Source organism: Dioscorea cayenensis, chromosome 13, assembly GCF_009730915.1.
Source record: "Dioscorea cayenensis subsp. rotundata cultivar TDr96_F1 chromosome 13, TDr96_F1_v2_PseudoChromosome.rev07_lg8_w22 25.fasta, whole genome shotgun sequence".
In the NCBI taxonomy this organism is placed as follows: domain Eukaryota; kingdom Viridiplantae; phylum Streptophyta; class Magnoliopsida; order Dioscoreales; family Dioscoreaceae; genus Dioscorea; species Dioscorea cayenensis.
In genome coordinates, this window is record NC_052483.1 from 677,069 (window position 1) to 748,408 (window position 71,340).

Consider the following 71,340-nt stretch of genomic DNA (forward strand, 5'->3'; position numbering starts at 1 on the left):
GGCGAACTGAAATCGCATGCTAGCTCTAGTGACAGCATCCTCATCAAGCTGAACAAATCTGGTGGTAGATTCTTTTAGTTTGTTTAGGATATTGATGGTATGAAGAGGGGAGTTATCTGAGATGTGTGTGTTGGAGGATGAAGCAACCTAAGCCTAGGACTTCCTAGGTGGTTGAGGAATTGGGGGATTTGTGTGCCGTTCCCCACTTGTTATGGCAAGGGGGAAGAGATGAAGAGAATGATCCAAAGGAACACTCAAGGGAGAGCTCTTAGAGGAATGACCTTGCATGGATTTCTGAAGTAGTTTCATATTCAAATCTTTATATGGGTTTCTGAACAATGTCAAGTGATGCAAACTATCTAGAAAGATGCATGTCCACATAAAATTAATTTGTTCAAGAGGCTAGTTTAGGGTAATCGAAGTCTTACTCTGAAAAACCTAGTTAAGAGAAGGTACAATAACCATCTGACCCTAACATGTGTGCTTTGCCACTTAGCGATCAAAGCACCATATAACTTAATGCTACAATGTCTCTTTGCTAGATAGATTTGGAATTACTTTGGTTAATTATTTGGATTAGTTCGTCTCCCATGGTCACTGGGAGACTTGTGGATTTTCTGAAAGTTTTCTCTCACTTCCTCCTTTAGGGACAGAGGATCTCCTGGTACTTGCTATTACTTAGAATATCTAGCTTGAACGAAATGCCCTTATTTATAATATTAAGAAACTTTAACTTAATTTGATTATTTTGAAAATTGATTATATGCTCCTCTTTATCATTGACTGCAACTCCAAAGACCAAAAGGACATAATTGAAGAATAATATCGCTACAGTTAGACATAGTTTAGAGTTCCTAGGCCTGGTGTAGAGGTAAGAAGTGGCAGTCATGAAGTGACCACCAACACAAGCACTGAATACTTGAAGATCTACCAATCCTGGGGGACCATCTCTATTCCCCCATGGAGCTAGTGTTGTTTTTTGTTCTATCCTTGCTATATTTCCACTGCTTATGGAATCTATTTTTAATATACTCCCCCTCTGTCACTTCTTTGATGTATTCTTCAAACTTGTTGTAAGTTGTAACTTTATTAATGAATGTAATTTATCCATTTTTTATAAAAAAAAACATATAGAAAATTTTTAAGAGAAGAGAAGAATAGAAGGTGAACAGTTAGAAGTTGGAGAAGAAACGAAAAAGAATTCTTTATTCTATAATTTGTATCCAAAATTTTCAGTTTAAAAAAAAATTATAGTAGTCTTGTTTTTAGAATTGTTTGATTTTCTCACAAAGTATCTCTAGATTTTTTCTATAAATTTTTCATCGAAAACTAATCTAAAATTTTCTAGAATATTGAGACTTTTTCTTTTCTCCATCTATCTTTTTACAAGTGCATTTATTTTTAACAAGAGCCTTTTTTATTTGATAAATGTCGAAAAAAAGTAATTAAATTTTGATAAGATCTTCTCATTGAGTAATCAGGATTGATTATCATTGAACAATACTTTTAAAGGAATTGTTAGTCCAAAATACTAAATAACAAGATTTTATTTTTGGAAAAACTACTATCAATAAACAAATATCCATGACATAAAATAAAAATTACATCAATCTATTGAGATATCATATGGCACAAGTGTGTGTTAGGCCTTGTTTAGTTGCAAAATAAAAAAATATGGCATAATTTTATTATGTAAGAAGTGCAACTGATTATTACAGAAACTATGACATTTTATTCTTACAGAATGGTTAACAAAATAAAAAATTATTACATAAATTATTAAACTGGCCGGCGAAGGCCGATTGAATTTCCGGTGGACTGGTTGCCGGAAGCCGGCTGGCCATAGGTGGATTGCCGGCATGTCGCCGAAGGCCGGCTGGATGGTGGTCGGACCACCACGCACTTTATAATGAGAAAATATTCCACTCTAACTGAAATATTTTCTTATATATAACACCTATATTATGACATAATTTTATAGTCTAAATTAAGTGCTCAAACAACCCGTATGGCATAATTCTCATAAAATATTAAACTATGGCATATTATACGGATTATATCATAATTTTGGGCTACCTAGAATTTTTTTTTTTTAATTTTCATATGGCTGGCCCTTCGAATCTAGTCCATTTAATATCCACTTCTGTAACTCAAGGAAATGTATTACAGTTACCTTCGTTGACTATCAAATTTGGTTTGTTCAAGGAAGACCCTTGTTTTTCTTTTTTCTTTGAAAAGGTGGATAAACTATTTCAATTAAAAAAACAAGCAAGAACACAACAACCCTCCACAAGCACGTGTGGAGAAGACAAAACAAAACAGCCGACCACTACGTGTGGTACAACATCCAAAAACCCCGCAAACAACAACACAAGAAAAAACAACCAATGAGGAAGAACGGGCTTCCTTGAATCCCACCAAGGAAAGCAAACTCTAGCCCATGAACTGGTCTTGCGCCTCCTCGGCCCTCGTATCACTATTAATCTCCTCCGAATGCTGTCCAAAGAACTCCATACTGCGTCTAATGGTAGAGATGGAATCATCAAACTTCACTCTAAAACCTTCTACAGCCGCTGAAAACCAAGATAGTATCATAAGATCGATTTTCAAGATAATAGCAAGAGCATGCAAAAAACTATCATTAAAGATGAGATTATTTCGAGCAAGACAAATATGCCAAACAAGAGCTTTCACAATCAAAGTCCCCATTTCCCTAATCCCCAGCCGTCGGCCTTAGCAGAGAACTCCACTCTCCCCAAATGTGACAAAGACTGGAGGACTTCAGGTAACTGAAATAATCTAACAAAGTACTTCCTGACAATGAAGAAAAAGATGATCGACAGATTTAATCCCAGAATAACACATCACACAAGTAGCTGTCGGAAGCCTATATATCTTCACTTCTCAAGATTTTCTAGGGAAAGGATCTTATTCTTCCACGCCAGCCAATTGAAGATATTAACTTTTCATGGGTAATTGCTTCACCAGAACCACCTAGAAATCGGACAATGCATGCCCTTGTCATTTAAAAAATTATAAAAAGACTTCACCGTAAACTACCTATTTATCGTGAAAGTCCACCTCATCTTGTCCCTGACAACCTCCAAACTATGTGAAAACCCGATCACAAAAATGAAAAGTGTCTGTATTTTCAATGAAAAGAACTTCATCTAACATAAATGCCAATTCCCTCACTTTGCCATTCTGAAGCTGATTCTCTCTGAACACATCCGGCCACAGAAATATAGGGGCCCTTCCATTGAGTCATCCTTCTTTCTAGAAGAGTGTATCAGTCCCCTGTTTTTCTAGCATAACAATATGAGGACATCCATAGATACTGATTTTCTAGCCTGTGTTTATAAGAATTACAAAAATGGAAAGGAAAAAAAACCTAAGAACAATCACACAACAATTTCTTGCACACTCATCTTCTAACTCAATGCGCACTAGTTGAAAGTTCTAAATCATCTCTTGTGATACAGGGTGGCACCCAACTATTTTAGTTATTTCTTCTCATTAAGTATTATACTTCTTCATCTATTGGGATTTACTAGTTCTAATTCTGATTTATGACCATCCAAAAACAAAGTTAAAATCCCATGCAAAGATCTTAATAGAGGATGTTGAGAAATCACCGAGATAGAACCAAAATATGAGTTCTTTTAATATCATATGAAGAAATAGACAAATATTATTGTTACCTAAATCAATATTGTCGTTACTAACTAATCCCCATTCAATGAATTCATTGCAAATAAACAATCATAAGGGACACAATATATAACTTTGACTCTAATCAAAGTTGGATTCATTTCGTAAATGAGTCAATTTTGGGTAAATTCCAACAAGGTGGATGTGAAAGTGCCTCTTTGAATGCCATGAATGGGAAGCATGAAATTGGAATAACTACTCACTCGAAGAAATCAAGCGATCAATTTTGAAAATTAATAAAGGTGCATATCACGTTATTTTACACAAGTATGTTTTGAACAGATCAATATTTGCTCAAATGAGATGTGATCATCAAATTAAGGATGCTTATTATACACATCGAATTTGGCTAATTTTGAAGAAGGTAGTCCATTAATAACATGTTAGGAAGAAGATAGTCAAACCCTGTCAACTAGTTTGGTTTTCTCATCATTTTTATTTATTTTTATTTTTATTTTTATTTTTATTTTTTGAACTTGTTGTATAACAAATCAGTCCTACAGCAATAAACTCCTAAATCCTTGATTAATTTATGTTGGTTTCAACCCCATTTATGGGCTGAAAAATAAGTTGGGCTTTAGCACAATAGTTAAAAAAAAACACTATGTCAATTGATGGAAAGGGCAAAGGTAAGGTTGTGTTTTCAAATGAGAAGGTCATGTTTGTAAAACTCTCATTCATTGAGAGAGAGAGGATGAGACAATAGAGTGTGAAGCTATGAGAGAGTAACAAGAAACCAAGAAGAAGAGGAAGGAAAAAGGGATTAGCAAGGCTTGGCAAGAAGATCGGATCGTAAACGGTGCCGAATTTCGCCCACACTTTAGTTAGAGCACCCTTGCTAGTAAGCCACCTAATCCATCGGGTTTGATTTCATTTAAACCCCTCTTGAAGTCATAGTTGTCCATCATTAATGATGACGATGAATGTATGTCTCTCTTTTAAATACTCATGTCATTGTGTTGTATACCTCTAGTTAGCTAAAGAGAAATCATTGTAAACCCCATTAATTGACATAGTGAAAACATTTTAAGTGGCTCTAAGGAGTTCCGTGGTTTCCGTCGATTTGAAAGGTTTTCATGCGAAATTCAGTGTTTTGTATGATTGTATGCATATTTGTCATCTTTAGAAGACGTTACTTCATTCTTGACCACAAAGAGGGGTTGTTTTTGTATTTGTAGGAGTTGTGTTGTTATTAAGAGGTCATACCCCCGCACAAGAGGTTGCAAATGTTATAACCAACATGATACTGTAGTTATAACAATGTTTATTACTATAGCACTTTCACCTTCCTTTCTTCTTCGGTTGAGCATCTCATTAGTTTCAAAATTCCTCCGGTGACCGATTCTGGCAAATCAAAGCCCGAAACCTCTTCTCCCTTACTCATGAGTACCATAAGAGCTTTGATCCGAATTTTTATCCCGTATTTTGTTTGTATTTATTTGTATTTAATTATTTGTAAACCTAGATCTAACGCTTAGAGTATGCTTGATTTGTGGGTGATTATGGACTTAAAGTGAAGCCATTGATATTATGATTCACTAAACATTCTCCCTGGCTTCGCATCGGAATTTTTAAAATTTTGTGAGGAGTTTTAAGGCAATGTTATATATAAAATAATATAATTAAACAACTCCTACCATATAAACTATTTTATACATTTAATTTCAAAGGTCTTATAAATATTTATTGTATAACTAATTATGTGTAATTAATATTTATTAATTATTAATATTATAAGTAATATAAATAAAAATTTAAATGTTATAAAAAAAATTAAAATTGTTCTTTGAAACGCTCTAGGAGTAAATTATACATCTTTTTTAATAATATGTATAGATGTATAGATTATTGTTAAAGATTGTAAAAAAAAATTCCATATTTAATGTTGTAAATTTGAGAAGAAATCCTCCGTCTCAAATTACAAATAATACTGCCAAACTAATAAAAATTGTACAAACAGATCATACCTTCATCTCTTGATGGAAGTTTGTTAAATAAGCGTCCTGCGTCAGTGGATTCGGTGAACCGAATCGGCCACTAAGTTTAGTTTATTGCGAATGCATTCGTTAGAACTTAGGAACACGTGCGACTTGAATTTGGCGAGCTAATAGCCCAATAAAATAGACAAAAGCTCCAGATGGCCCACATGAACGAGAGACCAAACCGGAAGAAGAGATCCATCAGACTGAGTGGCCCACTCCTTATTAGCCCATTGGGCCGGATCCCAAACACACGAGGGAGACACAGAGAGAGACTCTGTGAGGAACGGAGACTCGCCCCGACTACTCCAATCGGCCGTCGCCGCCCACCTTTCGCTCCAGATCTTCTTTCTTGTGGGCGCCAAAGAGGCGAAAGAAAAAAAATTAAGTAGGGATTTTGATTTCTCCAGTAGAAACAGTAAATCTCTTTTCCTTTCCTTTTTCCTTGTTTTTTTCTTGTTAAACCTAGGGTTTCCGAGTCTCGATGTGCTTCGTGAGGCGTTCTTAGTCCCAGTCGGTTGGAATTCATCGAATCTTGTAAGTGTTGACGTTGTCTCGATTGTCTTGGTTCTTTTTATCTCTTAAACCCCGTCCCGCATTTGTAATTAGGTCGCTGAGGGCTCCCTCAAGCCAATGTTGTAGTATATTTATATCAGGTTTGAAGCGATAGTTTTCATGAAGCTCAGAGACCCCAAACCTTGCCTGGGGCTTGGATCTCTTTTTTATTATTTTGTATTTATTTCTCCGTTCCGAGAGAAGAGAGATACACTGGGCTTTCCCTTATGGTGTGTTTGGATGCATGCAATCATTACCCTGGGAAAGGGAATCATTGATTACATATTCCCTTCCTTTTGTTTTGATGTTATTTTATGCAGGCAATCATTGAGGGTTGGTGGAATTCATTACCTCCACCAAAGGAATAAATCATTCCCCCCACATTGGGGGGAATACCCATTACCAATAGTTAAATTTACATCTTTGCCCAAATTAGCTTAATTAACTTAATTAATTAAGTGAATAAATTAATTAATTGTATTAACTTAATTAATAAAATAATTAATTAACTTAATTAATTAAGTTAATAAAATAATTGATTAACTTAATTAATAAAATAATTAATTAACTTAATTAATAAAATAATTAAGTTAATAAAATAATTAATTGTGTTAACTTAACTAATTAAATAATTAATTAACTTAACTAATTTAGTTAATAAAATAATTGATTAACTTAATTAATAAAATAATTAATTAACTTAATTAATTCAGTTAATAAAATAATTGATTAAATTATTTAATAAAATAATTAATTAATGTAGTTAACTTAATTAATTCAGTTAATAAAATAATTGATTAACTTAATTAATAAGATAATTAATTATTTTAATTAATTTAATTAATTAACTCAATTAAGTTAATAAAATAATTAATTGTGTTAATTTAATTAATTTAATAAATTAATTGATTATCTTAATTAATTAAATTAATAAAATAATTATTCGTATTAATAAAATAATTAATTTAATTAATTAATTCTTAATTATCAATAAACATATATATATAATTGTTTTTTAAGAAGGATATAAAGGTAATTGTCTCACATATTCTCCACTTACTTTTTATATTCCCAATGCATAACCCTCATTAACCAAACACAGTTTTCATTCATATCCCCTTCCCATTACCCCCATTCTCATTCCTCTCTTCATTCCTACCTCCATTCCTATCTCCATTTCTATTCCGTCATCCAAACACACCCTTATTTCTTTTCTTGTTGGGGTACCTTGGGTTCCTCTTCACTCCTTGCAACGGCTGCGTCATGGGCTTCTTCTTCACTGTGGGCCCATATCAAGCTATTGACAATCGTTCCAACCCATAGACTTGGCCCACATGCTAAGTCTCATCCCGTGTTCAAAGCTTACTAACCTGTCGAGTCGACAACACCAACCTTAGCGAACTTTAGGTTAGGTTCCCAATTTCCTCAAGTACGAAGCTTACCGACTAAGTTGTCTCTCTTTTTTTTTTTTAATCTCACTACGTGGTATGCTATTCTGTTGGAAGTTGGATCTTGTGAACGGTTCGTCCGAGTTAACTTAAGACCAATATATGATCGCTCGCCTTCTCCTGCTTAGCATTTTGGGCGACATAACCCTAGTTCAATGTCGTGGATGAGTTTGTCACAATAATTCATTCTTACATCATGCGGAACCCGATTTGTGTTCATCTTTATTTTTACATGTTTTGAAGATCCTTTGTTACCATTGGAGTAACCAATGTGATGCCTGAGCAGCATGTGTGTGTATATATATATAGTCCTACTGTGTTAACATGGGAAATTCCTAGTTATTCATGTTGCTTGCCTCACTCATTGCCCCACAGTCTATATAAATTCCTTTGTTTTAGGTTTGCTAAAGGCTCAAACAAGCATACTATGAAGTTTGATCCCTCGTGCTATGCTTCTGAGGCCACTTTCTTGCTGAAAGCACATTTACAAGTAATTTTGAGGTCACTTATCAGTTAAACACATGGAATATGGTTCAAGTGACCTGCTTAACATTTGTAACTTTTAATATCTTGAATTTTGCCTCTTGTGAACCAAGATTATTTCAACTGTTTTAGAGAAAATCAGAGCATGCCTTACAGTTTCAATACACCCTTCACGAACCAACAATTGTATTGCATTGCTTCTGTTACCTTTCTATGGTTGCCAAGTGAACTTAATTTTTACAGAATAGTACCCTTAGATCATCTAGTTCACTGTTCTAACTGATTAATGTTTCTCGCTTGTTTTAATGGCTTACTATAACAAACCAATCTCTGGTGAGTGGAGGCTAAATAACATGAGTTGACTCCTCTTAAGTTTCTGTTATTATGCTTTTAGCATGTACTTCCATGTGGGTGGTTTAGCATTTTTTTTTTTTATTGAAAATGCTCAAAATGTTTGAGCAATGATTGAACAATGGTTGAAACATCCACAATTTATTTGCAAAAGAAAGTCCGACAATCGTGCAAGGTTCACACTTTACAGAGAATTAGGCTCTATCAAGCAAGATTTTTTTGATGTTTTTATTGCATCTATTGGATTCACTGCATCTATCCTTGTTTTTCCGATTGTTTGGAAATTATGTTTACAATGTTGGGGAAGAAAAAAAGTGAAAAAAAGTAGGATACCTACTGACTCTGCTCTTGCATAGATTTGTTCTTCACTATGGCAGAGGATAATGACACCAAACCACTTAGTAGTGAAACACCACCAACATCCAAGCGCAGGAGGAAGAAGTCATTAGTGTGGGAACATTTTACTATTGAAGCTATGCCTGGTGGATGCACACGGGCTTGCTGTAAACTCTGTAAGCAAACCTTTGCATATAGTAGTGGTTCAAAGATAGCTGGTACTAGCCACCTCAAGCGACACATTGCATTGGGCTCTTGTCCCAAAATCAAAAACCAAGAAAAGAAACTTGCACTCACCAGTGCACAAACTGATGGAAATATCACAGAACCACCGCAGAAAAGGCGCTATAGAGGTGCTGGTTGGGACAATGCACTTTTTGATCAAGAAACTAGCTGTTTGAATCTTGCGAAGATGATCATTTTGCATGAATATCCAATCCATATAGTTAAGCACCCTGGTTTCATTGCTTTTGCTCAAAGCCTCCAGCCTCGCTTCAAGATGGCGAGTGTTGATGATATTGAAGGGGAGATCATATCTGTTTATCTTAAAGAAAAACAAAATCTCTTGCAAGTCTTAGGGATAATGCCAAGAAAGATCAGCCTCACCATAAGTTTATGTACCGCCAGTCTGTTAGACAAAAGAAGGAGATAATACTATGTATGTTTCACATGATTGTTCTGAATTCAAGTAGTGGATAATAGAGCAAAGTAACTGAAGCTATTCTCGTATTAAGCTTACTTGAAACATTGACTAGAAGACTGAATTTAAAGACAACAAAGTAATGTGCTTCACCAGCAAGGTAGCACACAAAAGGTACATAAGGACAAAAGGTGAAGAACAGAAACCTTAATTAAAAACAGCTAACATCCAATCACATTGCAGCTTCTCCATCCAATCAGCCGCTGGTCTATACCAAGAAGATCAGAGTAGCAGACTCTTCAATGAATAGTCAACATCCTAGTTCAGAGCAACATTCTCAACACACTCCCTTGCTCAGAACTCTTTGACACCCAGCTTTTCACGGAAGAATTCAAACTTGTGCTTTGGCAGAGCCTTTGTAAAAACATCAGCAACTTGTTCGTTTGTTCCACACTGCATTATGATAATTTGATCATCCTTTATGAGTTCTTGTGTGAAATGATAACGGGTGTCGATATACTTTGTTCTCCCATGCATGACTGGGTTTTTAGCTATCTGTATTGTTGCCTTGTTGTCACAGAAGATATCAGTTGGACAATTCTGTTTCACATCTAAGTCTTCCATGAGACGACGCAACCAAACTGCTTCACAGGATGCTGAGGTAATTGAAATGTATTCTGCCTCGGTGCTTGACAACGCAGTGATAGGTTGTTTCTTTGAGCACCAAGCCACAGCATCGGATCCCAGTGAGAAAATCCACCCTGTGGTACTTTTTCGATCATTTTGACATCCTCCCCAGTCGCTATCTGAATAGCCCATCAACTTGAATTCTTCATTCTTCATGTACTAAATGCCATAACTGACTGTCCCACTCACATATCTCAAAATTATTTTAACTGCTCCTAAATGGTGCATGCTTGGAGCTTGCATAAACTGGGACACAACTAATACAGCATACATCAAGTCCGATCGTGTATGAGTGAGGTAGAGCAATCCTCCAACAATCTTTCTATATTTTGAAGGTTTAGCTTTACCTGAACTATCCTGCAAGTGGAGCCGTTCATTGGAGTTCATTGGTGTACTAACTGGTTTGCAGTGCTACATTCCAGTTTTGCTGAGAAGGTCTTCAGCATATTTGCGTTGTGATACAAATACAGACCCATTCAGCTGCTTCACTTCCAAGCCAAGGAAGTATCTCATGGGACCCAAGTCCGTCATCTCAAAAGTCTTTAACATTGTATCTTTGAACTCTCTTAACATCTCTTCTGAAGACCCCATATAAATTATGTCATCTACGTACAAGCACAGAAGTAGAGTGTCTTCATCTCCTTGACACTTTTGGTAGACAGTGGGCTCGTTAGCACTGCGCACAAATCCCATTTGTATAAAATGGTCATCAACACGGCTGTACCAAGCTCTGAGGGCTTGGCGAAGTCCATACAGGGCCTTGCGGAGCTTGTATACCTGATCTTCCTTTCCCTTGATAATAAAACCTTCTGGCTGCATTACGAAGACCTCTTCATGTAATTCGCCATTTAGGAATATGGTCTTGACGTCGAGCTGATAAATACACCATTTCCTTTGTGCTCCAATGGCTAGGAAAAGACGAACAGTCTCCAATCGGGCTACCGGCGCAAATACTTCTTCAAAGTATATTCCCTCTCGCTGCACATATCCTTTGGCGACAACTCGCGCTTTCTTCTTCAGCAATGTTCCGTCTGGATTGAACTTGGACTTAAAGATCCATTTCAACTCCCAAGTTTTGTTCTTGTGGATTGCTGTCATCTCCTCTTTCATAGCAGCAACCCAATCTTCATTCTTCACCGCTTCTTCAAATGTTGTTGGGTCCGCAGCTGTCAAGGCAAAAGAACATGCATTGTAAATATCAGTCAGGTCTCGATAACTGGCCGGAGCTTCCTCGCCTTCAAGTGTGGTGTTTGAGATTTGAGAAATTCCTCTGGAATGTGCATGTGCTGTTTCTGACCATTGATTAGATGAGATCAATGGTGGAGATCCATCTGTTTGACCTCCAGCGAACATTCTCTCCACGTCATCACATGACACAGAAGTTGGTGCAGACTTGTCATTAGTTCTCATCCAATCCCAGTGCTTGTCTCCATAAAAACAAACATTTCTGCTGATGTGGACCTGCTTCGTGTAGGGCTCTATCAGCTTATAGGCTTTTGATCTTTCGCAGTACCCAATGAAAACACAGGGTTGCGATTTTGCATCAAACTTCATTCACTGTGAATCAACCAATCGATATGCCAAACACCCGAAGATTCTTAGGTGATCAACATGTGGTTTTGACCCAGTCAACGCCTCATATGGTGTCAACGACTCCAATGCTTTTGTTGGTGAACGATTGAGTATATACACAGCGGTGGCAATAGCATCTCCCCAGCATTCTGACGGCATCATCATCCCTTTCGAGAGGTCCGGCTATTTTCAATAATCGTTCCTGCTTTTTTTCCGCTTTCAGTAACGCTATTTTGTCGTGGTGTTCGCGAGCCGCCACCGATGATAAATCCTCAAGCCTCGCGGAACTCCTTGAACTCCCGAGATGTAAACTCACCCCGCGATCGGTGTGCGAGAGATTTTAGCGACAAAGACAACTACTTTTCTAGCTTTAGTTTGAATATTTTAAACTGATGCAATGCTTCAGACTTTCTTTGCAAAAAAAAATACCCAGCTATACCTGGTACAATCATCGGTTAGGAGGAAAAAATACCGATTACCAACAAGTGATGGAGTTTGTATTGGCCCCATAAGATCTCCATGTACAAGCTCCAATGGGACAGTGGCACGCCTTGCCTGTCCCTATGGAAACACCATTCGTGCTTGCTTTCCCATCGAGCAAGCTTCACAGGGGCTTGATTTTGTTATAGGAGGCAAACCTTGCACCAAATGATGTTCAAAGAGATTCTTCAAACTCTTCTCGTTGAGATGGCCGTATCTCTTGTGCCAAAGATCAGTTATCCCCATGTCTCCTTTCACAACGTTTGCAGTTCCTACATCATTAGCATCAAGCGGGAATAATCTATGAGAAGTTATACAGATGCATGCAATCTTATTCTTGGTTGCTGAATTCCGGATGGTGCACTTTCCACCAGAGAACTCCAGATCATGTCCAGATGCCATTAGATGTCCCACGCTTAGCAGGTTGTGCGTCAAGTTAGGGACAAACTGAACATCATTCAAGATGGTGGTTTTGCCATAACTAGAGCAAAGTGTAACCTTGCCAACTCCTTTAACTTGAAGAACTTTTCCATCTCCAAGTCTAATGGACTAGTTTGGTGTAGATTCAATGCATTGGAATAGCTTCTCCTCTCCTGACATATGATTCGAGCATCCGCTGTCAATCAACCAAGTTCCACCACCTTCGTTTGTTGAAGAGTTCTCATTGCACGCCATGAATACGACTCCTTCTTCTTCTTTTTCTTTTCCTTTCGCCTCCTCTGTTACATTTGCTTCCTTGTTTTTGTACCAACATTGTGCTTTAACATGTCCATATTTCTTGCATATAAAACACTGGACACCTTTGTTTTGTTTGTTGGCATCCATCGAGTGATTTGCTTCAAAGCTTCTTCCGCGTCCTCGTCCGCGACCTCTAAAGAAACTGCATCCACGTCCTCTGCCTCCGCGATGACTGTGTTCTCCAAAAGGAGAGCTCCCCGCGACGTAGAGCTTTTGTCTTCTCGTGTTCACCATTAATGTTGAGTATGGACTCATGGCTCTTCAAGGATACAATCGAAATGATCAATGGTAAGTGTGGCGAGATTTTTTGCTTCTATTATCGAGTGTACCACCTGTGAGAATCTCGGAGACAAGCTTCTTAGAATCTTCGTCACCACTGCCTTCTGTGGGAGCTCCTCTCCCATCATCCGGATCCGATATACCACATCTAGGATCCTGGTACCAAAGTCATGAACATTCTCACCCGACTTCAATTTTACTCCGTCGAACTCCCAGTGAAGAGAGTGCACCTTGACAGTGTTGGTGTCTGAATCTCCTTGGAACTCCGTCTTGATAATGTCCCAAGCCTCCTTGGATGTCTTGGCCTCAGAGATCCTTATGAGAACTCTTGGATCAAGGGCCTGCTGAATGAGGAAGAGAGCTTTTGCATCCTTCTTTACACTCTCATTAATTCGAGTTCCATCTCCCTCCTCGCTGAAGCCTTTTTCAACGAGGTTCCACAAGTCCTTTGATCGAAACATCGTCTTCATCATCAAGCTACATAGGTTATAGTTTTCTCCAGCAAAGAATGGTACATTCGCCTCTCTAGCAGATGAAGAGGAACCAGCCATGTCCAGTTCTCTGATACCACTGTTAGACAAAAGAAGGAGATAATACTATGTATATTTCACAGGATTGTTCTGAATTCAGGTAGTGGATAATAGAGCAAAGTAACTAAAGCTATTCTCGCATTAAGCTTACTTGAAATGTTGACTAGAAGACTGAATTTAAAGACAACAAAGTAATGTGCTTCACCAGCAAGGTAGCACACAAAAGGTACATAAGGACAAAAGGTGAAGAACAGAAACCTTAATTAAAAACGGCTAACATCCAATCACATTACAGCTTCTCCATCCAATCAGCCGCTGGTCTATACCAAGAAGATCAGAGTAGCAGACTCTTCAATGAATAGTCAACATCCTAGTTCAGAGCAACATTCTCAACACAGTCAAACCCTCGGGTATGTATGCTTAACTGGACAATTCATTGACAATGACTGGAGATTGCACCGGAGAATACTCAACTTTATTATGGTATATATCTTCTCCCTGCTGGGAATTAAGCAACAATCTCAATAGATTGTAAATAAATAAACAATCCCCAAGCTTGCTAGATGAAGGAGAGCAACCTAACAAGACCAAAATTACAATCACACAAGACACCAAATTTTACGTGGAAAACCCTTAAATCAAGGGTGAAAAACCACGGGTCAATCTTGACTAATCCAAGCTCCACTATGACCAAATTTAGGGTACAAGAGAGTCTCAAGAATGATCATAAATCAGAAAAAAAATACAACTTGACCAAAACAATAGCTAAAACAAGCTATATTGGAAACAAAAGCAATATTTTGTAGCTTCTGTTCTGACCCTCATATCTTGAACTAGGAAAAGCCAAATCACAAACTGTCTAGTGGAAATCAAGCTCTGCAAGTCCCGAACGTGCCCACCAAGTTTTAGCTCAATCGGACATCGTTTGACCCTCCAAACACCAGCTTGAATTTGATGCCCCTGTCAAATTCGAACCCTACGAAAATCTGCCGTTTTTATCTTTACGGCTGTTATTTCCCCAGATTTTTCACTCTCTTAACCCTAATATGATGGAAAACACTTAATAAAGTGAACCCTAATGGGCTTGTACCATTTGGGCTTTTCTCCACATAGGACGGGAGCCCAATACCCAACATATCTCCCCCTCACGACTATGTGGAGGTGACCGCCATCCAGGCGATCATACAACAAACCTCAAACTTCCCTCTTGGCAAAGTCTTTTTCAACATGTCGAGCACCATTGTCATCCCAGATGAACTTTAGCCAACTCCAACAATTTCGCGATCCAATGCATCTCGTATCCAATGATACCCTCACATCAATGTGTTTTGAGCGGAATGAAAGGTTTGATTCTTGGCAAGATAAACCGCGACTCGTGACTATCACAATATAAGATGTACCTCTCTTGTGTATAGCCAAGCTCAAGCAAGAACTTTTTAAGCCAAAGAAATTCCTTGCAGGCTTCTGTGATGGCAATGAACTCTGCCTCAGTTGTGGATAATGCAACACACTTTTGCAATCTAGACTGCCAAGCCACAACTCCCCCGCAAACTTGATCAAATACCCAAGTGGACTTTCTAGAATCAACGTCTCGACCATATCGAATCTGTAGTAACCGAGCAAGCACAAGCTTCTCACCACCAAAACAAAGATTTAAGTCTGAAGTTCTCTTAAGATACCTCATAATCCATTTCACTGCATTCCAATGCTCTCTACCTGGATTTGAGAGAAATCTGCTAACATTGCTAACAGTATAAGCAATGTCAGGTCTAGTACACACCATGGCATACATTAAACTCCAACAGCAGATGCATAAGGAACACTTTCCATGTCAACCTTCTCGGTCTCAATTGAAGGACTCTGACTAACACTCAGTTTGAAATGTGCAACTAGAGGAGTGCTTACAGACTTAGACATTCCCATGTTGAACCTCTCCAGCACCTTCTCAATATATTTCTTTTGAGACATCCAAAGCTTCTTCTCTTTTCTATCACGCACAATACTAATACCCAATATCTGCTTTGCTAATCCCAAATCTTTCATAGCAAATGAGTTGTCGAGTTGCTTCTTTTAACTCGTCAATTTTTAGAAAAATCTTTCCCAACAATAAGTATGTCATCAACATACAATAGCAAGATAATAAAATCACCATCAAACGAACTTGCTTTACAAAAGACACAATGATCGAAGTAGTCTTTTTATAGCCTTGCTCAATCATAACCGATTCAAACTTCTTATACTATTGTCGTGGAGCTTGTTTCAAGCCATACAAACTTTTTTTCAACAGACACACATGATTTTCTTTGCCTTGCACCCTGAAACCCTCAGGTTGTTCCATATAAATTTTCTCCTCCAAATTACCATGGAGAAATGCAGTTTTGACATCCATTTGCTCAACTTCCAAATCTAGAGTTGCAGCTAAACCCAACACAGTTCTAATAGATGTCATTTTCACAACAGGTGAGAAAATCTCATCAAAGTCGATCCCCTTTCTTTGACTAAAACCTTTCACCACCAATCTAGCTTTATATCTAGGAGATGCTAAATTTCCTTCATATTTCACCCTGTAAATCCATCTATTCTTTAAGGCCCTTTTGCCTTTACGCAACTTGACTATATCAAATGTATGATTGTCATCTAAGGATTTCATTTCATCTTCCATTACATGAATCAATTTCTATCACTTTCTATGGCCTCTTTTGTAATTCTCTGGTTCTCCCCATGATCAAGGTCACATACTCATCGGATGGATATCACGGTGGACACATGTCTCTCTCTCATTAGACCTTCTAAGTGGAACTTGAGGTGGATCTTCGAGGTTCATCTTCATGTTGCTTTCGAGTTGTATCTGCACATCCATTCTTGGAACATCTAATTCATCTCCAAGCTGCTGATCATCATTATGAACATCAATATCAACTGTCTCTAGATTTGGTGTAACATGAGCGGCTCTGCATTAATTAACTCATAAGTCTTCAAGGGATCTTTACGCCCCACCTTATCAATGTCATCAAGCATTTGGTTTTCCATGAATACCACATCACGGCTTCTAACCAGCTTCTTCTTCACTGGATCATACAATCTATACCCAAACTCATCATTATGACCATAGCCCACGAAGATACACTGTCTAGTCTTCTCATCAAGCTTAGACCTCTCATTTTTGGAATATGAAAAATGTTTTTGCAGACCAAAAAGCTCTTAAGTGGTCATAGGAAACATCCTTTTCCAAAACCATACTTTATCTGGCACATCACCTTTCAAGGCCACAACAGGACTAAGATTGATCACATATCGTCTGCGCACACAATGCCTCACCCCAAAACATTTGAGGTAACTTTGCTTTCGAAAGCATGCATCTAACTCTTTCCATCAATGTTACTTCATTCTCTGCCTCGGACCATTAGTGAGGAGTTTTTGGGAGGTGTCTTCTCGTGGGTCTCGATTCCGTGTTGTCTACGATATGCATCAAAAGATCCACTAATACTCACCACTCGTTATCACTCCCGATACATTTGAGCTTCTTACCGGATCTGTCTTTCAACCAAGGCATGGTATTCCTACGAATTTTTCAATCACCTGATCTTTGGTCTTCAAAGCATAGACCCAAAGTTTCCTGGAATGATCATCAATGAATGTTAGAAAATATAAGGCGCCACCATAAGATTTTACCTTTATAGGTCCACAAACATCTGAATGTACTAACTCAAGCAACTCGACTTCCTTGAAGAGGATGCTTCTTAAAAGGTTACCATGCTTTGTTTTTCCCGCCATACGGTGAGAACATCTCTCTAACTCTCGCATTCTTCAATCACGGAAGCACATTCTTTTTAGCCAAGCTAGACAGTCCTTTTTCACTAATATGACCAAGTCTTTTGTGCCACAAGTAAGATGCCTCCATATCTACTGCATTCACATCATCACTAGGAACAACACCTTTCAACCAATACAACTTAGAATCTTTATTTCCACGGGCTACAACCATGTTTCCTTTGGTAAATTTTCATTTTCCACCACCAAAGCGAGTTGTCATATCCAGTCATCATCAAGTCTGCTAGCCCGAAAATAAAATTCAAGCAAACATCAGGAGCATACCTTACATCTTTTAGAAGTAGCTTCATACCCATGGTAGTTTGTAGACACACATCTCCAATACCAGCCACCTTTGCAATGCCATTGTTACCCATCTTCAATGAGCCAAAATCTCCAGATTTGAAAGATGTGAAGAATTCCTTCCTTGGCGTCACATGCAAAGTAGCACCACTATCCACAACCCAGCTTAACTCATCGGATACAATGTTGATTATATCGGTCTCGATGAGTAAAGACCAAATCATCGAAGTAGCGATGAGATCTGAGAATCACCATCTTGATCCTTCTTCTCACGCTTGCCCTTTCCCTTGTTTTCTCGCTTCCATTTGAAACAATTCCTTTTTATGTGCCCCCATTTTGTGACAATAATGGCATTCAACATCCTTGTGTCCGGACTTGGACTTGCTATCGCTTTTTATCTCTACCTTTTCGATTTCTATGAAGATTTCTCCCCGATCTTCATGAGCGAGAACCTCCGTTGAGAAGAAGAACATTGAACCTTCTTTTCTCATCTCCTCATTAAGAGTACTACTCTTACCTGACTTTAGAGACACCACACCACCGGAGCGAAATTTATTATTGAGACCCGAAATGTCTCCCATGTCTCGGTAGTGTGTTCAACGACGAAAGTCCAAGAATTTCATCCTCAAATTTAATACTCATCCCCGACAAACCCGATCGAAAGCCCCTAAAAACATTCAAGTGATCCGATATGGAAGTTCCCTCTTTATATCTCAAATTCATCATGGAATTCAACAAAATCTGACTTGTTGTTTCCCGACTTTGAAGCATACAAAGACTCAATCTTCTCCCACAATTTTTGGCTTGGATCTCATTAGCAATATGATTGTAAAACATTATCATCAACATATTGCCGAATAAACCCATCAAACTTGTTGATCCGCAAATGCCCATTCTTCATCGATTTTTGAATCTGGCTTCTTTCAGACAAACACACGTAAGTGCATATTTTTGACAAAACAACAAATTTTTTTCATTTTTCCCTTTCCAAAGATGATAATTGCTTCCATTCAAAACTAATCATCCCCATCTTTGTATTTGCCTCCATCTTTCAAGCAAGAAAACCACTATGATCACAAAGATTGAGAACCTAGCTCTGATACCACTCTGATGGGAATTAAGCAACAATCTCAATAGATTGTAAACAAATAAACAATCCCGACATTTGCTGAGATGAATGAGGCAACCTAACAAGACCAAAATTGCAATCACACAAAAACACCAAATTTTTACGTGAAAACCCCTTAAATCAAGGGTGAAAAAAACCACGGGTCGATCTTGACCAATCCAAGCTCCACTATGATCAAATTCAAGGTACAAGAGAGTCTCAAGAATGAGCATAAATCAGAAAAAAAAAATACAACTTTACCAAAATAATAGCTAAGACAAGCTATATTGGAAACAAAAGCAATATTCTGTAGCTTCTGTTCTGACCCTCATATCTTGAGCTAGGAGAAACCAAGAGCCACCAAGTATCTACCAAGCTTAAACTTTCTTGAATTATCCACAATCAAATATTTGGAGTCTAATCATCAAAATTGCTTAAATCTTCCTAAACACTATAGTATGATCCTTTACATCTTTTTGCTTGTAGCATTACATCAATGGAGCTTAATTCACCTTCCAAGTACATAATGATTCTCTAAATTGACCATTAATTCACTAAAATCAATACAAATGAACACACGAAGATGTCAAATATATCATTCAGAGCCTCTTCTTAGTTTCAAGAAAACCAAAGAAAAGTATCGAATTACAAGAATTTTGCTCCTCAAAAAAAATTTCAATCATTATCTTGCCACTCAAAGTACCAAATACTACCCAACAAAACAAGCAAAGGGCAGGAACATGCACACATTAACCTCTGGGAAATTTTTTTTTTATAGCAATATTTAACTTGTCAAACATCATAATTCCTCTTCAAATAAATTTAGACTCACCAACCTACAATGTGATCAAGTTCCATAATATTCTTAGCCTATCTCAAATTATAGCATCAACATGAAATTCACCAAATTTTTGTACATTTAAACTTCAGCCTGCTTTTACCAAATCATGAATATCATCCAACACATACATCCAATTATAGAGAAATTTTATAGACATGTGGCTAAGATCACAACAAATGTTCTTTGTATTCTGTACTTTGGCCAATTCAACCTCGAAAATCATAAAAATACAATTCTTTTATCATGTCTTGCACAATAACAACATCCAAGAAGGGTCTACTTAAGCGAACATATTTCATCGGTTGTAAATCCAATAACTTCAAAAATTTACAGGTGATTAGCTATGGAAAAGTGATAAAATTTTCTAGTTGTAACCTTCTCCAAATTCTATTTCTAAGTCTTTGAATTTAGGGCATAATTTCAGGAAACTCAAATCAAAATCTTGAAAGTCACAATTCTTATGCTTCAATATACAACCATACAAGAGCTTAACTCTAATCATTTTTTTTTCTAATCATACTAAAAATTTGAAATCCTTTTATTCTCTTCAGACCAAATGGCCAAGTCAAATAAAATAAAACACAATACAATCCTACAAGATCCGATCACAAATTTCAACAAAAGTAAGAGTTTTTCATCAATTCAAAATATCAAAATCAAACACTCAAATCCTTACATGCAACTTCCGACAACGAAATGAAAAGAGAAAAATGATTATCGAACACACTAATATTATCAAAATTTTACTAAAGCTCTGATACCACTAAATTTGTCACGCCCCGAACCCAGTTTTATGGAATCGGGACGCTGACAAACGGCCGTACACCTACAAGGCCGAAACCAAGTAGGCATACAAGGCCTCAAATCCTAATCCAAAACAGAACAATGAATCAAACTCAGTGGATTGTAATAAAAATATAAACTTATTCAAATAAAACCTAGGCCCACAACAATCGGGACTTATTACAAGCTAAATAAAACGGCGATGGCCCAACGATCCTTGCTAAGCTATCTGCCACTGACCTCTACTCCTGATCTGAAAAAAAATATCAACAAAATTTATGAGCTTGACAGCCCAGTAAGCACCCACTAAAAATATAGGGATCAATTATACAAAATCATAATTTATCAAAATGAGAAAATCGGAAACCAGAATTATTTCAAGCAAACAAAGATATCAAAACTGAGCATATAGGTCCCCCAAACAACTATTGCCAAAACAAAATCACAAAATTCATATATTTACCCTCGGTGACCCGAGACAAAATTTATCAAAAACCATATTTTTTTACCCTCGATGACACGAGCCAAAAATTATCAAAGGTCGATATTCTTCACCGACGGCAAAGCGATGGGAAAGTATAGTTTCTATAACAAAATACATGTCGATCACGTGCCAGTTGTTTAACCCTCCCAATGATGAGGGTTATTGCATAGTTAATTGGGGACTAGTTTCTATGTCAAAATACGGCATATTCACAAAACGATGAACTAACAAAAATTCAAAATAAGCAAAGTACAAGAATTTTACAGAATAACATGATCCCAATTTTTGTCATATCAAAAATACACCAGTTAATGGAATACAAACATGAACAGTATAATAAATAAATAATTCAAAAATATATATGTCAAAAATAATCAGTAATTTTTCTTTTAAAAAAATTCCAAAAGTTCACAAAACTTGAATTTTCAAGTATATACATATAATAGGGTTTATATGTGAGATACTTACCTGATTAACGCCCAAAAATACTCTCAAACCTTACACCTTTGGCATGTCCTATATTTGGGAAGAGATCCTATTAGCTTTAAATAGCAAAATCGAGGCTAACAAACAATAGCATATTAAAAAGATTTTCAAAAGGGTACAAATGCAAAAATTTCAAACTATTATTCTACACCCCCAAATATTGATTATTGTGAGGGTACAATAGCAATTACCCACTCTAAGAGTCAAATCAATAATTCCAACATGATCAATGAGTACTAAAACCCTCAAAACTTCACTCACACTTTTCCAAATCATAAATTTAAAAATTATGGGAATAATAGACACCTAACACTATAACATAGCCGAAATTCACATAATTTAGAGTACTACTCAATTTATAACATTCAATTGAATCTCTAACTATTTCTGCAAAATTATAATTCAGACATATACTATTAAAATATGCATATCTCTTAACCTACAACTCCAAACTTAATGAAATTTTACTGACAATCAGACAACTCAAAAATTAACGACTTTCTTATTTTTCACCTTATCTAATTCAATATCTATTATCATCAAAATTGGCCATGATTCTTCAAGTTCTGTACAGAAATATCATCCGAGACAATTATACTAAAAATGCTATATCTCACAGACTACAGATGCAATAAATCTGAAATTTTGCAGGTATTTAGGTAACATCAAAATATACAACTTTCATATTTTACTCTCCTCCAAATTCTTCATCTAAGATCTCTAAAATTGGAGAGGGATTTCTGCTATTGTCAAAAACGAAAATCTGAAACCTCTCAAATTAAATCAACTAACAATTCCTTTCTCATGGCGAAAGATTATACCTCAATCAACTATACTTCACATTACATCAAATATATCATGCAAAATCTCATCCTTGAGATGTGATTAAATCTATACAAGCATCACGGTCAAAGATCCTAAGAATATGCTTAGGTGCATACATCAAAAGAGAAACAAAACTCCTTCAAATTACAAATTGGGAACAAACCCTAGAAACTCAAGGGCTAAATCTAAGGATTAAAGGTGAATCACAAATAAGAACAAATTTTAGGGTTTCAGAAAGAAAGAAATCTAGAGCCAACCGACATCAATAATAATCATTAATTATGCAACAAGCTCAAAGATCCTACCTTGAAAGAAGCAAAACAACTCTCAATAAGAAGATCCACTCGTCCTTGCCGCCGGCACCACCATGAAGTAAAGGAAAAGAGGGCTAGGGTTTTTTTTTTTTATAAGAGGTCATGGCGGTGGAGCTGCAATCATATCGTGATATTTGGTAACCGTAAGGATAAGAACAAGGGTTTTAAAATCTTATAAATCAATGGCTCTGATTGAAAAAGCTTGCATTGACGGCTAGGATCTAATTTAAGGGGTGGGGCTCACAATTCCAATGTCCATGGTCGGTCCAGGTTGCTCCATATTTGGTGCAGGGACAGGAAACAAGGTTCTCGATGAGTATAGGAGTTCATTGCGTCCTCAAATTGTGGAGGCACTTTTTCCGTGCAAAAGGATTGGCTTCAATTTTTCCTCGCCATGACCGAGTCACCATCTACGACCAGTAGTTAAGATGGAACACTAGCCTGTTGTGGATCATTCATTTACTTTCTTTTTTTATTTAAACTGTATCCCAAGTCCAATTCCATCCAAGTGCATTTTCTATATTATGTGGTGATCTTTGTGTTGTGCCTGTATATGTCCGAGTGATGTCTTTCTGCTCGAGGGTACATAGGTTTTTAGTTTCCGACAATTACGCTCTTTCGCAAGGGCCTTTCATTTGGAAATTTTTATCCGTCATTGTTCTATGATGGCCCCAGGACTCTTTTCTCGAGGAAAGTAACTTTTTAACTTCAGATTCTCATAAATTAAGTGATTGATTGGTGGCGTTGTGCCAGTGTGTGATGACAACTAGGGGTGTAAATGATACACCTCTACTCGCAAGCTACTCGGGCTCGACTCGGTGAAAACTCGAACTCGACTCGGTCATGGTCGAGCCGAGCTCGAGTTCGAGTAGCTCGAGTAGTCGAGCGAGCCGAGTTCGAGTAGTTAGATACTTGGCTCGAGTGCTCGCGAGCCTAATCGAGTAGTGACTATATATATATATATATATAATATTTATTATATAATTACCATTATATCTTTTTAAAGTTAAAATATTAATATTTTTTAACAAAACAAAATTTTCTCTCATTCTCACGAATGAGAAAGAGAATTGAGCCCGTAACTCAGCCGCCCCATCATCCCCATCCTAGCCTAATTCATCCCATCCTTCAACCCTAAACGCCGTCAGCCCGTCACCGGCGGTGAGGTGCCAAACCAAGTAGTGAGCTTGCAAATTCCCGAAACGCCATTACTGCTTCCTCTTTCTCGCTCTTCGTCTCCATTTTCGCATCTCCGATAAAAATTTGAAATCCTTGATCTCCATCAATGCCATCTCTGGTGATCCTCTTCAGACTCGTGTCTCGGGCGGATGCTTCATCGATCTCATCGGCATTCGCGGAGAGGAAGTCCCAGCTCGAGATCGCCAAGAGGCAAGCCGTGGTTTATTCTCTCTACGCCCCTAAAATCAAGAGCGTCATGGAGATTGAGAACCTCTGATGGATTCGGGTGAGAAAAGTCGGAGTTTTTATTGTTTGTTACTTGAATTGTCAACTGATGAAAGCTTTTGATGAGGTGCCATGTTGAGAAAGATCATCTTCTTATTGTGATTGTAGTTTTGTGTTGTGTGTATCCATTTGGAGAAACTGAAAAGTAAATTTGGATTGTGAATTGTGGCTATCTTGATGAAATTTTATTCTATGTGTGAAACCTTGGTGGAACAAACATTGCAATGTCACACCGGGCGAGGAATCGAGCATTTTTCATATCATATTCAACGATACGTCGATGTCTACACCGATGAAGCTGGGCAACTTCTTGCTGTACCCACCGAGGCATGGCTTCATGTGCCTTTTGATATTAAAAATCATGCCACATCATGTGAAGGTATAATTATTTTTCCCTCACTCATAACTTGCTCATTTGATAGTACTGACCCATGCACTCCAACTCATGACTCATGAGCAAATTTCAAGCTCGATTCTCTATCATGATTTATAATTCAAATTTTCAGTTCTTATTTTTTGTTTTTAATCTTATAATGCAGGTTCCTTCAAGTCTTCTTAAAACACGAGAACATAGCCAAGCACTACTCGTCAAGTATCGTCTGCGTTGAGTAATTCAGGTTAGCTTGGCTCATTGCTTTTCCTTGACTTCACGACGAATTTACAAATGGAAAACAAACTGCTTTTGTCTTGAGAGTGCTCCGCTTGCTGACATATTTTTCCATCTGCCAGTGAGCTTTTGCCTTCAAACATTTAGCATTGAAAATTCTATATTAGTCTCGTAAAACCGGGCGGTGGAATTAGTTGAATATTACGTCGTTTTTCACATAGATAATTTTGTTGAGAAGCCAGCCACATCATCTGTTTCAACAAACAAATAATATCCTTTGCCTTCTCTTTCCTCCCCTTGTTTTTGTTTTATTTTTTTTATTTTTTATATTTGGGTGTTAATTTTATGTTTGTGTATATCCCTGACTTCTCTTAAATAGTGGGTGTTTATAGCTAACCGTTTATTGATAATCATTTGTTGCATTCATTTCATTTAATTTTATATAATTTAGAGTTGCTTAGATTGAATTTTTTATAAAATTATATTGACATTTTAAAGAATATGATTGAACTTGATTTATCTGATTATTGGCTTCTGGGTAGAACAATGTGAAAAAGGTGGGCTTATTAACCAATCTTTAATAATTGAGACTAATTGTTTAATTATTACTATTATTTTAAATTTGAAAATTAGGTCTCTATTGAACTATTTTTATTTTAGTCACCAGGACTTAATTTATTCAGTTTTCAGTTTTAATATTATTTAGTTTGTTCAGATTTTAAAAATTAAAGCTAAAATATCTTTATTTTATATATTTTATTTATTTATTTATTTTTGACAAAGTGAATAAATCATCCACACATTTCAAAAATACTCCCCCCTTTTGATATATATGGGTATGGAAAATGGTGTCACTGTCACTCTTGTATTAAGGTGATGGTATGTTTTTCTATCACCTCTTTCTTATTAGAGTATATTTTAAAGAAAAGAAAAACAGTCATAGTGTATGAGACGGTATGTTTGTTGAAGGAACATATAACTAGACAAGATTCATTTCAACCTATGGTTAATTATTATTGTATTTACTCGAATATTTCACTTTCAAAGAATAGCAACATGACTCGATCATTAAAATTTGTCTTCTCATGTGATAACTTATTGGTATTTGGTACACAAAGGAACAAGATTGGAGACTGGCAATACTTCATTGTGTGTATTAAAATAATTAAAATAATTGTTAAAATAATTGTTATGTTATATATATTAATAATTTGTTAAAATAATTAATATATATATTAATAACTTATCAGTGTCTTACCGTATTAGAATAGAAATTTATTAAAATAATTATTATGTTATATATATATTAATAATTTGTTGATTATTATTTTTATTTATTGATTTATTTTGCATTTATTTGTTTTATGTCATCCTGATCATGATTTATTTATTTATTTTGCATTTATTTGATTCAACCATTTGCTTGTTTTTTAAATAAAGGTAGTGGCTACAAATTAACAAGGTATTTTTGGTTTTATGTCATCACTAGTTCATTGTTTATTTTGCATTTATTTGATTCAAACCATTTGCTTGTTTTTTAAAAAAATTTAAAGTAGTGCTTTCATCCTTTGTGGTAGTGCTTTCATGTGCACAAACAAGTGGAGATTTGCAAAAAGGTGTTGAGCTTGCCTAATACAATAGGAGATTTGCACAAAAAGGTCGTACATCTTAACCATGCTATTATTTGGTTGTTTATTGTGATAGGCAATATGTCATCAAAAAGGTTGATTTATTTTAGTAGTACATGTCTAATACAAAAAGGTTGATTTATTTATTTATTTGGTTGTTTATTGTGATAGGCAATATGTCATCAAGCACACCAAATTTCTCATCTACACCATTTCATCCCGGAACGAATTCATCAACTAGTCGGGCCGTGTTGGAAGGTGATTTTTCAATGAGCAAAAGTTTTGATGGTGATGATGGGAATGCAAATAAAAGTAATGATCCAATTGAAAAGAGTTATGATATTGTTGACCTTGGTGAGGGGGAAGAAGAGGAAGGTAATGAGAAAAAAAGGGCCAAGACTTCAAGTGTATGGTTGGAATTTAAAGAAATTGATCTTCCTGATGGTTCTAAAAAAGGAGAATGTATTCATTGCAAGAGGAAGTTGGCTATAAATGCTAGCAAGAGTACAACTCAATTTAAAAGGCACTTGTCAACTTGCATGAAGAGAAAAATTTATCAAAATCAACAACAAAAAATTTCTTTCCAACCTATACAAGGAGGTAATGGGGATGTTGAAATGCAACCGGCTCTCACAAATGGCAAGTTTGACATGGCAAAAATGAGAGAAGCAACTGCACATTGGATATTGATGCATGAGCATCCTTTTTCAGTAATGGAAAAGGAAGGTTTTAATATGATGCAAAGATGTGGAATGCCTGAATGGGAAAAAGTGTCGCGGGTTACTATCAAGAAAGATTGTATGCAAGTTTATGAAGCCGAAAAAAATTGAAAACATTGCTCAAGAATATTAGCAAGATAAGCTTGACAACGGATTTATGGAAGTCTAGCAATCAAAAGATCAAGTATATGGTCTTAACAGCTCATTTTATTGATCATAATTGGAGATTGCAAAAGCGTGTTATCAATTTTGTTCTCCTTCCACCTCCTCGCCGTGGTGTTGAGATTGCTGATGGCATCTTTAAGTGTTTGAAGGAGTGGGAAATTGAGAACAAGGTTTTTACTATCTCTGTTGATAATGCTTCAAGCAATGATGTGGCAATCAGGATTCTTAAAGACACATTTTCAAGAACTAAAAGGTTGCTTTGTGGAGGAAAGTTATTTCATGTTCGTTGTTGTGCACACATTCTTAATCTCATGGTGCAAGATGGTATTTCTGAAATTGAAGAAATAATTGAAGATATTCATGAAAGTGTGAAGTTTATTAATCAAAGTGAAGCAAGATTGAAGTCATTTTCTGATATTGTGCAACAACTACAATTGCCGGAGCGAAAACTTATTCTTGATTGCAAGACATGTTGGAATTCAACATTTGAAATGCTATCAGTTGCAATGAAATTTAAAGATGTTTTTCCAATGTTCAAAGATCGGGAAATCCTTTATCATTGTTGCCCATGCCTCGAAGATTGGGAAAAGGTGGAGAAAATATGTGAAATTTTAGAAGTGTTCAATGCCATCACAAATATTATTTCCGGTAGTGATTATCCAACTTCTAATTTGTTTCTCAATGAAGTCTATCGGGTGAAAATGTTGTTAGACAAAAGGGCGAATGATGAAAATGACTTTATTCGAGCAATGATTGGCAAAATGAAGGCTAAATTTGATAAATATTGGGGGGAATGCAATTTGCTCATGTCCGTGGCCGCCGTCTTGGATCCAAGATGCAAAATGAGGGTTGTTGATTTCACTTTTGCAAGGATGTATTCCGATAGAGAAGCAAGAGAAAATATTGCTAAAGTTCGAGAAGCTCTACATGAGATTTATGAAGAATATGTTCGTGAATGTCAACATGGCAATGAGCATAGTGGTGAAACTCCAATGCATAATAATGATGATGTTGGTACTAGTGGCAAAGGCTCGTCAGGTTGGTCCGAATTTTCAAGTTATGTGAAATCTATTGAAAAAGCCTCTCCACAACAGTCAGATTTGGATGCATACTTAGCTGAAGGTTGTTTCATTTTTGAAGGAAATCCTGATCAATTTAATGCCTTAGAATGGTGGAAGGGAAGTACTTTAAAATATCCCATCTTATCTAGAATGGCTCGTGACATACTTGCTATTCCTATTACTACAGTGGCTTCAGAGGCTACTTTCAGTGCAGGTGGTAGAGTGATTGATACTTATCGTTCTTCATTGGCTCCAGAGACAGTGCAATCATTGCTTTGTGGAGGAGATTGGTGTCGAAATCTTCATGGAGTGAAGAAGAAAAACAAAGTGAGTTTATAATTGTTCTTGCTTTAATATAATTTTTTATTTTTCATGGTTTTTCTTGTTTTAATGTAATTTTTGACTATTCTTTGTTCACTTTGTATATATTAGAAGGAGAAGAAACCAATTGAGATTTCACTTGACATACCTTGAAGCTCAAGTTTAAAATGGTATGAAGAATTATGTTTGCATGTAAGTAACATTTAAGTTTATTCATCCTTACTATCAATGATTAAAATGATTTGTTTTCTAATTTCTCATTTGTAATTTTGTATAGGTTTGATGGAAACATTGGGCCAAACCCTTACTTTCAAGAACATATATTTTTGAGATAATGGATGTTGATGGTGGATTGATTGTTTTCTTATTATCTATGAACTTATTTGTTTGTTGTCAATGAATTGTATTAGCACTTGTTTATTTTCTATTTGTTTTACTTGGACTTATTAACTATGGACTTACTTGTTTTATAATTATGGACTTATTTGGACTATTTGAAATGTTTTTTGTTTAAGTATGAGTTCTATTTGTTTTTTTTTTCACAATATTTTGGAATGTTGTTGTTTTAGTTGATGTTGCATTTCATCAAATATGAATGTATTTGTTTGTCTTTGAAAAATTATAGAATGTTATTATTCTAGTTCTTGTATTTGGTTAAGTTTGAATTGTGTTTGTTGCCTTTAAAATTTTTTGAATGTAGTCATTTTAGAATGGATGAAAAAAATTGATTTTTTTTTTTATGAAAATCAATGGAAAAAATTTTCGAGCTCGAGCTCGAGCATAATTGTTTATGATCATTTTCAACATTTCCGAGCTTAATCGATCGAGCTCGAGTAGCTCGAATAGTGTATCGAGCCGAGCTCGAGCTTGGTTATGTATACTCGGTCGAGTTCGAGCCGAGTATCGAGTATCGAATTTTCAGTCGAGCTCGAGCTAGAGCTCGCTATTACTCGGCTTGAACTCGATCGATTACACCCCTAATGACAACTAGATGCAATGCAGCTTGCTAATGGTCTCTCTTGTTGAGGCTTCAAATGAAGTCATGATTTGGTTGATTTTGGTCTGAAGCTTTCTTTTGCACCGATCATTGATGGATAGCATAAATCTGCGCTTTTCCTTGTCTATTTGTAATTTTTCCTATGAGCTCATCTTGTTGCATATTTGCGTTTTAATTTAAATAAAAAGTAGGGAAGTGTCATGAGCCATGGCGCTGCTCGAAACACTATTTAGATGACCGCGAGGTCATACTAACGACCAGCTCTATTGCCAATTATTTACTATCTTCGAGTCGGGGACGTAGGCGATGGGACGGATGGGCACCCTTCTTTGGGTGTATGTTATTTCATGTATTCCTTATTACTTGGGGGTCTCTTTCCAAGTTCCAACCATGAACCATCACTAATTCACTGGTGGGCCCGGGTGGTCATGCCGAACACAACAAAAGGCGACGAGGCGGGAGGTGTTCCTCGAGGCTCATAACCCGAGGCCCGTCACGGAGTCCACCCCTCACCACAGATGCAAAACACTCGGCAAGAACGCATAGCTTTTTGCGAGTCGGTGCCGCTTGAGGAGGGTGTGAGCATCCGAGCGACGTGTTGGGGATGATGGGGGCCCATAACCAGGTATGGGCTAGCGACCCCATTACCACGTCCCAAGTCGTGGCGTTGTGGGTGAATGCAAAGCGATGCGAGTACTAGGCTACTAGCGGCTAGGAGTGCGTTTTGCCGAAGGCAACAACAATCTGCGACATCTACTACACTCAGGTTGTATGGAGGAACTCAACACTGCTTGCACGCTCCCACGTCATTATGGACTTGTAAACTTAAGCCAAGAGCTACTCCACTATTGTTCAATAAACAAGGTTTATAATCCCGGTTCACGAGGGCAGTGCAGTTTGATGGCTTAGTTTTATCTGGTGATGGTGATCGGGGAAAAATTAAATTAAAAATATGGGACCGGTCGCTCCTGCAAGTGCCTTTTTTTGGGATACGGTCTTTGACACATGATGGTATTGGTCTACCGCCATGTTTAATTGCGTTTTGGAAACACTAGGCCGAAAAAGTTGCTTGCTTCCACGTGGAGCGGATCGTCAATTTTCACGGTAAAGGCGCTACAAAGTGAGAGACAAGCCCATTAATGCTCTCAGATGCCTTTCACCTCACTCTCAATCTCATCACGTGACACAGACACGGTCCGGGCCTACAGGCTACAGCTGCGCAGAGTGTGAGGAGTGTGTCGGTAAATTTCACAAGCACTTCCGTCCGGGGGAGTGCCACTCCGACTCCATAATCAATTATTATTAAGGCAGGGAAGCTTGCTCGCTCGCTCGCTGACTCTTCACCTCTATCAGGCTGTGGAACTGAGCAGGTCCTGACTGATCCTGAGCTCCGGTTTACATAGGCATTGGCATGAGCTCCCTTGACCAACAGCATCTCTTCCCTAGGCTGGAACTGGATCCTCCTGGTTCCAGCCATCATGCATGACCATGACGAGGCCTGGCTGGCGCGCGTCACGTCCTCCTCTCCTCAGTCCCTATTCCCTCGGCTCAGCCTATTTCCAATACGACTGCTACCAACGCGACAGAGCAGTTCCTCACGGTCCACAACAAAGCCCGGGCGGCAGTCAATGTGGCACCTCTGAGTTGGAGTTCGAAGCTTTACTCGGACGCGAGCCTGTTCGTCAGATACCAGCGGGACAAAAAAGGTTGTGAGTTCGCAGATCTAGGTTCCAGCCCTGTATGGGGCAAACCAGGCCTGGGCGAGCTACCCGGCCAGCCCTTTGAAGTGGTGGGCTCATGGGCGGATGAGAAACAGTATTACAACCACGCCAAGAATACATGCGAGGCAGGGCACGAGTGCGGCACATACACACAGGTGGTCTGGCGGAAAACCACCCAGGTTGGGTGCGCACAGGCCACTTGCGCCAAAGAAGGGGCCACGCTCACCATCTGCCTCTACTTCCCTCATGGAAATGTGCAGGGCCAGAGCCCTTACTAGCTTAGGTCGCCTCTCCAGTCTCCGCCTACTGTATGTTATGCTTGCTTATTTTGTGGGATTGTGCCTTAGTTTTCACCTGCTTGTTTATTATGTCTTTTGCAATCTATCTAATTAACGAGATATTATCACTTTAAATTTTTCTTTTTTTCACTTGTTTTCTTGGCTCCATCGTGATTTTTTGCTCATGTTGGTTTTGAGCGGACCGGGTGAAGCATTCTTTCTTCCTGTTAAGTAATAAACAATTATTTATTTAAATTTCTTTGATAAAACTGTTCAGCGCCAGCTTTTTCTTTCGCACGCGGCACGCCACAAGAGTAGTCACACCCATTTATCTTTCCGGCTAACACACCTGATTTGATCCGTGGAGTCCTATATGGTATCAGTGACAAACAAGTTTTTTTCCGGCTCAAAACCAAAGAACAAGCATAGAGAAACGTATAAGTGCGCGGGTCAAACAAGAGACAGTGGCACATGATATGCGACTGCATCACTGGTCAAATCTCAAGCATTTCACAACCATCATTTATTCACAGCGTTTATTTTTGAGGATACAAAAATTAGAAATACAATGCCAAACCACGGGTGAAATTAATCCCTAATTGAAGTAATTAAGAGGAGGAAGGGAGGGGTTTCATTTCTACTTTAATGGCAGCAACAAGCTGATCATAGGCTTCTCCCCATGCGCTCTTCATCTCCGGGCACCAAATATCGCCAACTGCCTCCCTTTATCGTTTCCAGCAGTGAGAACCTGACCACCTGTACATATTGATGGCCCATTCTATCTTCATATTAATAGCATGTTTGCTAATATATATATATATATATATATTTTAATAAATGCACAAAAATTAACTAACTAAATAATTTCACATAAACTCATATCCATATATAATAAATATAGTCAAAAGAAGAGGCACCTCGAAATGTTCGTCAACCACGCCATACTTGAAATGAGTTGCACCCAATTTCTTCAATGTGGTCTCCCTCACGGTGATCTTTTCCAGCTTTGCGCAGTTGTACAGCAGATTCACAGGTCTATAAAAATCATAAATTGTATCAAACCAATGTTTAATTTTAATTAGGAGTTCAATTCCATCATGAAGCTAGAAAGTCAGAGAAACAGAGAAGCACAGCAATTATAACGCATGCATGCATGCATGCATGCATATATACCATAACAAAGACAGCCATAGCGTGGGCTTTGAGCTTGGGGTTCTTGTCGAGAGGTACATCAGAGTCCTTGAGAAAAGAGAAGAGGCGCTGAGCAGATGGTGCTATTTCGAAAATCCTAAAATTGGGAATCTCATGAAATAATTAATTAAGTGAACACTAGTATCACAATTAATGGATAATTAAAGATACTTGATGAAAGAGAATCAGGTGACACAGCACCTCAAGAAAAGCTTGAGCCCCAGAGCTGCAGCATCCTTCTTCATCACTTCCCATGACTTGACCACAAGAGCTTCCTGCTCTGTCGTGAAACCCATCTAATTTGTTTTCCTTGATACTTCTTCTCTTGTTGATGTTGGTGCGCAGACAGGGTTAAGAGCATTTGAATGTTTGTTTATATAGACACACATGGGCATGATAAGAATGGTAACATAAATGTGCAAATTTTGGAAGTATATGGGAATGAATGAGAGTTGCTTAAAGGAAGGAAATGGCCTTGAGATGACCTTGGGGGCAAAAGGTCCCTCGTGAGTCGTGACCAACAGATGTCACGAAAGGTCGACCAGATAATTTTATTGCCTGGCACACAGATTTTGAACCAGACAGAAACCATGTGCTCGCTCGGTGCTCCACTTCTTTTAATTACTGATTCAATGAACATACCCCTAATATTTAATTAATTAACCGATACAATTCTATATGCCCCGACCTGACTGGATCAAGTGATGAGGGGGTTCTTTAATTTTCTTTTGGACATGTTGTTCACTGTTATCTTTCTAATAAATCTGTGATTTATTCATTTTATTTAAAAAAAAAAAATTAATGGACTGAATATAACCTCAAATATGTACATAAACATAGTTCATATCACGTTATATTCTTATCCATCAATAATTTTCCAAAATTATACATATATATATATATAGTTCTATATAGTTCTAGTTTGCAATATTTTGTTTAGAAAAAATGAATAAATTATAAATATATTAAAAGATAAGCAGGTCCACAAGAAGGAGAACAATACAACTTTGCAAAGATTTATGTCGAAAGTCATTATAGGAAGTCTGTATTATTAATCAAAGGAAACAACATGACTTTCTTAAGAAGGCTTCCATCTAACTACCCGGATTAGAATGCATATATTATATAGTTCAGTTACAAAATTGATTTCTCTTCCCTGATTTTTCTTCCATTGACGAAATTGGTATTTTTATAAAAAGAGATCAAGACAATGCTAGTGTAAGTGCATCATGGATGAGATCATCAGTTTTTCAAAGACGACTACATAGCAAGGGGAAAAAAAGTTTTATATATATATATATATGTTCCGATACATCCAAAAGAGTTTTTTAACTTTTTATGACAATGATGGTGACATTTGAGGGTTCTCTGGTTAAGGAAATATAAAATCATTTTTCGTACATAAAACGGTTACCCTGATGTTTTGATAAAAGTGGATAAATCATAAATTTATTAAAAGAAAAACAGCGGTGACAAAAATAAAAGCTATGACAATAAAAGCTCACTCTCACTGGGGTGAGGAGAAGAAGAAGTTAAAGAAAAAACAAATGAAAGAGAACTAAGGAGACGGAGGTGTCAATCGGGACATCTCTAGCTGCTTAGACAAACAATGCGAACGCCTACTCCGGGAGCAAAGACCAGTTGTCATGATCGCTCAGCTAGAGTAGACTTCATATAGCGCTGAAAGTTTGAGTAGTCACATGATTTTTCCTACGAAGTTTCATTTAGATGATGCTTTAGTCTTTATCATCTACTGTCTTGGAACCAAGAGATAAGACATGTTAGCATCTTAAAAATAATCATTGTAGCTGCAGAAGCATTCGAACGAAAAATACGAGAATTTCTTTCACCTCAGTATATTCCAAAGGATAGCTCGGGAGATAAGATCGCTAGTGAATCTCGGTCTGAGAAGTAGGATGATAGCCATGTTGTCCAGTAGTACGAGGGATCGATTAGTAGAGTAGAGTTAGAGTCTAAAGCACTGGGAGAAAAGCCCAAATGCGCTTTAGAGAAAACACAACTAAGAAAAGGTGGTTTAGATTTTCGAAGCGTTGCTGACAGAGGGCGCAAGATTTGAAATGTTAAGATTGATGCACTCTTTTTAAACAGGTTTGTAAGGGTGAGAATTTTATCCTCCTGCAAAGTTTCAAATAAAAAGAGGGAGAATTTTGATGCACCACTGGATGGTATTACCATCAACACATTCAAGCGTTTCTCTAGTATAAAAATAATAATAAGAAGAAAATTTTTATTTACTAGGGCAGGGTTTAGCCTGAAATTCTTTTACAAAAAAATCTAAATTTTTAACTTATTAAAAATCAAAATTTTTCCAATCTTTACCAAAAACAAAATTTACAGTAAACCTTGCACCTTCTCCCAATTTTTGCTAACCAGAGTTTTTTTAATTATCAACAGTTGCTTATGCTAACTATTATTAATTTTGTCGATTCAAATTATATATTTTTTTTTTGTTTTTTCTCAATTTTCTCTTTAGCACATCAATATATGCAATTTCTTTTTTAATTGTAGTGGTTTATTCACCTTTTCAAAAATTATCCACATGCAATTGGCTGAAAGGTTTAAAATTATAAGAGCAGATGATATCTGATCTGAAAGGTTTAAAATCATCAATGGCAGCCTGAAGTTCTATGTTTGGAAGATGAATCATCAATCTAATTTGGGGAAGTATTCATCCACATGCATGGATGCAAGTGATCGCCCAAATTCTCTCAAAAAAGTGTGAACAGCCTTCTTTTTATTATAACAAATATATATATATATATATAAACCACAACATTCATTGAAAAGAAAGGAAGAAAATGTGAACAAACTTCCACTTCTAGTGGAGTTGTTATCGCTTTGTTTCTGTCTTTGTTTCTCTTTTAATGCGATTGTGGTTTTATCCAGCTATCAAATGTGAACAAACTCACACTTCATATAGCTTTAGGACTGAATTTTACACATTTCATAGGATATAGTATATATACACATGAAATAAAGTTCAGAAATTAATCCTGATAAAATTAGGAGCAATCTGTTTAATGGCGATCAGATCATCAGGTGAAGTGCAACAATTGAGAAACTTGTACCGGCAGCTCTTTCAAATATATGAATAGTTATAAAACCCGTATTGCTATTGAGAAGATCGATGGGGAACCAATACAGCTTCCCTCGACAAAGTAATGGTGATAGACTCGAACAGAAAACATGCACTTTTTTTTTTTTTCTTACTGAACAACGTTGATCAGATATTTCCCTGTTTTTGCAAACTAACAATAAAATCAACCAACTAATAAGAATTCCTGCCCGGTCATCCTCTCTTGTTGTCCATACCTGCAGTACTCTATGTTCCCACCAGATTTACTAGGATGAATGTTCACAGCTGCCAAGAATGTCTAAACTGATCCCACAATGATCATATCAAATTGCCCATTGCACTGCACAGTTAGAAGCATAAAAAAAAAAGAAATTTTCTTTAAAAAAAAAAAAACACCAACAACAAATAAAGAAGCTCACCTTATTATGAGATTGTATCCATTATTCATCCAAAACCATAAGTAACATTTGGAGTCTTAAGATCCACTTCAAATGGTATCTCAACTCGCTCTTTCACCATACAGCGTGGTTTTCCATCTTCAATCACCAAAACTTTACCAGGAGGGCACTTCATTGAAATTCGTCTCCGTTGAACTGCGGCTGAGAATTTGAATTGCTGCAGTGCCTTAATCGTTCTTTCCCAGATATTATGACAAGGCTTGAAACCAGCTAAATTCAGAATAGACACAAGACCAACAATTGCAATAACTGACCTAGTCACAAATCCCACAATTCCAATTCCAATCCCAATTCCATTACTTCCAAGAGGCTGAGCACTCTGCCTCTTCTCTGATTCATCAATGCTCTTCTTGGTATCATCAGTGTGACCAACAGCGAGCCCAGTTTGCAAGAGCTTGGATCTACACAAGAGGTGAGAAGCATAGATGCCATCCAACATAGAGTCTGGAAGATGCCTTGGGCATGGTGGTAGGAGGAGGTCATCATGATGTTCAAAGATTTCTCCAGCAAAGATTGAAACCTCATGAATAAGCTCCAACTCCTCTTCCCCTCTGTATTCCTTGAGTTTATTAAGCAATGCCAAGCAGCTGCTATCAATCTGGGCAAGTGTTGCTTCTCTCTCATGTATTTGTTGTTGTCGCAGTGCCTGTATACATGGGAGGATACCACTTTCAAGTTTCAAGAGGTTACACTAGAAGACTGTAGTGATAAGGATTAGTTATGTATCATTCTGATTCTTCAGTTAAGCACAATAGTACTCGATTGAGCATTAAAAAGTATAAGACTATTCAATATAGAAATTCAGCTTTGAATCCAATGCCAGTTGCTGGGATTCAAGCAGAAACATGAAAATACATGATTATCACGTACAAGCGTGAAGAGAATAGCTGAAGGGACCAGAATCAGATTGGATGCAAAAGTATTCACAAGATTGATTGAGGTTAAAGATATTCATACTAGATCAGTACTTGCATCTTCAAACAAGAATAACAAACAGCAGAATTGTTTAGAATAATTTGATCATTTACATCACAAACCAGATAGTAGCGTTATTAACTTTAAAAAAAAAAAAAAAGACATGCAGCAATAAGACATAGCATGGACGAAGGGATTGTTTTGAATAAGGATAAGCGCAGAAGAAAATTACTACCAAATACCAATTTATGTCAAAAAAAAAAAATTATATAAAATTAAAAAACCAAAAAGACAATAGCCCAAATATAATATTTCCTTGTGGAAGGAAGCAAACAAAAGATCCCAATTAGTAGTGGTTGCGAGTTCGCTCACCTCAATCCTCAGTACTGAACTCTCAGTGACTGAAAGTACTGAATATGTGAAATTTCTACGAAATTCATAGCCAGGTAAGTCTCAAATTTTGGGTCTTAAAATATTTAGCAAGGAAACAAGGAGAGAGAAAGAGAGACCTGCAAGGCATTGAGCTGCTGGTCTAACGACTCAAAAGCGTCGCGGATGCCGATGATGCTCTCTTCCTCTTCTTCGCCTCCTTTACGGCTACGAATGCACTCGTTGAACTTGGAACGGAGATCCGAAGATCGACCAAGCACCCTGCCGATCTCCTCCGCCTCCATCGTTCACAAATTCTCTGTCTCTGTGTGTGTGTGTGTGTGTGCTGTGTGCGTGTCTCTGGGATTGGATTGTGATTGGATTGTATTGTATAACTGTGTTTGTGGTTGATACTTGATGTTATATCAGGACTCAGGAGAGATTAGAAAAGAAGTGAGCGTGCTCTGCCTGATCAGATGTGAGAAGTATCCTATATTCCTATTGGTTGGAACTTGGGATCCAACCACATTGCCCCCGTTATTGGATCGGACGCGCATATGCCTTATAATAATGGCACCCCAAGCTAACTATTCTTATCAATCAATGGACTTGAAGGATTAATGGAACCCCAAGCTGCCAATAATCAACGGTTCTTTTCATGAGTTACCAGACAAAATATCTAACTTGGTTATACTTTGTTTTACTGTTCCAAGTTAAGCCGTAAAAATTCAAAGATTATGGATTTGTTTGATGCGCAAGGGTTGCTATTTAAAATTAAAAAAAAAAAAACATTACTATATCACAAAAGTGATTATGTTTCACTATCTAAAAACAATTTTTTTTTTTCTTCAACTAAAAAATTGTGCAGTAATCACAAGAAGTTATAAGGAATAATTTAATGTAATTAAATTATTATTTTTTGAATAAAGATATTTTTTAATTATTTTTAAAGTTTTTTATATTAAGGTGTTATGATGGCATCATTTTATTTATTTATTTATTTATCTTATTTTTTTAGAATTAATATTTTAATAAAAATTTCTTCATTGTATATTAAATTTTTTTAAATTATATTGTGTTTTGATTTGATTTTTTAACTTGTTGCTATAGTTGTTGTCTCTCTTGTGTGTGGAATTTAATTAAATTTTCATAAAAATATTATCCCAGGCCTATAGCTGAACAAACAGATTGTAGAACGGGTAAACACCAGGCATAGTAACAAACCTGATCCTCGGCCTTCTCAGCGGCAGCGGGACGAATCAAATCTTCTGTTTGTTGCTTTCAGATTACAAATGTATCTGGGAAAAAGTAATTTGTAGTTTAATAGCAAGGTGCTAATAGTAGTAGTAATAGTAATAGTAATAGTAATAATAATAATAGTAATAGGAAGAAAAAATGGCAGACAGCGTAGTAACATCATGGTGGGACCTGGTGTCTTGGGTGACAGATACGGTGCTGCAGCCATGTGGGCCCCGTCATTCCCCTTCTCTTCTCTCGTGAATCCCCCCCCACAGTGGTTGGCACCATCCTCTGTCCATGGGGCTCCGTCGAAGACAACAGGCTAAGGCTTTGCCTCCAAAAACCGTTATCTCCGGACCCTCCTCTGCTGCTCATCGACCTACCCTCCTGTGATCTCGAGGGCGTCTGCCGCATAACGTTCGAATGCTCCGCCGAGCACTCTCGAGGTGGCTCGTTGCTGGACGAGCCGTCGTGGATGGTTCGCTGCAATGGGAGCAAAACCGGGTACGGGAGACGCAGAGCGGCTACGAAGGCTGACATGTGGGCACTAGAGGCAGTGCGGCCGGTGTCCACGGGTGCCGGGTTGTTGCTCCCCCCAAAACTAGACTCGGCGACGGCGGGTCCCAGTGCTTGTGCCTTCATGTACATGCGTGGGAGTTTTGAGCGAGTGATAGGCTCCCCGGACTCTGAGTCGTACCATCTCGTGGATCCAACCAGTTGCCTCGGACCCGAGATCAGCTTCTTCTTTCTCCGCGGCTAATTGACTAATTCTTTATTTTATTTCTTTTATCCAAATTCGTTCTGGGTAATGCGCACTCCATTAATATTAATATTATTATTATTATTAAAAAAATGCATTGCTACTCTTACTTTTATGCATCAGATTTTCATTAGTACTGCAAACTAAGCTCCAGTACAACTACATTACATACAACTAGTCAAGATATGTCCAGATATGGTCACCACAGTACCATATCTTGTCATATCTTAGCATCAGTCAGCAACGTGTATACTTTATATTTTTTTTTTGGGGTAGAACAATCCAAGGCGCCCCAGTATCAACTTTCAATGCACCTGAGGAAGCGCCGATTCCCTTGACAGTAAATATCTGAAGCTGGGGTTATGAGGAACCCATTCAATGATCTTCTGAGATTTCCTTTGTTGGCATCTTTGCATCACCATTCGCAGAGTCTCTGGAAGATACAATTGGATCATATCTAGCAAGCTTGGCAAACACAATCCTTTATCTTTAGCAAAAGAGTCTATAATCTTTGGCAGTAGGATCTTCTGCTCCTTCCGAATGCCAACAGTTGCACGAATATACTCCACTTTTGCCGTTTCAAGTTGTTGGTACAATCTCCTTGAGGAATATATCCTAACCTGAAATGAAGGAATACGTACATTGCTCGTTAATATAAGTTAAAGGTATGGATATTTCCTTCTCATACTTAACGCAGAGCTCTATACCCTTGTGATACTGTAGCATAACAACTACACAACCAAGATATTGTACAAGTTTATTTTTTCTTTTAAAGTGATAAACCACTTAGATTAAAACAGGAAGAAAGAAATCACCCGAAGGGCAATACTAAAATGCATATTGCCTAGATATTTACCGCAGGGTCAGAATAGTTTCCCAAGCAGAGAGCAAAATGTATAAGTGGCTCCGGTTGCTCAATAGCATAGGCCAGCCAATCATCTCCAGCTTTCAACTTTGTCCTCGTGGAAAGTAATGCTCGAAGCCACTGCACATTTATAAATAACTTCTTGAGCTCCTCTTTAATAAAAAATAAATTAAAATAAAAATACACTCTTATGAAGCTCAAAGAAGAGTTAAAAAGAAGAGGTCAATTTAATGAATACAGACGCACAAAATCCTAATATGGTTGAAACATGACAGCAGACCTGGCCGGGTCGATGTGTCCGGCATCTTAGAATCAGACCCTGAATTGTGTCGAGGTTGATAGAGTGACCTCCTATGCTGTATGCAGCCTAGTAGTGGGTAACGAGGTCGTTGTCAGATAAACGCTATTGCCAGACGCTGTATCAAAGAAACCTTATTCAACAATTTCATTGCCAATGTTATTACCTTGGTAAACAAGGATGCCCTCTTCACGATGTTTTGGGGAATCCCATAGTCCAGATATGCCTGCAGAAGCAACTCACGCTTAGACACAGCTGCCATTGTAATTCACAGGTCATAAGGACCAATATGAATGAATTTCTGATGTATGAATTAAAGCACTCACATGCATCATCAATGCATTGTGTATATTAATCCAGAAGGCAAGTTTTTCATCAGCATTCATCTTTCTTGGATCAACAGTTTCCAATTGACGAACAAGTGATCTAAAACATGCAATTCATGGTCAAATTATTATACACATTTTTAATTAAAAAAAAAAAAGAAAAAAGAGGAAGAGCATGGGATATTCAAATGAATAACAAAATGCTTTGCAAAACAAGTTTCTGAGAAGAAGAGGCAATATCTGATACTGAGTAAAATTTCAAAAGCAAGGGGATTACTTGTACTTTAGAAGTGTCTCTTCAACATCAGGAAGTTGCAGATTTTCTCTGCATATGGATGGTACTTCCACCATTGCATTGTATGGGCCACTAAACTCTTTCAGTCCCTCAACTCGGAATGGATTTTCTAAACGTGAATCAAGAGTTGATCCTCTTTTACAACCAGGACTCCACATATCTCCTACGTATTGGGGGGAAAATGCACTCATCGACGAGAAAGATGATGTAGGAGAAGATGAACGACCCTGAGACACCAGAGGAGGATCTGCTATCTTACAATAGATGGAACCCATGCATCTAACCATGCCTTCAGAGAGTTTACCAGGTGTTTCAGGTATGTGATCAGCAATGTTGGTGCCGAGATATTCAGCGAGGCTTATGACACCTGAAGCTGGATTTTGTCCATGCTGTGCATGAACCACCATAACAAAAACTATTATTAAAATGAATCCTCAGGATTAAACTTAAGCTTGCTGCTAGAAGATAAAATCAAGGGCATGAGAGAATTACGTACATCAAGCGGGGACAAAGGCTCTGAGTGGCATTCTCGAGGACATCCACATAGATTTTCTGCAGCTGGGGACATTCTAGCTGAAAAACAAGAATGATGCAAGATCGAAGAATGGCTGCGATCAACACCATGCCCATTTAGTTTATGCTGGTACCCAGCAAAACATGTTCCATATGATGAATTGGTAAATGACTTTCTTGGCAACACCATCTGACTATGTTGAGCTGCTGAATCACCTCTCATAGATGAGATGTCAGGTTTTGCAACTTCGTGAGGGTGTCCAGACAGGGAACATAATAATTGTTTTGATCTTTCATCCATTGTAGAGGGAGATAATGTGCAAATTTGCTGGTCAAAAGCTCTCCGGTAGAGCGAGAGCAGATACTGCTCTAAATACATGACTTCAAACTCGAGAACAGCAATCTCCCTTATCAGTTCCTTGGTTAGCTGACAACATACAAAAATAGTATAACTATAATTTTTACTTTTTGAATGACAAATAAGAATCATTATTTATATATTTACAAGAAATAAATAAAGCTGCAATGGTATACATCCAGTGCCATACTATTTCAAATGACAGAAACTAATCTAGCCAGACACAAACACCTAGAGTTAGACCATCAACTTGACTTAACAAGAAAGAAATAAATCAAAGGCTAGCAGAAATTGCTTGCGTGTTTGCTTGGTTTCCTTTGATTGCTGGACCTGGGTTTTAGGCAATTTCCCAGGGTAACTAAAGCGGCAGGGTTGTTTCTTACCACAAAGCTACTAAATGATAAAGCAATTGCTTGTTTTAATTGGTCCTTAGCTCAGTCCCAGTCAGCAAAATACAGGACCAAATAAAGGATATGCGGTCGTCCTTACCAATTGCTTTAAAGCAAAAACGTTTAGGATGTGGAAATGGTATAAAAAAGACAGAGAAATTACCTTGGGCATTGAACTATCATTTGAAGAATCAATGGCTGAGGACCTGTAACCTAGTGCTTTCTCCAAGGCTCGTCGCACCATGAACTGATCTTTTAGATGTTTCTCAAGTTGTTGAATCTGCATTGGGTGATAATAAATGGTCCCATATAAAATAAAATCTTCAGCATAACATCTGATGATCTAATGTGACTAAACCATAATGTGAATATTCAAGACCTACTGGCTACTATTGATTGGTTCACTACACTAACAATATTTATTATTAAGAAAACCAGAATTCTGTTTATATTTCATATTGAAGTAGTCAACTGTCATAGTTTCCTTTGTACCAGCTATGGAATTTTTTGCCAGTCTACATGTCAAATAATTACAGTTATGTGTAGGTGAGAGCAATTCGTGCATTCACTCGGATACAGGAACTAATTTAACAGTTTATCCACTCTTCCTAAAACAATGACTTAAGCATCATCTTCCATACCTCTTGCTTCAAAGAGCTTTGGACCTTAGACCTGGGCATCTGAGTCTCCTCACTTTTACCTTCAGCTATTGCCACGTCCTTGAGACCATAAAAATTAGCAATTAATTAATCATAAGTTTTCAGATAGTGTAAGCAGACCATTATTATAGTTCTAGTGTATAATAAAGTAAAAATAATTAAAAACAATAGCTGATGTTAGATCTAGAACGAGTTAGGGATAGCGGCAAATGAGCTTGTTCGGGAAGGCTAGAAATCTAAGCTTGCAAAGTATTCTGCAGAAAGCAAACAACGCAATGATCTTCTCTACACTGAAAAAGGGCAAAGCTACAACTTCTTTATCACGGTAATAATAAACAAATAAATAGAGGATAAAAAGAACAGGGGCATTACCAACTTAACATGATGAAAAGACTTTGGTGACCACTCCAGCTTGTCTCTCTTTGCACCCTTTTCGGAATCACTGCCATTGTTACTTAACATCATCAGCAAGGAGTTCTCAGCATGACAGTAACAATCAATTTGATTCTTTTTTAAATTAGAATTATTACTTTTTCTGAGTTTGAAATTACATGTTGTATGAAGAGTTACATTTTCTAACTCCAGCGGTTGAAAAACAAAAAACAAGAAGAAAAGAAAACATCTGAGTCGGTTCAATGGAAGACCCGAAACAAAACTAACAGGGCTCCATTGGAACCAGAGAGCAGAGGCACCTCTTTGAGCGTTTATGCCTTGCGGCAATCACATTCCGGGAAATTACAGCTTCTAATCCCACAGTTGAATGGCACGCCAACTCCTGCATTCTGGTATTCTGATTAACTTCAAATGTTAAGTTTTGCGAAGAAGCTGAAAGCCAGGACTTAACTGGCCAACAATGGGAGTATAGTCTAATCAGATGCCAAAAACTGAGAGTAAAGAGACATGAAGCACAAGGAAGGCTAGTCATGAAAACATACCGTCATTTCGACTTCAGATATCTGTAGTTCCCATTAAAAATCCTACAAAATTTCTTGTGTGCAGACGGCAGACTTCTGAGCCACAAGACTTCGAAGTTAAAAAACTCCTACAGGGATAAAAACCAGCATGCATGTAGAGAGGCAAGGCGCACACGGCACGACTGCCCAAGAAACCCGTTGACTATGAAATCTGCTGCTATAGCTCCACCACCTCTTTGGGTTATAGACTCATAGGTTATTTTAACTTCTAAGCCTAACTATATAATACGATCAACTTAAAAGATTGCAAAAAGATTAATGCAACTATATTTTTATTTATTTATTTATTTATTAATAATAGAAGCAAGCAGCAATGTAAAGTCAGAGATAAACCTTCGATTTCTAGCAGTCTGGCTGTACTGTGAAATGTGAATAAAAGCAAGCATAGTAGCATACAACACGGGACAAATAAAACTTCAATATTATAATGGCACTACAATATAAAATAAATAACAAATAAACTAGGTTTGCACATCTGGTTTTTCATCGGTAAGTTGTTTGGGGTTAAAATAACAGATGACTGCACTGACGCATGCAGCCAAGGCCGAGTGACATTTCGTCACTTATTTGGTTTGTCTTTTGCTGGAGTCAGATGAAACATGATAGCTGGTCCTCGTTACTGATGCTGCTGAACACAACAGAGGTCATGTGAACAAATCAATCATGTCCAAATTTTAACTAGAAGCTCAATTTTGGCTAAATGTTGATCATCATCAGATCATCGTTTCCACGTTTAATTTGTGGATGGCTACGAAACCATGAAATATGTAGGAGATACCAGGACAGAAAAGCAAGCAAGGCATGTAAAAAAAGACAAAGAGGTTCTGTCAAGAGAATGTTACCAAGCTATGAAAGTTAAAAACAAAGATAAAACGAGCCTCAAAAGGGACGAAAGTGAGGGATTAAAGGAAGGCTTGATTCCCGAATGGGACTAGTTCTGGTGGGATTTTCCTACTGTTTTGGCTCTCTGAGCACTTATCTACAGATACCCCCAGCATTGGCCTCTATTTGACGAGGTAGCTAATGGTTGTCATAGAATCCATGGATTAAACTATTTGGACTGGGCCCAGTCACTATTGAATAGCGCCAATAGCTCAAAGTTGATCATGATGGGCTGCATCCTAATGCGACTGGCTGAAAAGGACTACTTTGGAAAGCTTTCCCTTCAAATTCCTTGCATATTTGAACGAGTAGGAGAAAACCTGAGCTTAATATGTGCAATTACATATAAAAGGATCTCGGATAAGAGCAGCTACATCTCCCATGCATATACGTGTTTGTTTATTCATTTTCCTCTACCAAAAGAGATTCGACACTGCTCCCAGTACAAAAAACATTGCTGAAGTTATTTCCCTGCGGCGTACTTAGGGAAACGTTTGGTTAGATGTAGTTGAAAATCTGGGTGGATTTGTGTTTGAAATCATGGTTATAAATTCAGGAAGAAGTCGAATCTAGTGTTTGGTTAAGATGTATTTGTATCTTTGGATCATGAATTTTGTGTTTGGTAGAGATTTGTAAATTTGGATGTAATAATATTGCTAATATATAATAGTGTAATATAAATAATTAATATATATTATATCAATAATTAATATATTATAATTAATATAATTAATATATATAATTTATTCTAATAAAATATAATATAATTATTTGGCCAAAATGATGGATATAATAATTATATCAATTATATATTATATTAATAGGTAAGGCTGTTAAAAAATTTTAAAGATAAAATCTCACTATATAAAATTTTCAAATGTGTTTTAAATTTTTTAAATAATTATAGTTATTTATTTTAAATTTTAATTAATTAAATATATCAATTATGATAAAGTTAAAGAAAATATTTAATTGTGATAAAGTTAATGTTGGAGATAGTGGGTTAGTTATTTTTAACTGCATTTATAGTGGAGATGGTAGTTGGCTAGTTTTTTGGAATTAGTAATTTGGCAATTAAAATCGTTGGGATAAAGGCCTGGTTTTCTGAAATCGCTTTTAGAACGACAGAGTTTAAAATCAGGGATTTTACGTGAAATATTTTGCAAATCACTGCCAACAAGCAGAGACCGCTTATAGCCAAGTTTCTTGAAACGTTCTGACCTTCTAAGATAACCAGGCATAGTGCTTAAACAACTTAAATTAAGGCATGTACGTCAAGTTTCTTGAGGGAAGCATTCACCCTTCTAAGATAACCAGGCATAGTACTTAAACAACTTAAATTAAGACATGTCTAAAGGTGTCTCACCTAGCAAAATAAAAGGTATCTAAACTTGATTTTGGTATTGATTAACATTAGCATGTGGATTTTGTTTATGTGTTCTGAATCTGGTTCACAGGATGGCCACCTTATTAGTAAACTGTGCTGCCAAAGAAATATATATGTGTGTGTGTAGACAGACACTACATTTTTAAAATGATCTCAGAGCCCAATGATAACAAGAAAAATGTCTTAGAAATGTAAGAAGATAACAAAGATGCTCGTGGTTCCATGTGATCATTGAGATCGCGGCTACAGTTGACTAGATTGTTGTGCAAACTAGTTTTCCAGCTCAATTTCTGAGGTTAAGGTCCCTCCACACCGTGGAAATAAGAAAACGGTATGTCATCTTAGGTGCACTTCCGCCTTCGCTCTAAGTTTGTTTATTAGAAAGGTCAAAGGCAGCAGGATTCTAGCTGTAGTTAAATTTTTCTTATCAGTTCCATGTCTGAGAGCCCTCATCTTCCGGCAGCACAGAGAAGCAGACAGCCTGGTTTGAGCTTTTAACAAGAATCTCTCCTATTTAGATAGAATCACCCTTAAGATTTTAATTAAACATGAATGAGTTTTCCTAACAATGATAATTTCAACAGCAGTTTTCCCAATATCTTGCCGCTTGTTAGATGTGGGTCACCTCTTGGATTACTCATGTCATGTGATATTGAAAGAATAACACTATCAGATTTTTCTGAGATCACAGAACACACAATTATAATGATGGAAAGGAAAGGAAACTAAACATATTCAGCGGGAATCAAGGTCGCTATTCTCGGTGTCTAAAGTTGGGCTTCGGGGATAAGTGTCTTTTCGTTCCATAGTGAGAGCAAAGCTTTAGATATAAAACTAAACTAGTGCTTAAACAGGCGTGCACAAGTATTTAAAACCCAACAGGACAAACGAAATTTCCAACAAGAGGATTTGGGGAAAAGAGTAGCTTCAGATTCAAAATGCCACGAAGCTACCACACTGCCTCTTCATCACTCAGGGGCCCAGGGCTTGCTCCTTAATTTGAAATTTGGATTATTAAGACTCTAAAACTAGCCATGAACACTAACTATATGGTACTGATCACTATTCATCTTATCAAAAACAAAATACTGATCACTATTCACAGACCCTTATCCTGGCAGTGTGAATAACCGCAATTCATGCAGATGCAGTCATGCAGAGGAGAAGAAAGTCAAATGGTCAGTCTTTTCCATCTGCTGTGATTTCCTCAAAAACAGTATCACGGTGACAAAGATGTGAGCCTGACCGTGGTACTGAAATGGTGTTCATGACCAAAATGGGTGGGCTTTCCCAGGCTGATTGATAATGCATCTAAAAAGATTCGAAATAATTTCGTAGTGCTTTGGTTTCTAACTATAACGGCACACCCAATACTAATTACACCTGAGATTGTTGAAAGAACTATAGGAGCAAAGAAATATAAATGAAACCAGTGGTAACTAAGTTTCAAACCGACGCATTTGGAACCTCTTTCTAGTTGGGTCATTGAACAAATTGGACCAAATTTGGGCCTTAAAGCTAAGTAGAAATTTCCCGGTCGAGAAAAAAACTTTGTTGGCTGAGACGAGGACATCGTTCAGCATCATCCAACTCATATATTAATCGAAGGCACATTAAAAGGAAATATAACATAATAACTAAAGACATGAGACATAAGAGGTAGCTTGTGGTCCAACGGCATACCTATCCTTGCATAGAGACAAATCTCTCAATTACTTGAGAGGACATCTAAGCAAAAAGTCAAGTCTACAACTCATGCATATATAATATACATAACCCTAAGCGCCGTATAGCATGCAACCTATAGTTGGTGGGCCAAAAAACACCTCAGAGGCAATGGAGTATTCACTTTCTAGAATGGTACAGCTGACAATATCCATGGTGTGAGGACTAGACAATAATCAAGAGTGATTCTTTACCTCCAGAGTTAAGAACATGGATTTGCTTCGGATCAGAAAAGATTCTTTACTTCCGGTGAGTAGAAAATTCAAACAAATTAACAAACAATATAACCACCGAACAGCTTAATCCAGTACCGTACAAAGTCCACCTTCTCACAGCCTAACCATTTTACATACTAACCGCTGAAAAAACATCTTAAAAAAATTATATAAATAAAAAATGGGCATCAATACAGTGCTAGCAGGAACTGTGCATGTAGGAAATGAATATTTCAATAGTGAAAAATGAACCTGAACGAGATGTAATGTAGCAGAACAGGTGCACTTCTCCACCAGTCAGCTCACAATGTAGAGTAGTAACCTAATTTTTGCAGAGAAGAGCTGAATTAGCTGAACTTGGTGTGAACCAAGATAAATTAAATTCAAGATGCAGCACAAAATTGATTGTATACTCCTTCACAATTACAAAGGATTCTGCTGGAGAAAAGTGATTGTCTTAAGAATGGCATCAAAGTTTCAGCAGGTTAATCCAGAGAAATAAAAAAGGAGGAAGAAAAACTTCAGGTAAAAAACAAAGAGCCATGGAAAACAGCCAATTTGCTACACTTGGGCCAGATCTTCAAGCAAGAGCCCACACAACACACAAATATACACCAGACTACTATCATATGCCAAAAATAGTTACAAATTATTCATAAGTATACAGATGAAAATACATGTTTCTTTATGGTCAACAAATTATTTAATTCTACCATCATGCTCTGGATGTGCTAGATACCATAGAATATAAAACCAAAAAAAAACGACACATCTGCAAACAAGAACCCCAGAAATGTACACTCACTTGATAATCACCTCAACATTCACATCATAAGAATATTAGGACTGGGACAGAAGATGATCTACATTATGAAAAATCGTATCGGCATCTTTGCCAGTATGACAATACAGTACTTAAAAAAGTTCAATTATAGGCATAACTTTTGCTCTTGAACTAGCATCAAGAGTATCATCTCAATGATACCGGGTCAACGTCACTTTGTGCTCTTCAATATATAATCACCTACAATTTGGATATTAGATTATTCATGCACCATGCTCAGATGTAATAAGAAAAGGTTAGTCTGCCAAACAAGTGCTAAGAAATACAAAGGGGCACTCCAAAACTTTGTCCAATTAAGTATTTAAACATTACACAACAAAAAGAGAATTTGTTGAAGTCAATTGGAAAGGATCTAGTGACAAACTCTATCAAATGCATGGACAACTGAAAAATAGTATCTGCAAGGATTACAGAAAACGGCTTTATGATTCTGAATGAAATTATAAAGGCAAGTAAGAGTGGAACACACACGATGGTCATTAGCTCTTCAAGTCACTACATATGGGTCATTCTTTAAATTCTATAATGACTTTGAGAGAAAAAGACAAGTCATGTTGAATTACACTAGCAGCTTTCACTCTGATTTAAACAGAAAATCTAGATGCAATTATTTTAGCAATATAAACATGAATTTTAACTCAATAAGGGCTGGACATTGTTATGTAAACTACCGCTTCTAAACTGTCTTGCCAATAAAAAATTTCAAAAAGAGGAAGCCAATGAATGCGAAGAAGTCATAGCAAACACAAACTTGATATTCTCATCAAGACCATTGGTACAAAAAGATTCCTAGTGTGATATTTATGTAGCTGTTTAAATTATTTTGTCATCTCAAATAATACAAATGGGAATCACCAGAAATATATCTATGCAAAGAAAGGCAAAGATGAGTTTGTTTATACACAAAAAAATAAATAAATAAATAAATAAAGCAATGTGGCTGGCATAAGCACCTTGGAAGCCCACATGACAACTTCTGCAAAAGCTATTGGTTTTCTCTTTTCTTTTAAAAAGAGTATGGGAATATTACTTCAAATAAATAAAGGATAAAGTGCAAACCCTGAGAAGTAAAAATAAAATTAACCCTTACAGTAATCTGATGTTCCGCACCTATTAATTTACCCTTTCACAACTGTAATGTGTCATTACCTCTGAAATGTTCCGCACTTATTGAGTTTGGTTATCTAACCTAAGGTGAGAATTAAGTTGAAACCATTATAAAATGTCACACAACAAACATGCATTAGGAAAAGTGAGTACATATGGAAGGTGGAGAGTATCTCAGAGCCATCCATAAGCAGGTGGATTTTTCTGTTCTATTAAGCAACCTTAATTCTCTAGTTGTTTCCTTGTCAGGCTAAACAGTGGCAACAAATGTAGTGACTAAATTCTGCAAATTTCCAAGAGAATTTTGTCAGCATCAGAATCTCTTGAGACTGTTCATTCTGGACCAAGCAAGTGCTTGATGGCAGTTTCATTTTATCCGAAAAAGAGTCATAGGTGCACCACATGTGCATAAACTTAAAAAGTGAATAGACTGACTATCACTGACATGAATGTGATAAAGTGAGACAACAAATGCTGAAGGGATGCACAGTTGTACGGCATGCACAAACTTAAAAATCATGCTCAAATTAAATCAGTGCATTAAGATTGACATTTGAACTGTTTATGATAGCAAAAGAAGTTTAATTCCACAATGTCTTTCTAGATTTATAAGGATCACGATCCTAAATTTTGGAATTTCATAACAAAATGTTGATTTCATCCACCAGTCTACAGTAATTTCTACAAATAGATGGAGCAGATTGTTGCATTCTGAGAGATAGCATAGCCAACATCCCTCATCCCTCATCAGCGTTTGTGGACTAAATTGTGCTTGTGGATAGCATAGGTACAAGCAGAGCAGATGGAATCACATAAATGTTGCATTATGATTGTGGCTGTACATGTTTGTAGATGTTAATTGTGGATTTTTGCTAATGTTTAATGCCTATCACTTTGCCATGCGATTCAGTGAGATTGTGCGACAAAAAAATTAATATAACAAATAGGCATGAATTCACAAAAAAATTTCTGAAACAAACTCAAAATTGATTTGAAGATACAAACGTACGTGCTTTGCTGGGATCTCCAACAGGACTTTCAGGAGAGGATGGAGCGCGGAGGAGGAGGAGGAGGAGAGAGAGAGAGAGGGAAGCGAAGCAAGGTTCTGGCGCGCGGGCGGGGAGGCTAAAATGTTGGCTCTTTCTTTTTTTTATTTTTTTATTTATTTTCTTCCTTTTATTAGCGATCGCGTCCTGCGATAGAGTGCTGACTCCGATTCGATCCCTATCTCACGCAAGGTGAGGCAGCGGTTCGATGGTGGCCTGGCTCCCACGCGTGTTCGTCCCTCGAGTTCCCGACGTTTGTTCGCTTTTCTTAGATGTCCTCACTTGGAAAAAGAAAATTGAAGAATGATGATATTTTTAATTGTTTTATTGTGAAAAAAAAAATATAGCCATTTATATAACAACTTGTTTTGTTGTTCTCCGTTTTAATTAGAATAATTTATCCATCATTTGAAAAATAATAATAATAATTTTTGTTTTTAATTTTTATTAATAGACCATGACCTTTCAACTTTAAATGGGTAAGATTCTAACCTAACTGAATAAAGTGGATAAACCACTAATTTATTAAAAAAAGAAGGAAGCAGTACTGATGAAAAGGTCAGCTGAACAGAAAAAGTCTAAAATAAAATAACAATCGAAAATCCTCATGTGACGGGGATAAGGAAAAAGCAGATAAATCGAGACAGGAAGAAAGATAAAAATAAGACAAATGTCTGGGACTGCAGCGGTCAACCGTCTCGAGACACAGCCCTGCAAATGATAAGGATAGGGAGGACTACTCCCCGATCGGTGCAGTGCAGATCGACCGATGAAAATCGGTGGATCTAGTGCCCGTGAAGTTGAGAGAGCGCTGATCCTCCGGGAAGTGGTCTCCGTGCAGTATCTCGATGAAGGTTCTCTAAATCTGTTGAAAGCTCAAGAAAAGCAACATATTAAGCAGACTTTAGTATAAAATTGAAATAATAGGTAGGCAAGTAACTTTTGATTTAAGAGAAGAATAAAACTCTAACTCCTTGTATAATTTAAAGCATAAATACTTTTATATTTTTTAATATATTTTATACCATTAAATGTAACATTAGAATTGGAGATTTCTTTTTTATATTTATACTAGAGATGAGTCCCCCACCGTTATTTTTAATTCTTTAGTCTTTATAATTTTTTTTTTTTAAAAAAAACTTATTCAAGTGGTAAACTAAGGAAAATGCAGTGAGCTTTAAAAACAAATGACGATAAAAACTTTAACTTTCCATACAACATGATCTACACAATTAACATGGTCATGGTCTAATACCAATTATAAACATCATCAAAATGTGTGGTTTCTCACTTAACTTTTTATGAGGTTTTAATGGCCACACAGTCCACTTCTTGAAAATGAGCAAGAGTAGTGCTCATGCCCATCTTTGAAAGATAGACCTGCTACTCCGCTAGTGCACCTTTCATAGTTCTACACAAAACTATTTATTTATAGTATATCAGTAACTGTAGTAGTTTTGCTTTTGAATAGGCTATGAGATATTTCACATATGGGGCATCGATTTTATGAGTGTAGGTATGCTTCTTGAAAGTGAACCGTTGGTGAACGCTCTCCTACATCTCCTAGCTCTCCTGCTCAAGGACTCATGTATTCCAAGCTACTAGTAATTTCAAGAGTTCGGATCTTCACTTTTGATTCATGCACAGTCAATCTTTAGGACAAGTGGATAAACACCCCAAGCATGGGTGTACTATGGTCACAATTTGGGACAAAGCAAGCAAGATTTTTCAACTCTAACAAAGAACACGGGTGTTGATGACCATTCAATTTTCGAGTTCATAGTGGAGTTCATCAAATAAGCATTGTGGACTTTTCGTTTGGTCTTAACTTTCTTGTTTATGCTTCGATTGGAAAAGACAAGAGAAGGATATGGAGAAGTCCCACTCTTCAGAGCTCTGCCATAAAGCAGAGTGTAGGGGTGTAGAATGTTAAAGAGCATGACAGTAGAGGAGACACCATGGGGATAGTTATCAGAGGGGATACTTCCACCAACTCATTTCAATTAAACCACGTCTAAAGCTCAGATTCAACACTAACATGGGTCCTTAAAGGACGGGAAATGCATGAGAACTCATCTTATGAGAGTTTTTTGGGCATGCTTCTTCGAAGAAAGAACTCTAGTGGAGGCACACAGAGCATCATCAAAATCAAATGGATGCTTCATAGCATCCAACACAAACTATGCAACTCATCTATGCAATCTCACTCTAGCCAATAAAATCCACGCATTCCTACAAAAATACACATATATACTTAAATGATGCCTTTATTTGAAAATTAAAATATATATCATTATATAATATGGTTTTTTACCATCTTTATCCTAACTTAGAGTTTCTTTTATATATAAAATGTGATTTTTTTTTAAAGGGCGACAAACGAAAATCTCTATGATGGGTAAGTGTAAATTGCGAGTTACTTCTTTTAGCGGGAATTCAAACTCTTACCACTCCGCATGTAAGAGCCTTATTTTTAATGATACCAACCACTCGAATCAAGTGGTTGTGGCAAAAATGTGAACCTTTTAAATAGAATTTTTTTTAAGTATAATGTATATGGATATATATTTGATAATACCCACTCACACACATACATACTTACCATTTGTCTGTTGTGGGGACTGTTGTGGGGATAATTAGTATAATATTTTCATTTACTAAACTGACCAAATATTTGTATAAAAAATCCTAACAAAACTATTGTTTTTATTCAGTTTCCTAATAAATGTGGTGTAGTAGTAAGCACTTCTAGACCACTTCCCAGAATATGACAACGACGTATTGTTGTAGTTCCTATGATGCACTTAGTTATTTTATTAGCTTCTCCAAAAGAAATTCATTGGTTAGAAGATTTATGAGCAATTTCTCGTGCCAATTTAAGTTTTTAAATTCAAGTTATTTTAAAAAACCTTTTTGTTTCAATAAAAAAATATAATAAAATTATTATTTTATAGTAAAGAATTCATTTTTAAAGCCAAACAGTTTAGTACAGTGACATTAGTCTATTGCAAAAAGACTAATAGTGGTAACTTACAATTTTGACAACACTTATGGCATTTTGTAAAAGCCAGAATTGTTTTAAAAAATATATATTTTTGAAAAATGCAAAATATTTTGAATGGTTTATCCCCTTATCATAAAAATAAAAATATATTTAACTAATAATTTAGTTATTACAGTAATCAAAACTATAATTTCTTTTTGATAAAATGAATAAACTATATTTCATTAAAAAAAAAAGAAAATGTATATAAAAATATCTATTAGAAATTTGGTTTTATTTGATTCTTTGAGTGGCATTAACCAAGCGTTTCAACATGGTCATCAAAAATACTGTTTCATAATATTTATTTTAAGTTATTAAATAAATATCCATTCGCTAAGTATTTTTAGGGTTAATCTGATTCACACATAAGTACAATATAAATAGTATAACATAACATAAATAAGTGAAGTATAATGCAAATACTTATGTTATTTCATATTTGGATAACATTAAAAATAAAATAAAATTACCATAATATTTTTTGTATTATTCTAATGATCGATGATGGTAAAAAAAACTATCAAAGATGTATTTTCTTATCACTTATTTATTTTATAATTATACTTTACTTATAAATCAAATAAATTTTAAAATTATTGTTGTACTATCCCTTGTCTACTTTCGTGGATCAACCGCAATCAGTGAGTTAAATGACTGATTTAAAATTAATAATTTATAGATTTAAATTATTCATTGGTTTAAATATTTTATTCAGCGTAAATTTGAAAAGCGATCTTCATAATTTTATTTTAGATGAATCTATGACAAAACCATTTTTTTTTTTGTATTATCTTCAAATTCAGGTATATAAGAATTCTCATTTCTTTGCAATTATATATATATATATATTCAATTATATATATTAGGAAATATTCACAAAAATTAAAAAATAAAAAGAAATATTTGTATATTTAATTAAAAAATTAAGATTTATTTAAATAAATATTCCAATGAAGTGGCAAACCACTGAACCAGTCAAATGACAAAACCGTCCATATATATATATTACTATATTATATTAACCGTGAAGATTAAAATTAAAATACAGAGGATGCGTTATTAATTCCCCAACCCAAGAGTCAATTCTGATGAAATCAATGCTCAGTCGGTACAATATGATGGCTGGGATTTGTGAGAGGACTTAGATCAGACTAATAACACATCCCAAGAGAATCCAATGGCTGAGATGCAGAAAAGAAGTCGGAAGTATGCGCGTAAACATGACATGGGTGCGAGCGAGGAAAAAAAGAAAAAAAAAAGAAAAAAAAAACCTTGGGCGCATTTAGGAATATAAAAAGTCCATTAATTAATGAGAGACGGAAGGAGGGGGCCGACTGATAAAATCGATAGACATAGATTGTCAAACTGAAAGCAGCATCAAAACCCCTTCCTGATCCCTAACCCTAATTCGTCCAAACTACTCCTTTCTCCCCCTCCTAAAATCGAGTCCTTTGCGTCGCTGTTCCCCCAATTTGCAAGCCCATCACGACTATGGTGGTTGTTGCAGGAGGAGATCGGCATTACAGGTACATGACAAGATTACTCGTCTCCCAATTCGATCTACTAGACATGGTCTGCCATGATTTCCTTCTTACCGCGCTTTTTGCTGGCTTTTTACTCTGGTTGAATAAATACAGTGTCTCTTCTTCTCCTTTCGATTTGAATGCAAGGTTTATTTCTTTTCTTCTCTCGTTTCTCTCTTGTGATAAACATAAACTCCGGAGTTAATTATTATTTAATGTTTGGTTCTCATTGCCTTTGAATTTGAATTCGGGCGGGTGCGTTGTTTTCTTTGTTTAGTGAGTTTTCAGCTTTCATTTGATTCCTTGATCGGTAATGCCGACTGCTGCCCGTGGCTTATGTATTATATGTATCTATATTCAGTGTGCTGCAGTAAAAATGTGGTCTTTCTTTTTCACATTTGTTAATGTTGACTATATATATCATCAGCACATCAATGAGACATACTGGTAAAAAGGGGGCTTTTTTTTTTCTTCTTCATTTTTGGATAACCCAATGTTGTCGTGGTTAGTAAACTTCAATGGAGAAGTACATGAAACTGTAATTTATACCAGCATGCTAAGTTTGTTTTCGCTGAACAAATTCAGGTCCTTGTGAACATAAAGGACATTAACATCTAAGTTGCATCGTTTCTGTGTATTTAGTTTTTAATCAGTTAATTTATTTCATCACACAGATTGATGATCTAGGTTGATGAGGGCCGGGGATTTCAGAAAAGCTGTGGCATTTTATGGCATTTGGATCATCAGTGGATAATCATGTCAGTGCTCTCTTTGTCAGAAGTTCAATATATTGGGGAGCAGAATCCAGGAGTAAAGCCAATGGATGATGTTGTTGAAGAACACATGATGCTGCAAGTAGAGCATCCACAGCAAAGAGCTGTTGACAAACTAGCATTCACTATTCATGACAGGAAACAGATTGTACCTGACGATTATTATCAACGGAGAGCTTGTGATGTTGACCAACCAAATGATTCTAATGGGAATGTGGACACTCTGACCAAACTTGACTGTGCTCAAGGAAACTCTGTAAATGTAAATGGCTTCCTTGCTGCTGTGAACCCCTTGTCGAAAGTTAAATGTTGTAAACTATCACAAGGAGATGAAAGATTAAATAAAAGCACTGAGGGAAATACTAACTTCATAAAAAATAATTCCTTTTACCAGGAGGTTTGTGATCTTTCAAATGGTAGCATGGAGGAAGAAGCCATCTCCCTTAAAAATGAAAGCAATACAGACAAATCTGAACAACTCAAGGGGGAAGAATTGGCCCCCGTTTGTGTTTCACAAAACAATTTAGACCACAGCTACACTGGACGAGAACAAGGACTGGAGGTAGCGAGTGGTATTTGTGGAGCTTGCAACTATGTGGTACATTTAGTGGGGGACAGAGTAAATCAGACAAATGAAAACAAGGATGGTTCTCAGGTATCCAGTGACATGGACCTCCTCAGAAGTGCTACTTCTGATTCTTGTAGGGAGGAAGAGGACCAGAATACTACTGTATGTGAGCCATCAGATCTTGCCAGTTCAATTGATTATGAACAAGGCATTTTATCTTTGCAGTGTCAAGATTGTAAATCTTTCACTTCCAGCAAGGACTATCACCTTTCAAAGGAAAAGGTGGGTGACAAGGTCCAAGATAACAATCTAGTGGGAGAAATTGGCCCTTCAGGAGTGGAATTTCCTGCTGAAGAACAACCTGTCGCACTCTGGGTGAAGGTAAGCATAGTTCTGTACTCTAGTAAACATTAACTTTACATTTAAGTTGTAGCATGACCAGAGATACTTTACATTTAAGTTGTATCATTAACTCTAGTAAACATTAATTTTATTGGTTATCTCTGGAACAAAGATACTTTCTAAGGTATACTCCTTTAACAGACTTGGTTTAAGTTGCATATTACCATCTGTCTTGTACCACCACATCATGTTTGACTATATCAAACACGTAGATATCTAATGCACTTTTGCGTCATCCTAGTGTTGCAGTAACTTTGACATGTTACCAATTGGCATTTATGAACCCTGGATTGCTCTAATCACTTTAATTGTCGTTTTGTTATCATGAATGACTATGGATGTTTATGTGTCCACGCTGTTTTCTTTGCAATGCTTGGTTTCCACTAATTAGATGGATCTGACTGTGTGGTGGGTGGTTCTATTGGCTGCCTCCAACTTTGGATATGCTCTTTCATGTTTTCATTTCCCAGTGCTTGTTTTGTGTAGAACTTGTTTTTGTCATGGTTACTCAGTGAGGTAGAATCACTACACACTTATTCAATAATTGTTTTAACAATTTCAATTAAGTCATTCTATATTCCTTTTTAACCTTTGAGTTTGTTGGTGACTTATATTTATATTTATTATCATCCTCCTCCTGAAGCCTTTGAATTAACGAACCTTTTCTCTAGAGTGTGGGTAAGTCATGGTTGAATTTATTAGGGTTGTAATTTGGCCATTATTTTCTCATGGGATGTTCAAAATTGGCACATACCTATTTTTCTCTGTTCAAGACACCAGTTGGGTATTCTTTGAATGCTTTTTTTTCCTTAGCTCTTTGCCATCATGGCCCTTTGAACATATTTTTGTGTTACATTTGAAGTGCATATTTAGTAAAGTCCAATTTGGTTAATTTTATTTGTCATAACTGGGCGGTGAGTTTTTGTCCTTCAAACGCGTCAACTATTTTCTATTAGTTGCACCTTCAACCAGCATTGCCAGGACACAATTACGGCTGTGGAGTACCCAATTATCAAAGTTATAGTGTATGTATATAAACATGTATGGACGTACATGTGTGTATACATGTATATGTGTATATTGTATGTGCATATATATCCATGTCTCTGTGTATGTACATGTATATCCGTGTGCAAGTATAAGTATGTACATACATTTTTTATATGCATGGACGCTTTAATTACATTATCACCTGTTGTTTTTAGAGAAATAGAACTGCTGGCATGGTATTTAAATTATCATAAAATATAAAATGAAATAAAATTCCTAAAATCGTTAAAATTAACAAAAATTGCTAAGGATTAAAAATTTTAGAAAGCTGTGGAAAAATAAATAGAAAAAGATAAGTAAAATTTTTTTTATTATGGATTTTAAAAGATAGAGAAAGATAGAGGTAATTTAAAATGATCCTATCCAGAAAGACTTTAGAAGGGGAAGGGGTTAATGTAGGATCATGCGTGGAAGAAATTTATTTGCTTATTAACAAACAGCAACATGATGTATTAAACTTGCCTTTGTCAATACGAATAAAATTTAGACATCCTGTAGGAATTCTGCTATCCAGGTGCTTCCCATATCTCCTGAATTTGATTAAGATCCTTTGTACTACATTTCTTTATAACCCACAATCATGTAGAGAATTGCAAAGTTCTGGGTGTATTTTCTACTTCATTTATGCAGTTATGGTATATCTTACTGAGAAAACATTGTTATATTAAGGGGATGTGGAATTATCAGTAGCAATTTATGCTGTGGTTTGGCTAGATGAAAGTTTCTGAAAGTGGCGCTTACTCATAGCCATTTCCACCTGAAATGTAAACTAGTAGGCAAAAATTTCAGAAATCTCACTTTTTAGAGTTTCACCTTTTGTGGATTTCATCAACATCCAAATTCAATTCCAGCGTACCAAACAACTAAAGTAGCAGAAATGGCTCCCCTTGCATTACTTATCATGAGTCAATGCAACCAACCGCTCCCTTATGCAGAATGCAGTGTGAGATGTTGTACTTGAGCACAATACTCTTCAGGATGTGCAGTTATTAAAACTTGAAGAGTATGTATTAATTGAATTCATTAAATTTTTGCATTATGAAAATCAAATATCCATTACTTTAAGTTCCCTATTTTCATTCTTAAGCGTTTGCAATTAAATATACACTTCATCTATTATCATTTTATTCCACTATTTTTGCTTGTCTCATGAGTAGAATTTTGTTTGCTTTCATAATTCTCTCAATTCATTGTTGTTGTGTGAACTTGGATATTCATTTGTGTATTTTCAATCTAATTTCTCTTCCTTTTTCCTCAAGTGTAGTGGAGAGGGAAATGGCAAACCGGAATCCTATGTCCAAGGGTTGACTGTCCTTTACCAACTTTGAGGGCAAAGCCTACTCATGAGAGGAAAAATTACTTTGCAATTTTCTTTCCTCGTACCAGGACATATTCTTGGGCAGATATGCTACTTGTTCGTTCAATTGATGAGTTGCCAGAACCTCTTGTTTATGGTACTCATCGTAAATGGAGGAAGTTGGTTAAAGACTTGACTGTTCCACGCCGTTATATCATGCAAAAACTTGCTGTTGCGATGCTAAATATCAATGACCGGCTACATACAGAGGTCTCTTGCTATTTGCTTTGAAGATGTTACCATTGTCCTACTTTTTCACTATTCCCATCCTTGAGCTAATTATTCTTAAGCTACTTTGATTAAATTCTCATAGGCTGTAGTTGAGCATGCTCGGAAAGCTACAACATGGAAGGAATTTGCAGTGGAAGCATCTCGCACCAGAGATTATTCTGATCTTGGAAGGATGCTATTGAAGCTTCAAACTGTATACTTCTGTTCTTAATGGTGGCTAGAAAATGTGCCATTCATGTTTTTAATTCTTCTGCAAATTTCAGATTCACTATTCAAGCTCTTGAAAATTCTTTTACTATCTGTTTTGAAATGTTTTGCCTTATTGGCATTGCATATGGAGAGCTTTTTTTATGCATCGAGCTAGTTTGTATCTTATGGCTTTAATTTGGCAGCATATTTGTATAGTTTATTGTATGCCTGGTCAACTTCAACTTTTGTTGCTATTTCTGGCCTTCACTGCTTTGATTTCTGGTAATAATTTTTTGTTGATTGAGGTAACGATTTTCTTGTCTTACCTGCAGATGATACTCCGAGTTATGTAAAGCCAGCTTTGGTTGAATGCCTCTTTTAACTCATGGGCACAAAGATGTCAGAGTGTACACAGTGCAGAGACTGTTGAAATACTAACAGAGGTGCCTACCTTTTCTTTTGGAACATAATTATGTTGAAGGGAATTGGTTTGTTAACTGTCATTAATTTATTCTCTTTAATTTGTATGGCTGCGACATCATCATATTATGACTTTAGGGGGCCCTAATCCTATTGGGTCAATATAAAACTGGATGCTGCTAACTGAAAATTCAAGCTGTTTACTTTGATGTATCTTGTGAAATGCTTATAAATAAACATTATGTATCCTTTAACTAGCAATTATTTTATAAAATGTTGCTAAAATAAATGCTAGCAAATGAATGGTTCAAATAATTAACTTCTGAACTGAATTTCTTCAATTATTGGACCACCCTCCATTGGAAACAAAGCACTTATATTTGACATTTAGCATCGCTTCACCCCATTAGATGGTATGGCTGATTGTTTTTTTGATAATATGCCATTTCATTGTAGAACTCTGTTTGGTCAATGATGTGATCTAAAGTTTTCCTCTTCTTTATTCTGCTTTTGACACTTTTTTTTCCCCTAGAAATCGATATGTGTGTGTGTGTGTGTGTGTGTGTGTGTATTTTGAGTTACCTATTGAACTTCATGAATGAATGTAAATTTCCTTGCCTAAACCAGGAGTTATTCGATTCTGTTTTGTGGAATGAGGTGGAGGAGCTTCGGAATGCCCCTGTTCAACCAGATATAGGCCCTGAGTGGAAAACTTGGAAGCAGGAGGTCATGAAATTCTTCTCCACTGCATACCCAAGAGCTGGTAAATTGGACACAGAGCGGAAGAATGATGACAGTTCTTTAACTATGGGAATTCAAATTAGTAGGAAGCGTCCTAAGCTTGAAGTACAACAAGCTGATAAATCTGTTTCTGCAAGTTTATTATCTGAGCCCACCAAGTTGGATGCTGATTCTGGGCATTCCAATTGTCAGGGCATTGTAAAATATGTTCCAACAGGTGCCGCCCAGGATAATGTAATTCCTGGTCTGGCTGCTGTAGAAGGTTCTAGCACAATGAGTGACACTTTTAATGAGATCGGTGTTGAAGATGAAAGCATCCAATTTGCACAGGGTTCATTTGCAAGTGGGGCATGCAACAAGACTGCCATGGTAAATTCACATCATAGTCCTGATGCGATGAAATATAGGCAATGTTCAGCCTTTATAGAAGCCAAGGGAAGACAGTGTGGACGGTGGGCAAATGATGGTGATATCTTCTGTTGTGTGCATTTGAATTCTCGTTCTGTGGGAAAGCCTAATCAGGAAGAACATAACACTCCTTTGGAAGCACCAATGTGTGAAGGTACAACAACTAATGGCAACAAATGCAAGCATCGAGCCCGATATGGTTCAGCATTTTGCAAGAAACACCGTAGCCAGGAAATTAATGATCCCATGGTTGTTAATGATCTCTCATATTCCTGTGTTAATGAGCTCAAGAGAAAGCATGATCATAGCACTGCCCTGGAACACCTTCCAAGTCCGGTCACTATTTCTGAGAAAAATTTCGGTTGGGCTGGTGAGGCACAAACTTCTTTGCAAGAGAACCTGATCCCAGTAATGGTGGAAGAAACCTTGGATGAGAGAAATTGTTTAATGAAGAAATCTGAACTAAGCAGTGCTTTACCTTCTACTGCAAGTGCCACTAGTCTTGATTTACCACTGTGCATTGGACATTATGGCCGCATTAATGGTGAACAGTGCCTGGAGGTTGCTAAGAGACACACCTTGTATTGTGAAAAACATCTCCCAAAATTTCTCAAACGTGCAAGGAATGGGAAGAGTCGACTGGTATCGAAAGACGTATTTCTTGATCTTTTCAGGAATTGCTCTTCAAGGAAACAAAAACTATACCTACATCAAGCATGTGAACTTCTATATGGGTTCATGAAAAGCAATCTATCCCACCAAAAGGCAGTTCCTAAGGATGACAGCATGGGATGGGTATTATCAGAAGCTTCTGTTGATCAACATGTAGGGGAGTATTTATTGAAGCTGGTGTCAAGTGAGACGGAAAAAATAACTAGGATTTGGGGGTTTGGTGCAGACAAGGTTAACCAAGTACCTTCTTCCAAAGCTATAGTGCATGACCTTCTAGTTCATGATGGTGATCAGTCTGAGACGACTGTAAGGTGCAAAATTTGTACTGAGAAATTCTCTGACAATCAAAAACTGAGTTTACATTGGACTGAGATCCATAAAAAAGAATTGCGGTGGCTTTTTTTAGAGGGTTTGCTTTGTTCAATTTGCATGAACTCCTTCACAAACAGAAAAGTTTTTGAAACTCATGTGAAAGAGAAACATGGGATGCAATTCCTTGGACATTCTGTCCTGCTTCGGTGTATGTCATGCAATAGCCATTTTCCAAGTTCAGATCAGTTATGGCAGCATGTTCTCTCTTTCCATTCTTCAGAGCTCTGTCAGCAAGATCTCAGTCAACAGCAATGTAGGGTCGTGACTGAAGCTGATCAACCTGATTCTGAGCTGTGCAATAAGGTCTGCCAGGACAAGAGTGCCTTCGAGAAAGATGAGGGCTCCCAAAGATTTGTTTGCAGATTCTGTGGCTTGAAGTTTGATCTTCTACCAGATCTTGGCCGTCACCATCAAGTAGCTCATATGAGCCACTTTACATCGAAGAGGGGAAATAATCATCTCAGACGAGGTAGGCACTGCTATCCTAGACTCAAGCGAAGTTTTGATGCGGCTTTTAGAATTAAGAATCGCAGTAACTTGGGCACACAAAAGCAGTTTGAGTCTTCTAACTCAGTCATAGCTGCAAGGGCAAGGTTACAAACTCAAGCATCTGAAACAGCTAGTCTTGGAAGGCTGCTAGACTCTCATTGCTCAGATGTTGCATTGACCTTATTTTCTGAGATCCAGAAAACAAAGCCTCGGCCTAGTAACCTTGAGATTCTTTCTACTGCTCGCACTGCTTGCTGCAGGACTAGCCTCAGCGCTGCACTGAAATTAAGTATGGTTTGCTGCCAGAAAATCTTTGCTTGAAGGCAGCTAAACTTTGTAGTGAACTGAATACTCCAGTAGATTGGCACCTAGAGGGGTTTATTTGTCCCAAAGGATGTAGACCTCTTACACTGCCTCATTCTTTACCCCCTCTCAAGCCTGCTACTGGTCCATTCATCAAATCTTCTAGTCATATGGAGTTGGTGAATATTGCTGAGTGGGAGATGGATGAATGCCATTATGTTCTTGATTCAAAGCAGTTCATTTTGAAACCAGTTCAAAAACCCAAAAATTTTTTGTGTGAGGATTTGAGCTTTGGAAAGGAGCCTGTTCCAGTACGTTGTGTAATAGATGAGGGTCTTGAGAATTTTTTCATAATGAAGAGCCTGGCTTAGATATGCCATGGGAAGGTTTTTGCTTATGTTACAAAGAGGGTTATAGACTCATCCCTTGGTCTTGATATAGAGGTACATTTCTCCTTGGGCATTACTGCTAAATCTGTATCTCTAGTTGTACTTGACCAATGCACAACTGGTTGGGATCAATCCTTTTTCTTAAAATCAATTGCACATTTTTAATTCAATAATCCAATGCATTTTTCCCTGCATGGTAATATTTTTTTTTTCTTAATTTACTTGTGCAGAATTCACAGCTAGGATGCGCTTGCATAGGCTCCCAAGTGCTACCCAGAAAATTGTGACCATGTCTATCTCTTCGAGAATGATTTTGAAAATGCTATGGATATTCAGGGTGAGCCAATGCATGGTAGATTCCCATATGACGAAAAAGGGTAGAATAATTTTTGGAGGTAAAATTCTCCATTCTATTTTTTTGTAATTTTTCTTCAAAAATTGTGGGCCCACTTGTACATAGGCATACATGTTCAGAAGATGTCGAGTTGGCCACATTCTAGGAAGTCCCTTTTTTTTGGTAGTTAATTATTTGGACTTGAACCTGGTTTGAATTACACTTAATTTGTTTACAAGAGGCGTGCAATGATAAATTTCTGCCCTCACAAATTTATAAAATTGAAATTGCTGTCATTTTTCTTATAAATTCCGCCTTCACCCTCATGTTCAACTTCTATGATTGCTCTACGATTGGGAGGGAACATGTCTCATGGTAGTTACATATGGCTCTAACAATTGAAAACATAATGTTGACACATTCTAATTTGCGAATCTGCCTGTCCTTGATTCTCAGGGTTTTGAAATGTGTTTAACAAAGGTGGTGTTTTGGGCCTGCTGTGTTTAATATTTATTCAAATATGCTTTCTTGACAAATCCTGATGTAGGTTGATGTCAACACTGATGTGTTAAAAACCTATAGTAAGTTGAATTCTGACAGAAAATTCTTTTGTCAAATAACACATTGAAACTATTAAAGAATGTGTAGTGTGTCTGCGCATGATTGATTGTCATGGAAAGATATTCAAGGAGATCGAGGCATGAGTTGATTGTCTATCATCAATAGAAAGTTCTGGCTTAGCTTCAGAAACACCAAAAGCTCTTGCTTGTTTTTTTTTTCCCAGTAGTTTTCATATTCACTTGGTTAATTTTTGCAGGAGGGCTATCTTGTTTATGAGTGCAACTCCATGTGTAAATGCGACTCCTCATGTTGTAACAGGATCCTTCAAAAAGGGGTCCAAGTTAAGCTTGAAGTTTTTAGAACAGAAAAAAAGGTGAATTATTTTGCTCTCCCCTTTCTTGTGAAGCTTTGTTCTAATTTTCTGCTCTATGCTTGCAGGGCTGGGCTGTCAGAGCTGGAGAAACTATACATCGCGGTGCATTTGTTTGTGAATACATTGGGGAAGTTCTGAGTGATGTAGAGGCAAACAAGAGGGGACAGAGGTTCCACATTTGGCGACTATCTTAAATTCTAATTGTACCTCATTTTGTGTTTTCAAAGAACATTATTGATTTCTTCACTTTTTCATTCATTCAGGTATGATATTGAGGGATGCAGCTACTTATATGATATTGATGCTCACATTGATGAGGCAAATGGCTTGAGTGGAATGGTGCCTTATGTGATTGACGCCACACATTATGGGAATGTTTCACGGTTTATTAATCACAGGTAGTATGCATTATCTTCATGCTTTTGGTTTACTCCACACTTGTTGCAGAAGCCTGTGTTTTTTGGAAATCATTTATTAGCTCCTTTGATTCTAAAATTTTCATCATATTGGAAATCTTAATCCTTTTATTGTGTTATTAATGTCTGTGGCAGCTGTTCTCCAAACCTTGTGAATTATTTGGTGCTAGTGGAGAGCATGGATTGTCAACTTGCTCATATTGGTTTCTATGCAAGTCGGGATGTATGAACATTGCTCATCATTTTTGTGCTTTTGCTTGTAAACTTTGGAAATCATAATGACTTTTTGAATCTCATTGGTTGGTTTGCAGATTTCCATTGGTGAAGAACTTGCTTATGACTATCGATACAAGTTGCTGCCAGGAGACGGATGCCCATGCCTCTGTGGAGCATCGAACTGCAGGGGTCGTCTAAATTAAATTTTTCATTGTCATCGGCTGAAGTATATATATTGTTCCTGAAGAGATTGACTTTGATAAGTTGCTGTTCCTAGAGATTGGGGAACCATTGTTCCGAAAAAGGGTGATCCTAATCCAGATCTATTCAAGGATCTGTGTCCATATATCAACCTCAGGGGATTGACAAAGTTACAGCAGCCTTTAGTTTGTGTTCATAATGATTCAATTATTGTCTAGAGGCCTTCAAACTGGTGGCCTTTGTGTCCGACGAAAAAGAAGGCGCATGATTGTCCTGGTGAAAGCTGACAACTTTGACTTGTAAACAGATGCTCAATTTTAATATAATAATCTTTTTAGATTTATATCTGTTGTTGAAAAATGGCGAAGTTTGTCATGAAAACGACAAAGTACCCCACCCCAATATGGAAAAATCTAGTTGAAACATTTTATTGTGCTCTTCCCAGGTGAGCAGAACACGTTTTCAGAATAGTCCAAGGATGTTGTTGCCTTGGGAGTAATGTACCTTTGTTCAAAGATAATGCGAATATAGTAAAAATTGTCTGAAGAAACTAGAAAGTGAGCCAATCCTTATGGTACAAAATTGCCAAAGTCAATTATGAAGGCTAATAAGGCGAATGAAACCTCGAAAGAGTCAAAAAAACATGAATGTCAATCACCAAGAGAAAAGTTTCTAACAATCTAGTTACCAATTTAGTTCTTTGGCATAGAATCAGAAGGTGGTGGCCATTACACAACTAACTGATCACGGTTACACTACAGAGTAGTGAAGCAATATGCAGATATTGCCAGCACGTTTTATACATCCATTATTATTACAGCCTTAGACACAGAACACGCAGAATGCTAATGCTCCATTGCTGGATGAATTAGTGTATAATAAGAAATAGACCTTTCTTTGTCTTTGAAGCCTTGACAAACAAAACAGTGATAACCATAACAAACCATCAGTATTTATTCTCATAAATTATGGTATCGTTAGCTCGGATGCCATAAAAGCCACAACCCGCAAGTACTCTTCCAGAGTGGAAGGCACAGAACTCAACAGGGTTGGTGATAGGTCCAACAGGCCTGAACATACTCTAAAAATTATGCACAGATTCTTTTAGCACATCATATACAAAAATGAAAGTGACTACTCAATGAGCATATCATTTTCCCCCAAACTATCTACTAAAATCTTGATGGCGCACTTTCAGAGGAGAATGACAACTTAGAAACACCAGGAAAGCTCATTCGCTCAGTAGCCATTACTGGTCCAAGTCAAAGCTGTACAGTTGCAAATGCTGTGACTAATATCGGCTGTTGTCAATCACTTCAGGTGGCATGTTGAGATCAAAAGGTGCAGCAGCTCCAGCAACATCTCTTCTAGGCCTTTTCCGTGTGGACGAGCATCCACTCTCATCAGAACTAGAAGAGCCAGGAAATTGACTACCGGAATGCCTGCCTGTTCCAGTTGTTCCTATTTAACATGTTGACATTGTTTGTGTCAGCAATTTAGAGTCATGTTCTTAGTCGCATCAAATTTTAAAATTAAAAAAAATTGCAAGAGAAAAGAATGTGTTAGATGTATGTTTTTTGATAAGGACTTGGAGAGGAAAACAAAAAGAAATGGAAGGTGGAAGATCAAATAGTGGTGTGATAATTTTAGTACCGATTCCATTCACAGCCAAATCCCATCTTGCACAGCTCCCTTCATTATTGTTTTTCGTGCTCCTAAGACTTTGATCAGAATCCCAGCAAACGGAGAGTTCAGTCGCTCTCTCGAGGCCTTTTGATTTGTATGGGGCAATATTGTGGGTTGCACGTTGGAGAGGATAAAGTAGTTCATTCTCAATGCATTGGTACCTGCAGAATAATATTTTCACAACCAATGATACCAACAAAGTTATAGATGAAAGAAACACCGACTTCTTATTAGGGTTGACTTGTACCCATTATTGATGATCCTTTCACTCAAACAAAAGTAAGAAAGAAGGAACAGAAAAGAAAAGAGTGAGAGATAGAACTCACATTTGCTTGCATAGTTTATCAACAACGTTGGACAAATTAATCACATGACTCATTGTGTCCAATACCTCATCGTCACTGAAAGTCTGAAACTCCTTCTCTAAAAACATGGAAAGTTTCTCTACATTGGCCTCTAACTGTTGTTGCTGGTCCTCAAATAGGTTTTGCTTCATATCCCTTTCTTGAGGTGTCATCTCATCCTTGAAGAGCTCATCACCAAACATGTAAAATGCGAATGGATATGAATAAGAGAGCACACGCCTTGATCTGAAGAGCCGGTTCAACCCATTCATCACCCAACTATAATCTTTAATTTTGGATTGCTTACTTTCTGATACAGCTATTTTTTCCTGGATACTTTCCTTGAGATTGCTTTCTTGGTTAAGAGAATCTGTATGGGCCTTGTATCGGTTGTGATAATGCATATATCGATAGAGATCACGCCTAGCCCGTTCTGTCCTCTTAGCAATATCCTCTTTGAAGCGTCCACAACTGTGTCCAGCAATGCTCGACCAGGTATGGTCTCGTCCAGTAGCACCGCCACATAACCAACTGCATGGTGGAAATAAAATTTAAGTAATTGATCTTACTAGTTATGCTAGGCATACTGAAGGTAAACAAAAATATAAACAATTTAAGAATAGCCACTGATAGCTAAAACAGTGAATCCACATCATAATTGAATTCAAGTGACGGAACCTTTTTTTCTACCACGGTTAAAAATTTAGAAAGCAATTGAAGTGAAGGATCAGTGAAGTGGGTGCCGTAGAGCTTTTTGATCACTCAACATAAGTCTGGCCACCAACTCCCAAAAGAAAAAGGTGCAGGAATGCAAAAAAGAAAGAAGTACATTTAGTGTCAATAACATCAAGTATGGATGGTGTCATTGAGCACAAACAGAAAATATCGCTGGGATCATTGCAAGCAGCTTCGTGCAGGAATTCCAAGTGAAAATTTTTCCTTAGTTTGCAGACCACTAAGATGAACAGCTTTTCAAGAAAATGAACACGACAAAAATAGGAAAATCATGACAACAACTGATCAAGAAAGAAGTATATATGACAAACAGCATCCAGTAACCCACAAATCCTCCAAGTAAACAAAACCGCAACAGCATCTATAGTTCTAACCGACAAAAAAGTCTCAAAGATTCAAGAATACTCACCAAAAAGCTTGTCCACATATACATGCGACTAGATTGCAACCACCATTCTTTTCAACAGGCTTGTGACACTTGGGGCATGGCTTTGTGTTAACTGTCATCCAATTTACTGTTTCAGACTCATCCTGACATTTTCTTGTCCAAAGCTCCCACATCTGGCATGAACAAGGTGAGTGTGCTTCGGATAAGCAACTGAAACAAAATTGAATGCCACATGTACATTCCACCTCACAACAAATATCACCCTCGACACGTATTGCATTTCCACAATGCGGTATGCTGGGGCACCATTTGACTTTATTGTTGTCCTCAATATATGATTCAAGAAGAAACCGGTCAAAGCGATCTGCAATATCTGGATGTCTAGCACTGACTAGAGTTCGGACAATGGCTTCATCGCAAACAGCAGTGCATTTGGGAGCCATGCATCTAATTCGGCGACTTTGCCCATCATTTATTTTGACAATAAAATGTTCTGTCCAACCTGAACGTAAAGTGAACTAACATAAGCAGAACCACATATACACAAATGGTGATAAGAATGACAAGGCTCAAGTTTGCCAAGAAAATATACTATGTGTCATAATATTTAGAGCTGGAAAGCTGTAAAATGGACAAAATCGAAACTTACAATCGTTACAATAGGAGTGCCCACAATCCATCTCTGTCACTGAATTTTGTGTAACATCCTCAAAACAGATACTACAGTTTACTGTCTGCGATGAATTTAACAAGCCAATGACATTACTCTTGTCAATGATAGTCACTCCAGCCTCTGAAAACAATTTCTCTTTCCCCCTCTGCTCCAACAACTCAAATATCCTCTCCACATCCCAACGATAATAAATTAGGAGAGTTCGGGCATGCTGCTCGCTAAGAGCCAACAACTCCATCACCTTTCTCAAATCCTCTTTCTATACAACTCAACCAGTACCAATTTAAATACAAAACTCAGAAGTAGCACAATTAAACGATTTCCCCCAATTTCTCAAAACAAAATTTAAAAATAAAACCATTGGAAAAGATCACCTGTGCAGCCAAAAGAGACTCTTTCGTGATAACCTGAAAAAAATTCATGTGCCAGGTCAAATGCTAGAGTTCTCCCGCCGATTAACACAGAAATTGTAGAAATTATAGAACTTTTCAACATCAGAGATGAACAACCGAGCACAAGTGATCATATTGACAAAGAAATAAAAAACGAGATTTTATTTTTATCTTGTCTGATAGGGCAATTATTTGAGATTATAGATGATCAATCCATCGAGAAAACAGTTAATCATGAAAACAAAAAAAGAAATCAACACCAAACTCATTCGTAAAGATGAAACCATTAATTGAAAGGGAGAAAATGATCGAGAAGGCGCGTACCGAGGAGACGGACCAGTGGCAATCCTCCTCGTGCTGGGATTCGAGTCCCTGAAGGACGGTCTCCTCCAGAACGTCTTCCTCTCGATCGCTGAGATAGAAGCCGGACATGTCCTCTTCCTCCATATCGCTGGACGAGGCGTAGTCCTCC

General features: G+C 37.0%; 7 protein-coding genes and 1 long non-coding RNA gene across 10 annotated transcripts in view; 3 read left to right on the forward strand and 5 right to left on the reverse strand.

Moving 5' to 3' along the window:
* Positions 1-20,677: 20,677 nt before the first annotated feature.
* Positions 20,678-21,629, reverse strand: LOC120274443. The gene is made up of 3 exons (XR_005540932.1): positions 21,587-21,629; positions 20,819-20,887; positions 20,678-20,718 (listed from the first exon to the last, which is right to left on the reverse strand). It is a non-coding gene; the product is annotated as an uncharacterized LOC120274443 (long non-coding RNA).
* A 5,720-nt stretch (positions 21,630-27,349) lies between these two features.
* LOC120274906 (zinc finger BED domain-containing protein RICESLEEPER 2-like) lies at positions 27,350-31,839 on the forward strand. The gene is made up of 2 exons (XM_039281447.1): positions 27,350-28,601; positions 31,202-31,839. The coding sequence occupies exons 1-2, from the start codon at positions 27,350-27,352 to the stop codon at positions 31,702-31,704; spliced, it is 1,755 nt and encodes a 584-aa protein (XP_039137381.1). The 3' UTR covers positions 31,705-31,839.
* Positions 31,840-32,304: 465 nt separating this feature from the next.
* Positions 32,305-33,284, reverse strand: LOC120274725 (hemoglobin-2-like). The gene is given in 6 exon segments (XM_039281262.1): positions 32,305-32,426; positions 32,428-32,460; positions 32,622-32,702; positions 32,704-32,739; positions 32,878-32,992; positions 33,097-33,284. Coding segments are annotated over 6 exon segments (474 nt in total). The 5' UTR covers positions 33,192-33,284; the 3' UTR covers positions 32,305-32,312.
* Positions 33,285-36,108: 2,824 nt separating this feature from the next.
* LOC120274724 (plastid division protein PDV2-like) lies at positions 36,109-38,086 on the reverse strand. Its single transcript, XM_039281261.1, has 3 exons — positions 37,875-38,086; positions 36,412-37,096; positions 36,109-36,332 (listed from the first exon to the last, which is right to left on the reverse strand). The coding sequence occupies exons 1-2, from the start codon at positions 38,037-38,039 to the stop codon at positions 36,437-36,439; spliced, it is 825 nt and encodes a 274-aa protein (XP_039137195.1). The 5' UTR covers positions 38,040-38,086; the 3' UTR covers positions 36,109-36,332; positions 36,412-36,436.
* Positions 38,087-38,151: 65 nt separating this feature from the next.
* On the forward strand, positions 38,152-39,733 carry LOC120274907 (protein MIZU-KUSSEI 1-like). The gene is made up of 2 exons (XM_039281448.1): positions 38,152-38,238; positions 39,182-39,733. The coding sequence occupies exons 1-2, from the start codon at positions 38,152-38,154 to the stop codon at positions 39,731-39,733; spliced, it is 639 nt and encodes a 212-aa protein (XP_039137382.1).
* Positions 39,734-39,857: 124 nt separating this feature from the next.
* On the reverse strand, positions 39,858-44,395 carry LOC120274723. Of its 3 annotated transcripts, none has more exons than XM_039281259.1 (12): positions 44,372-44,395; positions 44,129-44,279; positions 43,809-43,878; positions 43,419-43,496; positions 42,941-43,057; positions 42,014-42,457; positions 41,500-41,906; positions 41,223-41,322; positions 41,063-41,122; positions 40,879-40,965; positions 40,590-40,718; positions 39,858-40,353 (listed from the first exon to the last, which is right to left on the reverse strand). In XM_039281259.1, exons 2-12 carry the CDS (start codon positions 44,215-44,217, stop codon positions 40,039-40,041), a joined length of 1,896 nt encoding a protein of 631 aa, XP_039137193.1. In that variant the 5' UTR covers positions 44,218-44,279; positions 44,372-44,395; the 3' UTR covers positions 39,858-40,038. The 3 variants fall into 3 exon arrangements, with proteins under 3 accessions (XP_039137193.1, XP_039137194.1, XP_039137192.1); XM_039281260.1 differs by having other exon boundaries at positions 44,129-44,211; positions 44,372-44,390; XM_039281258.1 differs by having other exon boundaries at positions 44,129-44,226; positions 44,372-44,389.
* An 11,602-nt stretch (positions 44,396-55,997) lies between these two features.
* LOC120274908 (histone-lysine N-methyltransferase SUVR5-like) lies at positions 55,998-66,899 on the forward strand. Its single transcript, XM_039281449.1, is given in 14 exon segments — positions 55,998-56,188; positions 56,860-57,907; positions 60,243-60,545; positions 60,649-60,769; positions 60,959-61,037; positions 61,111-61,198; positions 61,803-64,134; positions 64,137-64,471; positions 65,431-65,464; positions 65,589-65,816; positions 65,881-65,986; positions 66,081-66,215; positions 66,369-66,456; positions 66,545-66,899. Coding segments are annotated over 13 exon segments (4,923 nt in total). The 5' UTR covers positions 55,998-56,188; positions 56,860-56,941; the 3' UTR covers positions 66,653-66,899.
* A 678-nt stretch (positions 66,900-67,577) lies between these two features.
* The window catches only part of LOC120274760 (probable E3 ubiquitin-protein ligase ARI2), a 3,974-nt gene continuing 211 nt past the window's right edge, over positions 67,578-71,340 (reverse strand). Inside the window, exons 1-7 of the mRNA XM_039281290.1 lie at positions 71,193-71,340; positions 70,851-70,883; positions 70,453-70,735; positions 69,825-70,305; positions 68,663-69,211; positions 68,304-68,497; positions 67,578-68,111 (exon numbers count right to left, since the gene is read on the reverse strand). The exon at positions 71,193-71,340 is cut by the window's right edge and continues 211 nt beyond it. Coding sequence (XP_039137224.1) covers positions 67,942-68,111; positions 68,304-68,497; positions 68,663-69,211; positions 69,825-70,305; positions 70,453-70,735; positions 70,851-70,883; positions 71,193-71,340 — 1,858 coding nt within the window. The 3' untranslated portion in view covers positions 67,578-67,941. The remainder of the gene's footprint in view (positions 68,112-68,303; positions 68,498-68,662; positions 69,212-69,824; positions 70,306-70,452; positions 70,736-70,850; positions 70,884-71,192) is intronic.

Coding starts and splice junctions, on each gene's coding strand:
- LOC120274906 (XM_039281447.1), top strand. CDS start 27,350: ATGGTCTTAACAGCTCATTTTATTGATCATAATTGGAGATTGCAAAAG. Junction 28,602..31,201: donor AGAGGCTACTTTCAGTGCAG/GTGGTAGAGTGA, acceptor GACCATGACGAG/GCCTGGCTGGCGCGCGTCAC.
- LOC120274724 (XM_039281261.1), bottom strand. CDS start 38,039: ATGGAGGCGGAGGAGATCGGCAGGGTGCTTGGTCGATCTTCGGATCTC. Junction 37,097..37,874: donor AGCAGCTCAATGCCTTGCAG/GTCTCTCTTTCT, acceptor CCATGTATACAG/GCACTGCGACAACAACAAAT.
- LOC120274907 (XM_039281448.1), top strand. CDS start 38,152: ATGTTATATCAGGACTCAGGAGAGATTAGAAAAGAAGTGAGCGTGCTC. Junction 38,239..39,181: donor AGTATCCTATATTCCTATTG/GTTGGAACTTGG, acceptor CTTGGGTGACAG/ATACGGTGCTGCAGCCATGT.
- LOC120274723 (XM_039281258.1), bottom strand. Junction 41,123..41,222: donor ACAATGCATTGATGATGCAT/GTGAGTGCTTTA, acceptor TTGCTTCTGCAG/GCATATCTGGACTATGGGAT. Junction 40,966..41,062: donor GGGCATCCTTGTTTACCAAG/GTAATAACATTG, acceptor ACCCACTACTAG/GCTGCATACAGCATAGGAGG.